Below are 72,089 nucleotides of genomic sequence, written 5' to 3'. Positions count from 1 at the left end.
CTGCATCGATGAGCCCAGGCCAGTTGTGTGAGATTTAACAAGGTGAAGTGCTGGGTCCCACACTTGGGTCACAACAACCCCATGCAAGGCTACAGGCTTGGGGAGGAGTGGCTGGAAAGCTGCCTGGCAGAAAAGGACCTGGGGGTGTTGGTCGACAGCTGAACAGGAGCCAGCAGTGTGCACAGGTGGCCAAGAAGGCCAATGGCATCCTGGCCTGTAGCAAAAATAGTGCGGCCAGCAGGACCAGGGAAGTGATCATGACCCTGTACTTGGCACTGGTGAGGCCACACCTCAAGCACTGTGTTCAGTTTTGGGCCCCTCACTACAAGAAAGACATGGAGGTGCTGGATTGTGTCCAGAGAAGGGCAACGAAGCTGGTGAAGGGGCTGGAGAACAAGTCTTATGAGGAGCGGCTGAGGGAACTGGGGTTGGTTAGCCTGGCGGAGGCTGAGGAGAGACTTTATTGCTACCTGAAAGGAGGGTGTAGAGAGGTGGGTGTTGGTCTCTTTTCTGAAGTGACAAGAGGAAATGGCCTCAAGTTGCACCAGAAGAGGTTTAGGTTGGATATTAAGAAAAACTTGTTCACCAAAAAAGTTATCAAGCATTGGAACAGGCTGCCCAGGGAGGTGGTTGAGTCATTGTCCCTGGAGATATTTAAAAGATGTGTAGATGAGGTGCTTAGGGACATGATTTAGTGGTGGATGTGACAGTGGTTGGACTTGATGATCTTAAAGGTCTTTTCCATCCTAAATGAGTCTGCGATTCTAATGTAGTATGTACTGAAGTGCGGATTCTTGGACTCTAATTTTAAAGTTCAGTTTTGATTATCAATATCAACTTACCTCTAAAAGGTGTCTTTTTCCATTGCAACCTGATAAATGTGACTTGCTAATATTTCTGTTGGTCAAGGTAAATTACATTTCCAAGAAAGTGGTGACGTAAAACTGACTTTAAGAGCAAATTGAAAAAAAAAATACTCCTTAGTGAGTGTTCTTTACTTAAATTTTTAACTTTTTGCTGACAAAGGCTCTGAGCGAGTAATACAGAACAGAACTACAGGTTGTAACCAAGAACCTGGCAAACAGAAATCTACTTAAGTCTGAGAATCCTCTTTCTGTGGAAGAAACTTGACATAAATACATTGCTATAGGTTAGAATATACATAGTGTTCCTTTTTTACCAAGAATGTGTCGTACAGAAAGATTGACATTTTCACATATTTTTAAAACAATACAGAACATTGAGTTGGAGTTGATTCTTCAATACAGGATTAACCTGCTAAAAATCACTAGAATCAACACAAAACTGAACATACATGACAAAACACTACTGAAGAAAAAGCTAATATATAATAATCTCATAATAAGAAGATGTATGAAATCTGAAGCCTCTGGATGTCCCTGTCACTGGTGTAGGTGTGTGAGTAACCTTGGAGTTACACTTTCTTACTTTTCTCTTCTGACAGGGAACTTTGATCCGAAAGCCACGTGTAACTTCTATGATAACATAGAGCCTGGTCCTGTTGTGCCACCAAAGCCATATAAAAAAGGTAGGTCAATGCAGTTGCCTCATCTGCATTGAGAAAGCTTATTTTTTTCCTCTTCATTTTTTAAAAACTCCTGTGATGACAGGAAGGAATTCTAATTGTTATAACTTTTCTCTCTATATAAACCGAAACAGAACGTTTTTATGGAAGTGCAATAATCCTGGCTACAACTCGTTTTCCTCAGGCATGTTCTTGCAAAGGAATGTTCTGTTAATGTGTTGCTTGTAAATACTCTTATTGACTGTTAGAAAAAGAGTTGAAAGTACACAAATGTTGTATACATTATGGGTTTTTAAAAATATTTCTAGATTAAAAGCTCTGTCAGATTTATTTAGCTGTCTTCTAATACATGTTAGGATTTTATAGTGTAGTGGGATCTTTTATGCAAGTTCAGTTGGTCACAGCAGCTTTTCAAAATTTGCATTTATATTTTTAATTATATTTTAACTTGACTTGTCACACTTTACCTATTTTTTTGTGCAGAGTATGAATTTCACAGTAGCTCTGAAATTTTAGCACAGCAAGGGCTTCTGATATTTTAAGGAGCAAGAGGATACATTTCCTCACATTGGTCTGAAGAGATAAGGGTGTCCCACTTGTACAAGTTCATTACTGGTTTCTGAAATTTTCTGTGCTAATTGTTTAGTATCTGGGAGTCATATCCAGCTGAGGACACTTAAGTTTTATGTAAGCACAGGAGCTATGTATTTAGTCCCACTTTTTACCCAATAGAGATGCAGTCGGTGCATCCCAGAGTGACGCAGCTCGCCATTCCTAGGCTCCTAGTGCCATGCAGCTTGGTAGCTCTCTGAACTCCACTACCTTTAGCAGTGATTTTGGAGCAGAATCCAACCTCTTGTCTTAGGTATTTTTTGAACATTTTTTTTTTTTTCTTCCTGAAATCTGTTAAAAGAATGATTTCAAATGTTAGTGAAAGTTTTTAAACACTTTATCTCTTTCTGCTGAAATGGCCAGTCTAGGATCCTGTGCTCTGATACAGAGAAAACAGCGGCCTTTTCTCTGAAAATATTATGTGTGTGATAAGATTTATAATATTGTGTCTTCTCTTACTGTAAAAAACAAGTACTGAAATAGTGGAAAAGAAGTCACTCTTCTGAATCAGTAATTATACTATCTGCTTGAAAATCCAAATTTTGTAAATAAGTTCTAGTTGCTGATAAGCACTTCACAAAGGTTTTTGCAGTTGAATTTTGAATTCATATAAGGAAATATTTCCCTGTCTTTTGAAGTAACTATTTTCCCCTTTGATATAATAAGATGCTTATTGTGTGGAAATGTAAAAGAAAGAGAAGGCTGAGAACTACTGCTCGTGGTTCTAAAAAGCCCAATACTGAGCCGTGTTGCCTGCATAGGTGATAGTGTCCGAGAAAGGCGGTAGTAGCAGGTGAGCAGTGGCACAAAGGCAGCTGCCTGGATTCGTGTTAAATTGCAGTCGTCATGTGGTTGATTTAAGGCACTGCTACTTCATGATGCTTTAAGAGATTTTTCTGAATTACACTAACCTATTTCATTTATTATTTCAAAGCAAAATAATGTGTAAAACTTGCATGAAATAAGTGATTTTATTTGGCATTTGGAAGGATCATGTCTTACAAGAATTTGTACAACTTCTATGACTGTCTTCCCAGTTTTATCTGTCAACTTACTAGAGAGACAGAGTTGTAAGGCTGGTGTACAGTATTCTCAGGTTGGCTTTTAACATGGAGTCATAGAAATAATGGGGTTTTTTTCTTAAAAAATTCAGTTTCCTTAATATTCAGCTGTTGAAGGTGTAGGCAGACAGACAGGTATGGGCAGACAAGGGTCTGCTCTGTGCTGCCATCTGGCCAGTCAATGTGAATGCAGTCTAGTGCCCACTACGTGCTTGCTTAGAAGGAATTTATCAAGGCCAAGCACTGTTAATGTGACTATGCAACTTGTGAAGCAGAGAGGGTTTATATCTAAACGAGGAGGTTAGTTTTATTTTCTTTAAGTACATCTGTGAAGACAAACCTAAGCACTATTTGCACTAACTTTGTCATCAGCCATCTGCTAGATTTCTTAGCAGATGACAGCAACATGTGCACTATCAATTACAAATCGCAATCCTTTTTTACAACATAAATTCTCTTTTGATTAAGCTGTTCTACAGATGTTTGTTTAGGAGATTGGTATCTTCTAGGTATGTGTGCTAATGTTGTTTTGAATATTAACATTTTGTAAAGTGTGGTTCCACATCCTAGGAGTATTTGTTACTTTTAGTAGATAACCTGAAGTCTTGAAGTGGTGGTAGGAGACATTGGAAAACTGAGTCTTTCCATGGGTTAATACCTAAGGTATGATTTGCATACATACTGGTTTTATGAATGAGAACAGACTTAAGTGCTGGTTCACATACACACATCCCTACTGCAAAACATGAGGAAAAAAAAAAAAATCTTGTTTTGAAACAAGCCTGTCATTTTATTTTTATATTGTATCTTCTTCAGCCTGCTTAAATGCTAGAAAAAGATGCAGAAAATAGTTCCTTCAAATGGTCTGACAGATGATATAAGTTAGAAATAGGCTTTCACTTTAGGTAGAGTTTATTGGAATTTAAATTTGGTAATAGACTACTGTACGTAAACCTATGAAGTCATTCCTTAACAGGATGATGCTGCAGTGCCAGTAGCAAAATTTTTAGTACATTTTGAGCCATTAAACCTTTAGCAGTGTCAGTGGCCTAACAGTGGTGACTGCTCTTTTTGTTTTTAATATGGTATGGTTAAGCGACTTATTACAGAAGTGAAATACTTTGAATATTCAGATTTCACAAAATGAATTAGAAGTCCTTCAGCAAAAGACATCTAATGTTACCTAAATGGAAAAGTTTCCATGTCCATTTTAAGACAGAACGTTTAATGAGGTGACAGACCAATAATATTATACTGCCTATCATCCTCCTCTTCTGAAATAAGGAAAAGTGTTTTGTTTTGTTTTGTTTTGTTTTCTTAGAGCATCAACACAGCTCCAAACAGACACCACGGACTCAGCCAAGAGATGAAGACTTTGAAGGAGCTCCATGGAATTGTGATAGCTGCACCTTTCTAAATCACCCAGCACTAAATCGCTGTGAGCAGTGTGAAATGCCACGATACACCTGAAAATCAGAAAGGGGCTGCATTGGGTTGAAAACAGGCTCTCAAGCCAACAGCTGTAGGAGAAGGAAACATGAGGAACCTTTCAGTCCATCTACCCTGCCTTTGCCAGTCAACAATCTTCATATTGCAAGGGGTGGGAGTAATGTGTTAAGATGTTTCTGCTTGTGCTACACTAAAATAAATTAAGGGTGAAATTCTTTTTTATCCCATTGCAGTGAGCAAAGCAGAAAATGAAACCTGAAAATGTAAAAGGATTAATTTTGGGAAGAATGTATACAGGAAAGCAAATAACTACTGGTGTTTAGTCCTGTGGTTATAGTTACTGCTTAGTGGCTCTAAAAAAAAAAAAAAAACAAAAACAAAAAAAACACACCTCTTTTTTTAAAAAAAAAAAAAAAGTATAGGACTCTTAGTAATGGTGTGAATTGTTACACTTAACCAGAAAAACTGAAGAGCCAGAGCTGACTTAACCTGGCCACAGCTAGCTGGAAAACAAAGGCTCCCTGTGCTTCTAGATTGTAAGCTGCTGAAAAAGAAGACAGGTAAATGCAATGATAAATTTCGCAATGTATAAAAAAACAAGAAGGGTATTTGTAATTGCTGCTTTTTTTCAGGGTAACTTAGGTCTACAAAGAATTGGTGTTTGAAATGGTAACCTAAGGTGACTAAATGAGATACCGTATGAGTGTTACAGAGAGTTTAATCAGAGGTAATTTTTTACAATCCCTTTTGCTTGTACAGTGCTCACCTGGCTGTGTCAACACTGGTAATAAACTAAGAATGAATTCTACCGTATTACAGATGAAAATACTGCTGCATGCTTTCATTAGGCCATCGTGTTTCAAAGCTAAAAGTATGCTTCTATATACAACAACCTTCTAAACCTGTGCTCTGTAGCAGCACAGGGACATATGCCAAACACAGACTACTCCAAATTTGGTTTGAAAGACTTGAGCTCAGCCATGGTTGCATATGAGAAGAGTTTGTACCCAGTTCCTTAGGCCTTTGCAGCTTCCAATTTGTGAAGAATTCATGATGTTTACAGCACAGAAGGTACTTTGTGCCCCAGTTCAAAGTTAGCTGAAAACGAATTAATCAATTAGCTCTTCAGTAGAGGTTTATTTGCACATTGTTAATAAACCAGCCTGTATAAAAAATAGCAGATGCCAGATCCTGAAAAATTACACACTGCATTCTTTTTATTTTGGTCAGGAAATTTTTGCCGTAGGTTGAAGAACACAAAACTTGCAACTGCAAATCATACTGGTACTTTTATGCATATGATACACTGTATTATAAAGGTGATGTTCAATTTGTTTGAATGCTTCAGGTTGCTGTAATAAAGCACTCAATACTTGTGAAATCAAACTTGGGTTTGGGCAGCTGAGTGATTATGTTACACAACTGTGTGACTGCGTAGGATGTTCTTCTGTACTGGTCAGAAGCTCATACAGTGCATTTGAGTTTTTACTGTATAACTTTGTCAAGATTCAGAGAAGCAAGCGAGCACGTCAGCTGAGTTATGGTAATTGACTTTCCAACTGTGAGGCAAAATGTGCTAAACCTTACCAGGAGAGATTTAAACTACTTCATTTTAAATCACGGCAGCCGCATCCATATGGTCAATTACCGCAATTCCCTTGATGTGTGGTAACATGTTAAGCTGTGGTAGAACAATCATGCGTCTGAATCCTTTTTTAAAATCAAGCAGCGTTTGTAAGGGGTGGGTGGAGGCAAACTCATCTTGACTGCATTGCTCAATCTGGTGTCTTCTGTCTTTGCAGTTTATAAAGATAACAGTAAAAAAACAAACTGTGATCTCTAGATGAGGAACCAATATTTTATCTGGCATTTTTCAATATGTTCTTGCACTAATTAAATCTTCAGCATAATTTTAAATGAGCTAAGAGATCTCCAGCAATCAGTGTGCACCACTGATGAGCAAAACGAAGACAAAGGCCTCAGAGCTAGTTTTCCTTCCTTCCTAATGATTTATATTACTTTGTGGGGAGCTAATCACATGGGGAAAGGTATTAAAAAATTGCTGTCAAATGAAGTTAGAAGGCAAATATTAATTTTGTTTATATAAGTGGACAGTCTGGCAAAACTGAGAAAACCAGAAAACAGATGAGCAGAAGCATTATACCTGGGATAAGCAGGACCTTAACAGTTGCTGTTATCAGCTGTATAATTAATTACTCAAAACAATACCGGTGACTTCATGAGTTTTCTGTCATGATGCCTTTGTCTTATTTCAATTTTCTGTTCATTTGTACTTCTGTCAAAGCATTTTTCTCTGGAATTACAAAATGATAGCAACTGAAATGACAGTCAGCAAATGAGAGTAGGTGTGTCAGGCATCAATACGGTTGTGCCATTTTCAGACAGAATAGATGCTACTTTTGAAGGGGGGGAGGGGAAATGCATGCAGTCCAATAATTCCCCAAGCTGTAATAACCATAAATGGAGACTTGCTAATCTTAGTCGGGGCTTCACCAGAGGAAGAGAAGGAAAGCTGCCGTGACAGCAAGATACTTTTTGGAAGACTGCATGAGTGCTGTTAAATCACAAATGAATTCCTTCGTACCAATAGTTTTACTCCACCTTTTCAATTACTCTCATTTGTTGCTTGTACAAAAAAAACCCCTTCTGTTCTGTTCTTTTACTTCCAAATGCCCATACTCAAAACATTAATAGTAAAGACTTTACATGGTGCTTGAATATTTTTAGCTTGTTAGAATGTAAATTGTATTACGAGTATTGGAAGATCCATTTTCCTTCTGAAAGCAGATGACGCCATTCACACCCCAACTGAATTGTAGATTATGCCAAAAAAATTGGTTTATGTAATATTTATTGAATGCACATAAAACCCTAATGTCAGCTGGCATACAAAATGCACTGTATTGTATAAAACTTTTGTGTGTGAGTGTGTGTGTGAATGGTGGGATGCTGATGCAGTTGTGTTGAGTTAATGCACTACTTGTGTTTTCTTTTTTCCTTCATGTCTGAGCTTTCCCTCAACCGTGCTACTAGAGTGATAGAGTTTGTAACTGACTTGGACATTCAGATATTCAAAATAATTTCACTGTTCATTGAAATTTTATAAAGGTTGTTTTATATTTACTGTGCTATTAAGATGAATTCCCTTTAATTATAGAATACTACTGTAGTTCTTTAAAACTTTATTTAGAATGGGGCTTGTGGAAAATGATTCAGAACATAGTAAACCAAAAGAAATCCTGAACTTTGGATCTACTTTTAATTTGATGTAATTGTTAGTCTTGTTTGGGTGAAGAGGTAAGGGGTGGGAAGTCAAGCAAAAGGAAGTACTTTGTAAAATGTAGTCTTAGATCAAGATTGAATTGTGTATCTGTGTGTCTGTGGTATGTGTGTGTTTCCCTTGAAAAATGGGAGGTGTGGTGAAAAGGTGTAATAATTCTTAAAAGAGCTGGTCTCAGTACTTTCTGATTATGATATGCTACTAAATCACATTTTTTTAAAAAAAAAGCCTTTTCTTTTAGTTACTTTATCTGTCCCAGTTAAACATCTCTCATTTCTAAATACTTTTACATTTAATACTGATTGTAAAACCCCTTGAAAATGAAATAAAAATACTTGAGTTGAAATGGGGACAAAACAAAATAAAAACAATAAAGAATGTTTTAAAAAAGAATGTGAGAATATTAAATATGTTAAAAACAAGCTTGTCATCAGGATGATAGTTTTTGTTTTAAAATTCAGTAGTGTACCCGAGAATGTGAAAACGACTGTCCTGACGCGAAGTGGACAGTTGGACATAAACAATTCATCAGCTTATTTGGTGCCACAGGATTTACATGCTCTGTACTGCAGTGACTCTAAATTCTGTAAAGAAAGAAGACATGCACAGATATCACATCTCATAGTCAGTACTGTCTCTATGTGCTGCTGCATTTGTTTTGTTTCAAAATGTCAATATTCTATGAAGCTAGCCATGACTGAATTTTGCCAGATTTCTTCAGTTTGGGGCTTTCGTTGCTGTTTATGTCCATACATATTAATGCGGCTATTTTTCTTGGTTTTGAATAATCAGAAATCAATGGAGTTAATGCAATATTATAATCCTGGATTTTCAGTACCTTTGAAGCCGTTTTTAAAAAAACTGTGTTCTTGAAATTTATTTATTTATGGTGGCACCAGTGTATCTAATCCATATTTCCTGCTGTGTGAAACCCTGTTAAATTTTTTCATTAAAAAAAAAAAAAAGACGACACGATCTTGTTTAATCCTGTATATATGGTGTCTACATTCTAGATTTGTGTATGCTGTGAATGAACTTATTACTAAGAGATGAAATTGTATAAAAGCATTCAGAGGCTATGCATGCATGGTACCTCCAGAAAGTGCATACTCAGAGTTGCAGATTCCTGCAAAAATAAATTAATAAAACTAAGCAAACATCACATCCTGCATTTGTTCTTGTATGTAGTAGGAAACATTTAAAAATCACAACCCTTTTCCTTTCATAGTCCAGTTGCTTCTGGTCTTCCACTCGAAGCCATAGCTATAGCGGATTTATTTCAGGGCTTTTGGGGTTTTCTTTTTGAAGCATTGAGTACCTGGATTATGGAAGTCCATCTTCTGCTGTCATCTTCTACTAAAGGCAATGCTCTGGGAGAGGGTGGAGAATTTGAAATGCATAAATCAGTATGCGGGGAGTTTATTAGTATGTTTTCTCAATTGCCTTGATTGGATCAGTTTACCATAATCTAAAACTTGAAAACTCTGTAGCTGTGCTACAGCCATATTTTGTTCACATAAAGTTTTAGTCCTTAAACACACAATGGTCTAACAAACCTACCACAAATTTGAGTTTGACCTTTTGTCAGTAAACCTATGTAAGAATTTAGTTTTGCATTCCTTTTACTGAATTGAATTTATAAAAAAAATTAAATAGGGTTGTATTTTAATCAAGTATTCAATTTTTTCACTCTAGGAATAATTGCAATTGGAAATTTAAAAAAAAAAGTTTCAAAGCTTAAAAAAGTTGGAAATGTTAAGGTACCTATAAAATATATAATGCTAATAGAGAGGACACAGTGATGAAAGATAATAGATCTAAAAACTGCCAGTGGCCACTGTTGTTTTGTTACTCTTTCACTGAAGTCATGAGGATCTGCCTGAAATAACTACATACAACCTGCTGATTTCTGCATAAGAATCGCTTGGGTTTGACATTATTGCACCATGTCTTAAACCTGCGGTGCTGAGAAAGGTGATTTGTCTTGTGCTCTGGTAAGTATTCCAGGAATTAAGTGCTGCTGCTTCCAATCAGTCACAGTGATCCAACAGTGCTGGGTAAGTCCTGTATTCTGTTTGCCTGCACCCTCTGTGGTTGGAAATATACTTTCTGAAAGGGGGTAACTTGGGTAACTGATTTCACCTAACAGCTGGACTCAAATCATTATATATTAAATGAGTTACCTGACGTTTTGTGGAAACCTCAGAAAGTTGTTAGAGAAGGGGCTGTGTTAATTTTTAGATAGAGCGTCTGTGGTTTTGACATGTTCTAATTTGACAGTAAAAACCAGGCCAAACCCATAAAAGCCTCTTGCAGGAGTGACACTTTGTTTTACAAAATATTCTCTCTGTCTAGAAAATAGTAATGTTTTGATTTTAAAATAAATTGTTAAAATACTTATAAAAACTCCACTCTGCAGATAATTATTTTCTAGTTAGGCAAGACTTACCACCTTGCATGTATTTGCTGATTTTACAAGTTCCATTTTGGAAGATTTTGACAAATTAATTGTCCTTTATTCCCAAATCATAGTGACCTTGTTGAAACTAGCAGAGTTTGCTTTAAAAAAAGGAGTAAATACAGATCTGTTACTGCTTTAGAAACAAAACTAAAAAGCCTCAGAATAAAACATGTGACACAGGTGCTACTCGATTTTTTTACTAAAAACTTAATTTATTTGGAAGTGTTTTAGGAAAAAAGTTTAGGCATGTAGAGAGTAGGTTTTATTTTTTCATTTTAGGAAAAGTTTTGCTAGTTGAGACAGTTCATCATAGGTTTGAAAGTCATATTCTGATTCCAAACTGATAACAGCTGCTGTACATCAGTTGGTACCAAACTCTGATGTTGGTTACAAAGACCAGGAGTAGCAGCAGTGCCTGGAACTGCTGGGGGCAACTGCTGGGCTGAAACAGGATGTGTGGCGTTTTCTGGAAGCATTTAATTGCCATAGATTATGGCCCCATGACATCTGCTGCGATGTGCGGCCGGTATGTGGCAGTGAAGCATTGTGGGTTGCAGCGAGTTGGTTGTCCCCACCTGTCACGAGACGAGTCAATGAGTGCTGGCTACTGGCACGCCTGGTGGTGTGTGCACCTACCTCACAGAGCCTGCCTTCAGTTTGGTCACCCAGCATGTGGATGTTCCTGGGGCAGGAGAGATTGTTGGCCTTTTAGGAAGCAATAAAAATTTAAAAAGAAAAAAAAAAAACCTACCCTGCAAAACCTGCTTCCGTGCTGTAAATTGAAGGTGTATGTTACTGCTCAGTGCGTATTATTTAAAGGACATAGACCTACGGGAGCGAGTCCAGAGAAGTGACATGAGAATGATTCAGGGGCTGGAGCACCTCTCCTGTGAGGACAGGCTGAGAGAGTTGGGGCTGTTCAGCCTGGAGAAAGAAGGCTCTGGGGAGATCTTATAGCGGCTTCCAGTACCTGAAGGGGCTCCAGGAAGGCTGGGGAGGGACTTTTTACAAAGGCAGGGAGTGAGAGAACAAGGGGTAATGGCTTTAAAATGAAAGAGGGGAGGTTTAGATTAGATATTCGGAAGAAATTCTTTACTGTGAGGGTGGTGAGACACTGGAACAGGTTGCCCAGAGAAACTGTGGATGCCCCCTCCCTGGAAGTGTTCAAGGCCAGGTTGGATGAGGTCTTGAGCAACCTGGTCTAGTGGAAGGTGTCCCTGCTCATGGCTTAGAAGGAATTTGTCCAACCCATACCATTCTATGATTCTATCACAATTTCTCAAGGGCTCTTAGAATCATAGAATGGTATAGGTTGGAAGGGACCTTAAAGATCATCAAGTTCCAACCCCCCTGCCATGAGCAGGGACACTGCTGGTTTATTCTCAAGTATCCTGAACCAGTCTTGCAAGTTCCTGGCACTGGGGGTTATATTTCATCTGAAATTTTTCTTCTCTAATTTTGAGGCTATTCAATTAATTCTACTGATTTGGAAAAGCTGAAGTTGCTGTTGGCAATGTAAATGGGTCTCTTTGCAGAGATCCCTGTGTTCTCAAGAGTGCCTAGAGTGACTGCCCAGGGTCCAGATCCATGGGTAGTACCCCTGTGACCCATCCCCTGAGGAGGAGGAGAATAATAGTCACATACTATTTCCAGACAGGTACATGGGTTTAGGGTAAGCAGGGTCTGAAAAAACTTTACAGAGAATAACTTTTGTTCTTGTGGTGACTTGTGAATCCCTTTCCCCTAATTACATTTCTCTTTATGCTTTGCTTTCTCCATGATGAACAGCTGTGGTGGTGAAAAGACTTGGTCATCTTTCACCACCACAGATGCTGCAGCCTGATGGATTGGCTTAGTTGCTGTTCCAGGTAACTGAATTTAACTTCTTTTTTTCCCCACATTTGTATCAAACAATTGTTCACAAGCTATGCAAACGGTCTTTTCTCTTTTTTCTTTTTCTGAGTAATAATGATATATGACCATGAATCTGTCACTGATCATTATCTTTTCAAACTCTGAAAATTTCAAAGCTACAGTAAGTAGGCAATGGGATTTGTGTACATTCACACTCTTCACAACAGTGATACCTCAGATCAGTGTTGTACCACAAAGAACTAGATACTTTATAAAGCAAATCTTAACAATTACATGTCATTTTGAAACTTACTTCAGGCTTTACTATTACTTTTTTAATGAAACTGAGAAGCAGACTGGCTGATTTGATCCTGTAGCGCTTTTAAGAAACTCAAGTTAATGCTGCTAGTAAGAATTGTTATCTCTGGCAGAACAGCAACTGCAAGACACAATTTGCATACCTTGTTTTGTGCGACTGAAGTGGCATAAGTTTGAAATAAGTTTATTTTTTAAAAATATGTATGTTGGCCTTTCTTATCACATCATTGCTTAAATAAAAAGCTAAGTGATTTATATGCAAAACATTTTCATCTAGTAGTCCAGGTATTACAGTATTAAAACAGAGAACCATCAATCAGATTTTACAAGAAACTGGTAACAAGATCCTTTTTATTTTCAACTGCAGCAATATTAAACTTACCAAACATGATACCATGTGCCTTTTAAATGTTCTAACATGTTTTCCCACTTGATTGCCTTCCAGTTCTGGTCCAAGATTAAATTTATTCTGCTTTGGCTAAGGAGGTTCCCCAAGTATTTGATGGTTCCTTGACTGAGATTATCTGATAGACAGCTTTTTTTTTTTTTTTTCAAATTACTAACTTTCAGGTCTGCAACTGTTCTTGGTGCAAATGCTGACCTTGTGAGCATTGCCTTCTCTCCAGCAATGCTACTGTAAGTGAAGAAGACTCTTAGAAGTGAAAGAATCCAAATAGATTAACTAGAGGTTTTGAAGACAACTCTGTGAGTGTTGAACAGCTATGTGCATGCAGGATCTGTCATGAAAAATAATCTTCATTATTTAAATGTTTTTCTGAGATTTTATTCCATCTGGAATAGAGACTGCTGCAATTTGCATCCCAGTGCAAGAGCAGCATTCATGTAAAACTCCAAGTGATTCCTCCCTCTGAATTTAATCTTTTAGAAAAGCAGAGAATGGGTTAACTGTATCCATTTTTTCCCTCCCTCTAGTGGGACTGGGGTGCAAAGCCCTACCATTTGTGGTTCTTTACAGTGTTTATTCTTGTCAGAGCTTGACTTTCAAATCACAGCTATGTGTTCTCAGTATCTAGAACTGAAGCAATAGCTGTTTTTCCTACTTGTCTTCGTGATCTGCCTGGATCAATGGCAATGCTGAGACTCCCTGCAGCCACCCAGGTCCCTAATCTCAGAGCATGGCTGTGTCCTGGTGCCCTCTTCAAATACACGTGCCTTCACTGGGAATCAAATGGAGTTGGTTTATCGTATGGGCAGGGTGCCTCCACTACTGAGGTTATAGAAAATAAGATTATTAGGATCCAAGCTGTACATCTTCAGTCCTTCTATGCTGTAGATCAGGGTAGGTGGATACCCTGTCTTGGGCAAGGAGACTGAGAAGCCTTTGGAGAAAATTGCAAGGGTATACAACTGCTCTTGTGTGCCAGGTGCCAGGAGCTGGGGAGGGTGAGGGCAGCCCCTGGAGAGACCCCGTATCTCATCCTAGCTGCCAAGGAGATCCATGCTGGACATGTTGTATTGGGTTTGCGTGGCAAAGTTTTGGTAGCAGGGTGGGGCTACAGGGGTGGCTTCTGTGAGGAACTGCCAGAAGTTTCCCCCATGTCTGACACAGCCAATGCCACTGGCTCCAAGATGGACCCAGCACTGGTCAAAGTTGAGCCCATCAGCAAAGGTGGTAACGCTTTTGGGATAACATATTTAAGAAGGGGGGGAACACGTGTATGTGTGCACTCTCACTGACAGACCTCCATCCTGATCTGCTGGAGAGGGGTTCAGGGTGAGACCGCTGGTGCAGTTTGTGTTCATGTGATGCTGAGTGTGTCTGTCTGTGTGGATCTGTGTGCCCAGCCATACATACCCATACGTGTGTGCACGTGTGCCTATGGAGGGAACACCTTCAGCAATGCTGCTGGTCTGACCTGGGTGCATGGAGCAGCTGTAGCCCCATCTCAGTCAGGCTACGGGATTTGGTAATTCCACACCACTGACAGGATGTAGCTGTAGAAATACACTTTGAAAGGTGCAGTCGTTCAGGAGAATGTAGCCCATAAACCCCAGGAAAGAGACATAATCATACCAATGACAACAGAGTAATAACAGGATGTTATGCTAAATATGGGTAAGCTATTTAAGTGTATTCTGATTGTGACATGAATCATCTATCCACCAAGGAGGGAAATATAGATGTTTTCATAAGCTACAAAAATCATCAAGTGTGTGAAATTCCCACATGGTGATGCCTGGCTTTAAAGAATGAAATCCATTTTATTGCAGCAATAAATGCAGAGTGTGTAAACATTACCCAGTAGTTTTCAAAGTTGTTCCTTTAAACTGGAAGTGAAAGATAACCACTTTGCTTTTTTCTGGCTCACAAATTCTTCAGACATCACTTTTGTTCTATGAGAGAAACCACTTTGAAAAAAAAAATTCTCTGCCCTGATAAAAGAGGGACCTGTTCCTTATGCAGAGCAGTAACTGACTCTCTCATGGAGAATAATTTTGTCTTGACTGAGTTTTTCTAACTTCTGAAGATATGCAGATCTTTGTCAAGTTGTGCTGTTCTCCAGAGGCAACATTTTTTCACCTGCCTTTGCCAATTGCAGGCAAAGGCTTCGCTGACCTCTTGCGGGTCACCGCTCTGATGCTGAAGACCTGCTGTGACAGAGGTACGCACGTGTGTAATCTACATGCATTTATTAAACATGTCGTGCCAGTTTCTCAAGGGAAGAGGTCACCATTTGTGCTGTTCTGTTAGGATTCAGAAATCCCAGCACCACCTCTAATGTCGGTTTCCCCCATGATCTTGGTCATCTCTCAGAACCTCTGCTTCTCTGTCTCCCATTTTGGGGTAACCAGTCAAAACTGCCTGTTATGAAACTGTGCTGACCCAAGTGTACCCTATTATCATTTAAAGTCATCTGATAGTGCCCCTGTAATGCCTTATAGCTGACTTTTGCTTTTTGTCTGTGCCTGGCCACAAGAGAGTATTTTGGAGCTCAGTTCTACAACTGCATGCCTGGGTCCTGAGGAAAAAGAGAGGATCCAGTTTAGTAAGCATATTTTGACAGATTAAGATTTTTAGTAACAGAATGTATCAGAAGCTACACTCAGTTGCTATTTTTATTCACAGTGTTCAGTTCTGAGGAGTGAGAAGAGTTAGATGATGGTGAGGAACATCAAAAGTAAAATATATTGTTTCCTTTGCATAATTATTTAAATGAAATACTGTATTCAAGGCATTTTGATTAACTTTTTATTGGCAGAGGTTTTCCTTCATGGTTAGAAACATACCTTTCAAAAGAAAAGAGTGGGGAAATTTGAGAGAAGAGCGTTTTCCTCTCAACCTGAAAACATTATAGATACGCAATATTGATTGTGCAGAACAGTTACAAGACCATAGTTACAAACAGATTTTCTTATTTGGAAGGTCTAAACAAGATTTATCACATTAAACCACATTCAGTTTTTAGCTTTCTGGTTTTCTCTAATTATACTAATTTGTTTTCTTCTTGTGTTGAAAAACTTCAAATTTATTGAACATTTCTCTCAGTAGTAACATTGAAAAACCCGCATCTTAGGAAGTGTACAGAAGTCTAGCTAAAGCTCAGCTTTGCCTTATTGGCATGGTGAGTTTTGTGACTAGCAGTTGTCCCTTATTGTCACAGTGGCAACAGTGCCTTTATTCACATCTCTAGCTTTTCCCAAAGTCAATGAAAAAGGGTTAGATGGAATATAGATGAGCTGGTCTTCTAGTTCATAGAATCCTAGAATGGTCTGGGTTGAAAGAGACCTTTAAAGAACATCTAGTCCAACCCCCTGCAGTGAGCAGGAACATCTTCAACTAGATTAGGTTGCTCAGAGCCCTGTCCAGCCTGAGCTTGAATGTTTCCAGGGATGGGGCTTCTACCACCTCTCTGGGCAACCTGGTCCAGTGTTTCACCACCCTCATTGTAAAAAATTTCTTCCTGCTAGTCTGAATCTACCATCTTTTAGTTTAAAACCATTACTCCTTGTCCCATTGCAACAAGCCCTACTAAAAAGTCTATCCCCATCTTTCTTATAGCCCCCCTTTAAGTACTGAAAGGCCACAATAAGGTCTCCTCAGAGCCTTCTCTTCTCCGGGCTGAACAACCCCAACTCTATCAGCCTTTTTTCATGTGAGAGGTGTTCCAGCCCTTTGATCATTTTTGTTCTAACAGCCAAGAGAGACCTGTCTCAAAAGAGACAAGTGCATTGCTTCTGGGAGACTGAGGAGAGATGGAAAGAGAAGGAAGATAGCATGTCCCACAGCTGCCATCACTGGCTCTATCAGCGGTGTGCCAAAGCTGGCGTGCTTTGGCCTCTTATCCTGCGTGTTTCACAGACCCCAGCTCTGTGGGGTCTGGGGTCTGGGAAACAGACCCCAGCCTGGGGTCTGCCCAGAACTGGGCACTCCCAGTGCAAGAGCACAAGGAGTGCTGAGATGTTGTGTTTCCTGCCGTTTGATGTTCTCCCACAGAACCTCACAGCAAGAGCGTGGTGGTGAGGGGAGTGTGAATAAACATCAAAGACAGAAATAGCAACCGTATTATGTGCTCATGTGCTATTCTCTTAGGTTTCTTTCTTTCCTTTGTTTATTTTTTCCCCTACCTTCTGTTTGTCAACTAAATACATCTTGATAAAAAGAACAAAGTTGTGAATGTATCGCATTGTAGAAAAGAACAAACAAGTGCCTATAAAAAACATCACTTCGTGCTAATTTGCTGCTGCAGTATTAAAGATGAACTCTGGTCAATAGGGACACGGCTGGAAGCTGTCCTCATTGACACTCATTGCTCCCTAAAAATGAAAGCAGTCAACTGGCATGATAGCATTTGCTCCTAAGGAAATGTTATTTTTTTTCTAGAAATATTTAGCTTGCCTTTTGTTCTTGGCGTTACACTTCTGTTGAAGTTTAATTCTTCTCCCTGCACCTCCCCCATACTTTCTTGTTTACCCCTTTTCTCATGTTATCTGTCTGGTACAGTTGTGTGGCTGTTCCAAGTGTTTGTACCATAGACCAAGATCAGTGCTAACTTCAGCTTGACAGATAAAGGGTATTTTTATCTCCTAATTTCCTCATATTGTCATTTGTGAATGAAAAGCTGAGACTACCTGCTCCTGAAACATTTCTCTCCGCTGTCTCAGGTTTGCGTGACTGGCCAGCACACCCCTACCATGGAACAAGGCTCCGAGGACATAGGCACGGACCATCTGCTCTTGGAGTTCAGGGAAGAATATAGGAAGTGACCACAGCTGTTGTAAAGGAAGATGAACTCATCCCAACACTAAGGGGGGACACACCAGAGGGGGGCCTCTGTTGTAGAAAAAGGGCTGTATCAGTTGAGTGGGCCCATGGGTTGTGCAGATGGCCTTGCCTGTGTTAATCAGAAAAGCGTGAAGGTCTCCCTGAGCCAGTCAGACAGCATGGGATAAGTGTCTCCCATGTTTTTGTTATCTCTTCAAGCAAAAAAACCCAACAGTGTACATCCTGGTTGTCTGACTGCCTCTCATTTAAAAGAAATGTTGCAGGAAGACTTTTTTTTCCATTACCTCTTCTGATCTGCTCCAGAGATATCACGCATTGAAGATACAGAGAAAGCCCCTCTCAGAAATACACCTGACATCACCTTCTTTCTGAGCCGTTTGCACTCAGCAGGGATCCAGCACTGCACCAGCAGCAGTGGTGCAGCTGTGTCCCCAGGTGGCTTCATCCAGTGTTTAGGGAAATTGAATAAAATACCTACCTGATTTCAGTAGACTTTTGTAAAGGCCATGTGGTGCAAACTAATTATTCTTGGCAAACTCAGGCTTTGTACATTAAAAAAAAAAAAAAAGACAGACTAGTATTGCAGAGCAGATAATGTGTTGAAGCGTCCCAGCTACACAACACCCGGTGAACTGCCACTCAACAGAATAAACACTTACTGAGCCATCACCTGTAAGCAGGAAAAATGTTTTTGAGCCATAATCATTTTATGTCTTATGGCTAAGACTGGACACAGAAGACAAGCTCTGCTTACTGTGGAGAGTGGCTGTGCTTTCTTGGTCTAATGTACTTTAGTATATTATCTTTGATTTGCCAAAAAAAAATTGGAAAAAAATCAGAAATTAAAATTCTGCAGCAGATTAAGACCCTTCATATGCTGTAGGAAGAGATATAACCTAGGTTAAGGCTCTAAATGTCACATCATCACTGAAAACCCCATTATGTCCCTGTTCCCCCCCCCTTCTTTTTTGATACCTTGTTTAAAAAAACAATAAGGCGTCCTGGTGCGCTGCACTAATTCTGAACACTGCAGAAAGGCATGCTAATAGCACTAAATGTAAAAGACTTAGTCTTACCCATCCTTTTTGACAGGATAACTGCTGGTGAACCCCCAGATATTAATTTAAAATGTACCTCTTAGTTGTCAGGTTACATTTATTCCCACATTGTGGTAGTACAGACTTTCTAACAGGTTAATCCCAAAGTTCTTTTCAAAGGCTTCAGTTTTTATCTACAAAGAACAAGGAACTGTATCAATCCAGCGCTGGAATACTGGACCTTCTTTTCCAGGAGGAGTAGGAGAAAGGGGAGGAGAAGGAGCCAAGAGCACCAGAAAGCAGGAGAGAAAGGGTAGGAGAAGGAGCCAGCACAGCTCCTCTGTGGACAGAGGATCACTTACAACCTGTTACGCATCTGTTGGGTTTATCACCGTGACAGATTTTGGGAGCAACACAGAATTAATCTCAACTTGGTGTGATGCACGGACTTCTACACATAATGTTTTGCTGTTGTTTCTTACCTTCCGATTTATGGACTTTTGCAATTACTGTGCTGCTGTTAAACTGCAGTTAGATCACTGAGTTTAGCAAAGAAAAACTACCTAGAAAGGGAGTATCCATGGTATGAACCACAAGATGGCTACTCACGTCTGTTTTGGTTTTATTTTCATCTGATAGGAACATATTGATAGTTTTGCCTGGTGTTTACCTGCCCTGTAGTCAGGCTGTTTGGTAATGTAGCAGGGTGTGCATGTCTGTACACAAATAAAACAGATAATCCAATTTACTGACAGCTTGTAGCTGGTCCCAGTGGAGCTGTACACTTGCATGCATTGAATTCACATGTTAAAACAACAAGAAGTACATTATGATGTTGAAACAATAAGAAACATACCAACAGGTGTAGTAAAAAGTGGCATTATGGCCAGATAATTCTTAGTCTATTTTAGTGTGTCTGACGCATGTCTAAATATACCAAGCTGTATAGGTTTATCTATTTTTGAATGAAACAAACAATAATTATGGTTTAAAAGTACTTAAATGTGCTTTTTTTTTTTTTTTTTTTTTTTTTTTTTTTTTTAGGTTTCTGGTATGGTAAATTTTAAAGCTACATAAATTGTTGCATTGTAATTAATCTCTTAAAACCCTCCAAACTAAATCTAGAGTCAACAGTTAGAAGAAAACAGTTTAACCAACATGAGGGAAGAGAAGAGAGAAGAGAGGAGAGAGGAGAGAGGAGAAATGATATTTCTGCAGACACTTCATTTTATTGAGTCAAAAATGTCCTGAAGGTAATGCCTGGTAAATAAATCAAATTTAAAAAATCATAGAATTGTTTTGGTTGGAAAAGACCTTTAAGATCACCAAGCCCAACCCTTAACCTAGCACTGCCAAATCTACCACTAAACCATGTCCCTAAGCACCACATCTACACGTCTTTTAAATACCTCCAGGGATGGTGACTCCACCATTTCCTGGGCAGCCTGTTCCAGTGCTTGACAACCCTTTCAGTGAAGAGATTTTTCCTAATATCCAATCTAAACCTTCCCTGGTGCAACTTGACGCTGTTTCCTCTTGTCCTATCACTTTTTTCTTTTTTTTTTTTTTTTTTTTTTTTTTTTTTTTTTGAAAAGAGAAGAGAAGAGACGAGACGAGAAGAGACGAGAAGAGAAGAGAAGAGACAAGAAGAGAAGAGATAAAAGACCCATCTCACTGCACCCTCCTTCCAGGCAGTTGTAGCGAGTGATAAGGTCTCCCCTCAGCCTCCTTTTCTCCAGACCAAACAACCCCAGCTTCCTCAGCTGCTCCTCATAAAACTTACGCCCCAGACCCTTCACCAGTTTTGTTGCTTTTCTGCAGATGCACTCCAACATCTCAGTGTCCTTCTTCTAGTGTTGTATATTTCCAGAAGATAGTTAGTGTGTATGGTACTTAGATATCAGCTGCAAAATAACCAGGTGTTAGCAGATAATCATGCAGACAAGTTGGAAGGCTTATTTTAGGCAAGCTGACATTACAAAGGCTCCCTCCTTGTTTGTGTGCAATGGCCGTGTTTCAGTTTAAAAGCAGAAAGTCCCCACCCCACCTTAACAGCTGTGGCTTTCATTTTCCTTTCACTGCTCTGGTCACTCAGGCCCTGCCCAGCACCCAAACCAGCACCCCCAGCAATAGCATCAGCCCCCCTTTGGAGTCATGTTGCCTTTTGTGGAAGGCTTTAGGCCCCAGTCAGAGCATCTGAGCTGTGGCCACCTCTCAGAACCTGCACAGCTCGTCCCTTGCCAGGGCCAAAGGAGAAGAAAGCTATCAGGCGTTGTGTTGGGAAGAGCCACTGCAGAGCCTGGGCAGCTCCAGCCACCTCACCAGCTGCACCCACCAGCCCGGACCAAAGGGGCTTTTTGGGAAGCGGTGCTCTAATCCTAAAACAAAGGTGAAATCAGGCATAAGACATTAGTGAATATAGCAGATATATTGCCTTGTGAAAGGGTTGGAATTACTCCATTACATGCCACAGCACCTTTTATACTTGGCTAGGTTTGAAAAATCACACGGTGCACTTCCAAAGGGCTGGGAAATTAAAAAAACAAAACAAAACAAAAACCAAAAATACAAACCAACAATATTAAGGCTCTACCCCACTGTCTGAGCAGTGGAAGAGATTCCAATATAAAATTTGACACAAGTCCTACATCTCCTCCGTAACGGTCTCTTCTTCTACTCAGTAAAAAATTGTTTTTCCTGACCCTATGGATCTGGAGGTGACGTCCCGTGTCCTCTCCCACATTCATACCCTAATACCATCCACAAAGGTGTCAGCCTGGGCTGGACAACAGCATTTCTAAAACTGTAGTTATCACTAGTTTGTGACTCATGAGTTGGTCAAACCCCAGAAACCTTCACTTTCTTCCTGAGCTGCCCCCAGTTCCCTTCAGGGACGTGTCACCATCACCCCATCCCAGCTTGCCCAGGCACCTTCCGTCTCCCTGCTCACCCTGGCCTGGCCAGCAGCCAGGTCTCCCTTGGGCTTCTCTTTCCTTTCAGCCCCCCACTCCTCACTTCAAATAGGAAACAAAAAGAAACAGGGTCAGGCTTGCTTTTTTCCCCCTCTCCTTTCCTTCTGATCAGACAATAGGCATTTAGGTTTATACATGTATTGCCAGAGGGACAAGGTGGGGAGATGACACCAGGAATATACTCAACTACCAGGCAGAACCCACAGCTTGGTTTCTTATATATTTTAATATTTGAGTAATTATGAGATGTGGAGCCTCATGAGCAGAGTCATTCCTTGGGCAAAGGCTCCTTTTGAGCCACGGCAGGCTGTCTGGGCTTGGGCTGAGCACTTTTTCTATTCTGTGAGTGCAAAATTGCAACCTGCACCTCCCTCTCCCTGACAAACAGCCGATGCTGCTTCCTTTTGCTGATTTTTCATGTTACTGTCCACAGTGATCTGCAGGAAAATAAAACCCTCCCTGCAGACAGATGCAATATTTATTAAAACTGGTAAGGACCAGATAACGCAACTTAAATAGGTAAATGTAAAGTCTTAAAAAATGCAGAAGAGCTAAGTAAAAGATGTTTGCCATCAGACCATTCAAATTGAGTTATCTTCACATTGGACACACATCAACTCAGCCGAAAATAACTGTGAGATTGCTTGGACTGAGCCAGTGTAAAGCAGGCCCAACTCAACTATTATTTTATTACAGTTTGGTGCATGAGTTTATGCTCATAAAAAATTATGACTGAAGTATCAAGCCCATAATGACATTTTTCAAACTGAAAAAAAACCCTCTTGCACAAAAATTATTTCAGTAAAAATTCTCAGGGTAGGGTACAAGGAGAATGTTTCAAAACCCAGCTACAAAGGAAAAAATAGTTCTCTCTCTCTCTCTCTAAAACTTCTACCAAAGTCCAGGTTGTCACAGGCATGCCCTCTGTGTTATGGCCTCAAATTAGAGCATCTGTGAAAATAAACAGCAATCTGATTTCATCTGCTTATGAAAATACGATCATGAAAATATGATCATGACTTCATAATGAATATGGACCTCAAATGTTACAGCCTACACTTTCCCTAGATCCATTTAAAGAGGGAACTATACCTGCAATAAGATCCATATTGAAAAAAATACCAACCCCAGACCTAAAACTAAGACCTGTGCTCAAGGTGCCACCAGAGAAGACAGCTCCAGAGCACCTCTCCGTACTCGGACCATTTGAGTAAGATGTTATCAGCCTCAATCCAGCTGTGATTCAGTAAGGGACCCAAGTGTCTGTCTGTAAGGGTATGGCCACTGCAGGAGCAGGACCACCACCACCACCACCACCTGCAGTGGGTGTAGCTGTACCCAGCAGCCATGTGGGTGCTAAGGCAGTGGCTCAGCTGTGAGGGATTGAATTTGACTTGTCTGATACATTCGAGAAGCTAGCTCTGAATCATTAGTATGGAGGCAACCCAACCCCTGGCTGTATTTTAAATTAAACTTCTAGAGTTCACAGAACAAAATCATTCAATCATAGACCTCAGAGAAAATACTGGTATTCCTTTTTATCTGTGAGTTTGATCCTGTAAGATGTAGACGTCTTTCATCTTCCCAGCAATTGTGGTGGCAGCTGGGAAACTGGGCACCTTGCAGAGCTGGGCTGGCTCATAAAAGATGATCCACAAAAAAAAAACAAACAAAAAACAAACCAATGCTGGGCAGCAGCCCTTAACAGAGCAACTAAGTTGATTTAGAAATCCTTCTTTTTTCACTGCTCTTTTATAACTTTTTCTTTTTAAAGTCATCTGAACATACCTTAATTTATCATATCCATGTAACTCTGAGTAAAACAATGCAGATCCACGTGACACAATTAAAACACTTACTGAGAACTACCTAGTACTGCTTGGATGTATGACAATTCTTAACATATTTTACAGGAATATTTAAGAGAATGCAATAACTGTGGTGTCCAGCATAGGTTCAGTGTGCATTCTTGAAACCTCTGAATTACAACGTAGAATAAACAGGTATTAGACTGGAACATATAGTTTTACTTATTTATAGAAGCCAGTTTTATTTTACAGTAACACATGGAACAAATTAGCTGTAACACTAGTGCAATTTCTTGTTTCCAGCACTAAACCACCTTTGCAATAACAGAAATTCAGTGAAAAGTGTTAATGAAAAAATTCTCTTTGGTGTTGATGTGCTCAGTTCTTCTTTCAGTAACAAAAAGCATCTGTGTCTTCCACAGATTTCAATGCATCCTTTTCAATCTATTTGTTATTTGTTTTGACAGTTTGGACTGCATACTTTGAGAAAGGTACTGTAGATACATGTTCAGGCAAGCCAGAAGGCGAATAGCAAAATTCGGTGCTAAAACACAGAGTTTACTTTATCTAGTAAACATAATGACAAAGCATTTAGAACAAGGCTGAATATCATCAAAGTAAATAACAAATACCTAGCAGTCCATTTATTATCCCTTTCTTCCTATCAGAAGTAATTACTGCTTAAAGATCCCTACCTGAAGACCTATCATGTCTGGGAAAGATCAACAGAAATAGTTACACTCTTCAAAACTGAAAAATAAACAAACTGTACAAATTATATTTTCCCTATTTTGTCTGGCAAAAACTGTCAATCATATAAGGTATAGCAAACAATTCTCTGATTAAAAGAGCAGAAGCAGCTTAACTTTTTCCCCAAGGAGAATTTAGAAAAAATTCCACAACAGGTTCTATGTAAAATAAAGCAATTAGACACTGGAAGAAAATAAAAGATGCTGTGGTTAAGTTTCAGGTTCACTGTAACTTTGTGGGGTTTTTTTACTGCAGTTTATAGAAGTATTAAAGCAGGCACTCAGCACAGAGTCCTTCTCATAATTCTGTATCTGCAGGGAAAGTTCAAATCAGATTAATTTATTTTTCCTCAAATAAAGCCTGTACACCATATTCTATTTCTATTAACTGGAGCCCCAAACCCTGAAATAAAACCATCTGAATAAATGATAGACACCATACTATTTTTAACATTCAAATCATCGTTTACCTGGTAAAAAGAAGAACCAATGAGGATTAAACCACTGTTGGCAGGATTATTTTTTTTAATCTAATCTTCACAAGTCCCCAAAATAACACAGAATTAATTTAGCCAATTTAGTCTTGTTTTAGTCACAGGATGGAAGTGGAGGTATTTGCTGGTACCTTACCAGGTGCACCCAAGCAGCATTAGGGCTCTGGCCCACTGCCCACAGCCCTTCCTAGCACATTCCTCTAAATCTCAGTCACGCAGTCAGCATTTCTAGTAAATACAATATGAAATGTCAAGGTTTAAATTTAAAATTCCCTAAACATTTTTTTTTTTCCCCAAACACAAGCATTTAATCTGTATTGAGGAAAAAAATGTTATCTGGAGCAGTTTATCGCAATGTTGGTAGGCTATTAAAGAAAAAACTCAAAGGGAATGAAGTTGTAAAGCAAAACTAGGTAGGATTAATTTGGAGATTTCCTTGTTCTTTATATATCCTACTGTATATTTAATATTTAAAGAAGATACCTTCTTCCCCAAGAAGCAATAGAAAATATAAGGGGGGAAAAAAAAAAAGGAATAAAAAAAGTGTAGCCATGAAGCAGAGTGAGATGAAAAAACAGCACTGAAGTGAATATGAACTACTGACAGATTAAAAATAGCAGATTTTTTTTTTTCTGAAAAAAAAGCATGCATTTAAATTTAAAGAATAATTAAACAGAAGGCAGGTTGGCATTCTAATATAGATAAGATGTCAAATAAACATTGCACAGTAGTAAAGTGTTTTGGCTTAGCCAAGCTGATGGATGAAATAAAGGCAGTATGTCCCAACGCTTAACATCACCAGAAATGAAGATATAACTGAATTGACAATACCACTGGGAATGAAGTTACTACATATATTCTCATCCTTCCAGAGGCTAGCCTAACCATCTACCACTCTTATTTCATAGCTAAAGGTTTGATATCACATTGTGCTACTGCCTGTGTTGTCCAGAACTCCTAAAGTAATTATGTTGAGTATTTCCTTTCCTTGAAGAATTAAAGAAACTCAAGCAAATGCACTAAAAATCTACAAATAAAAGTTTTTTAAAAGAGAAAAAAAAAAGAAGGTTTCGAGCATATGTACATTAACTCCACCTTATTTTAGACACTTTGGTGTCCAACCAAGTAAGCATCCTCGTGGTCCATCTCCCTCTGCTAACCAGATTGCCCTCCTGCAGGGGAATGTGGGGCAAGTCCAGATGCCACCTCAGATCACTTAAAATTCCAACTGCAATCCAGTGGTGACTTTCTGTGTTGAATAGAAATGTGGCCCAGGGCAACAGTGTCAAAGCTGTGAAACTTCAGAGTACCTAAATTGGGGGCATGACGTAGCTGCAAAAGAAAATACTTTCCACGCTGTAGCTTGAAGACCTTTGGTATGTTTTAGTTGGAGAAAATGATACATCCGAGAACATCCTTGCTTGGAGAAGGAAACTGGCAAGATTCATCATCTAGAGACCAGCAGGATTTAATAACTAGTACCAAGCCAGCAGTGTGAGAAGGGTTAACCACATAACTGCTGCTACAGCAGGTCTGTACATTGTCCATGTAGTGGGTCTGCATGGAAAGCCAGAGCACCTACAACTGAATGGTCAGAACCCTGAAAGCACACAGACAAATGTAGAGGTTATGAAGTTTCCTCAGGGGAGGGGGAATTTTTTAGCCATCAGACCAGTATTTGATCAGCATGTTTTCTTTTACAGTGTCTCTGGTTAGTCCAGAATTTGTTTATCCAGGACTCCAACATGCAAATACCATGGGTTTAACATAAAATTGTAATAATGGGTGTCATAAATCAGCTAACGGTGTGATGTTGGCTAATGATTAACTGAAAAGTTGAAATAACAGAACTTAATAAATGATTGTGTTAGGATAGAAAAAAAAACAACCTTTATTTTCAAACAGAAAAGCCTATCCATGAACCTTCACAGACAGTAACAGAAACTTCAGGTTTGTTATCTGGCAGCTGGAACTGTTCTTCCTTACATACTATGTGGAACTAATGGTTTTCCAAAAATAAACACTCAGTGTGACCTTGAGTAACAAATAGGTAGCTTTTGAGGGTGGCAAAAGTCCTTAACTTCTCAGGGTTCTTCTAGTTAATTCAGTAATGACCTGCCAGTGCCTTTCAAAGGATAAATATAACATAAAAATCAATACTGAGTTAAAGAATTTTTTTGGTACCTTTCCTGGTATTGATTAAGCTCTTTTTAGAGTTGAAGGTGATGAAACATTTATTACTTTTTCAAACTTTTTTTTTTCCTGAAAAATTCCTAGTCCAGTTTTGCTGTCTTGTCATTACATTTACCAATTTGACTTTGCTTCAGGTCCTCTGCATTTCAAAGAGTCTGTGATGTGAGATACACAACAAGATTTTCCCTACTTATGTATATATTTTACAAAGTCTGCTAAAAGGAAGACTGTTTAAAGGACAACTGTGCTGGATCTGAATATTCATCAGGGAACCCAGACCTCCTACCCTTACTGTGGAGAAGGATTAAGCATGCAAATTGTTCCAAGCTGATTTCTTATTCTGGAAACACAAACTTACTTCTTTCTCATTGAAGCTGATAACATTAAATTACAGTTAAACACCTTTTCTGAATGGAGACGTTTCTCTGGATCAGAGCTATGACATCCAACACTTTGTCCTGGGTATTACTGTTTTGCACTTGCCTGTCCTGAAAAGACAACGAAGAAATGCACCATCAGTGGAAAGTAAAATCTCTTCCTGTACTTCAAGTTAGAACTAAAAGGTAGGAAAAGCACAAGAGGAAATACAGCAAAAGTAATGACCAGAGTGCAGTCCACAGAGAGCAGTCAGATATCTTTCAGTTTAAGGATATTTATTCAGCTTAAATAAAGTTTCAACTATTAATAAAATAGTAATAAACTATTTCTTCGTTGGGTTTTGGTGTTTTGTTTTGTTTTGGATTGTTTTTTTTTGAGGTACCAGGCTATTAAATGGCAACATGCATCAATAGTTTTGTTTAGTTGCAAAGTCAAAGTGCCATGTATTCACAACTCATAAAGACTCATTATGATGTCTACTCTAATTTTTATACTTCACCTTTTAAATATTCGGTTTAGGTAGACAAAAAAAAAAATCCAAAACACACCACTCAGAGCATGAACTATGTTTTGCATTTCACATATTCATTTTTGGGTTTATATCAAACAGTGACAACAATCTGTACCAATTTCAAACAAGAGGTACTGCCTTTGCCAACATCCCAGCATACTGAGCTGTACGCTCCACACAATTTCACATTGAGATGCTGCAGCAGGTACCAGTAAATTGATGCATTTGCTTTAAACTCCAGCTTCATTCCACAGAAGAGATGAAGCCGTGTTTCAGTGCGAGGTGAAAGGAGCTTACAAATTGCCTGGAAAGCACTGACATATCTTACAGGATTTAAAGGCAATAGCTTTCCTTTTCTTAAAATCAAAGTACAGTCAAGTGTTACACATTGTGCATTCAAATCCTTCCTCACTGCATTTAGTAAGTACATAGCAAGCATTTAAATAAATGCTGCTCTAAGATAGGTTGGAAGTTTTCACTGTGTGTGTTAATATAAGAACAAAATTATTGCTCGATGTGAGAAGAATTTCTATCAGTTGTTTGAGCCTTGTGCTTGAGGAGGAACAGGGTAAATCATGTGTGCACTGCTGCTGTGAGAGGTCTGTGTCAGGCAGAAAGGGTGGCTGGAGCAAGGAACTGACTTCTTCATTTCATAGTCATTGTCCTTTCACCAGCAGACCTCAACACTGCTCCACTAACACTCGTAAAGCATATGGTGAAACAGTGGCACCCCACAACCTGCTCTCCTGAGCCTAAGGAAGTCTCTAGGATGACTAGAAAGATGTTGCCAGGTGGTGGGAAGTGCTGCCAGAGTCAGCTGTGGTCAGCAGCTCCCCAGGTCTCTGGCAGCCCAGTCATGAGCCCTGCGCTGGGCAAGATGCTCAAGTCCTGTGCCAGTGTTCACAGCAAAGGACTTTCTGGCAACAGTTTCCCTTGAGCTACTAAAAATCCCAGTGGACAGCCAAGTAATTTTTATTCCCACTCTTTGCACTTAATTGTCTATAGTACAATTATGGGAAGGACAAAAAAAGATGTCCTTGGGCACTGCTAAACTGCTCCTTCTACTGAAGAAAATAAGGAGAAATCATCTTGTTTTCTCTTAATCCCAATGCATAGTCTTGTCAGCTGCTGGAGTAAACCATCTCTTCAGATGTAGTCACAGTCCAGTCAACGTGTAGGCATGTGCCCACATCCCTAAATTTTCTTCACTTATTCCTTCTTGCTCTGATGAAGTTTAAGTGTTTGAAAATGTTATTAATATGCAAACAAGACCTGATCAGACCCCGTAGACATTTAAAGACCCTATCAACAATCCACTACATAATATTTATTCTGGAGGAGCTACGTAAACATCCCTTGGATAATTTTAAATGACCAATCACGACTTGGAATAGCAATGTCCTCATAAAAAAATTGTTTCTTACAACAAATATGTTCTGGGTTTTTAACTGCCTTTGGGGTATTTTACATAGGCATGGCTCATTAGCCCTATCAGGAACAGCAGAAACAGAATGAAAGTTATTTTGAAACTAAAATGATCATGCAAGGAAACAAGCACTCTGGCTCAAAAGTTAATCGGGGGCTGATGGGTCATCACAGTTAACATACAATACATCTGTGATGTAATATGAATAATACAAGCCCCACTATGCAGTCTAGAAAGCAGAATAATTACAAAGAGTTTTACAGATTCATCCATCTACTCAAATTTTGATTTTAGAATAGTTCTTTGAACTTGCATTCCAATAATGAACTGCCTTATTCACTGTTCCCCCTGATCAGAAAAAAATACCAAATGACAATTAAGACAATTATTAATCATGTTACAGATTAAGTTTTAACAAGCAGAAAATACCATTTAATTAAAAATAGGGAATCAGGAAAAATAAATCAGCTATTTGACATATTAAGACTGCATGAAGCACTATAATGTAAGTTTCTCTTTTAACACTTCAAAAAGGGAGGTAATGGAAAAATAACTAACTTGAAGTAGAATAAACCTGATGTAGTCACTGTACTGTATATCACAGAGAAATAAAGAGAAGATAAGCTCTAGTAGACCCAACAGACTTTGTATCTAAGAGGTGTCTTCCAAAGTCCATTAGAGGACAGAAATACCCTGCAAAGTCCAACAATACAAACACTATGTGGTTTGATAAATGGAATTATTTTTATCTGCTTCTTAAGCTTGAGAGAGAAAGAAAAGATTGAAAAGGTGAAAACTATAAGTTTTAAAATATGTATATATATATAACCATGCCTGCAAGTAATAATTTCAATTCACAACTTTAAGTACTGTGAAACCTGTATTAAAATAATTAAACAATGGCAAACCCAGTAGGCAGAAAAGTAATCCCTAGGGAGGTAGAAAGGGGAAAGAAAAGAACTGATGGTCAGAAAGCCAGCTGTAGTCCTCTGGAGGTAAATCCTCTAACTTGCCTATGCCCCTTAGGGTGTTCACCTACCTCCATTTGGTAAATACACCATCCCTGGGAAAGCAATTAGATGTCATGAATTTCCTCACCCGTTAAAAGGCTAACAGCAACAGAGAGGCTGGTGGCAATGAAAAACATCTACTCCTGCCCCACTGGGTTGAGTAATTTCCTAATGAAGACCTTTAACTTACACCCTAGAATCACGACTGTGTTGTTGAAACCTGTTTTGGATATAGCTATAAATAATTAAATGCCACTGGCTCCAAGTCATTTATTGACCATCTAGGAGTGTGACCAGGTCTCTTCTTAACTAATGAATAAAGAGCAGCAGAGTCCCCTGTTGCCCAAGGGATGAGCAGTAATCAGGAGAAAAGTATGTGGGTTGGGTGAAGGAGTATGGCGGAACAGCCAACTTCATTTTTAGTTTAATAGTGGAGATAATATCAGATAATACTGGATCCTGACTACACAAGGAAACAAAAAGAAGCAGATGACAATCCTTCTGTTTGAGTTCTGTGACCTTTTCTAGATGTATTCTCAGTAACGGCACTTCGGCTCCTACGGGAGCTAATCCTGCAAATTCTGATCATACATTGGACTGTCCCAAAGAAATCCCTCTCTGCCTGACAAAGTCTCTTTCCTGGGGAGAGCAACAAACAGCAGCTGTGGTGAAAGGCAGAGCTTTTTTTTCCCCTCTTCTCAGAAACCATCAGACTTTCTTTGTGTGCAAAAACAAACACAGAAAAACAGTAAGGAGAAAGGCTAGACCATGTGGAAACCATTTCTATCTGCCCTTCCTCCTGCCAGTGAAGAGAAGACACAGGAATGGATTTGGGATAACAAGAGGAATATATCCCCTTGGATTTGACAGGAGGGTTTTTTTGGACCGCTCTTGAGATTGGGTGGAAAGCTGCCTGCAGGGAGGGACGGGATCCAGGCTGGAGGGCAACGCATAGTGTGCCTGGGTAGCCCAGAGCCCTGCACTTGGCCATCCCCGCGCTCCCCACTGCCACTGGACGTGGGGCGGCCGCCCTCTCCCACACACTGCCCAGGAAGAGACGGGCGGTAGATTACCCCAACACAGAGCTACCTGCATTGTTAGGCTCTTTGCCTAGAAATAGATGATGTACACTTGTATATATATAATGCACACTTGTATGAAGTGTGCATTAAATAGGAGACATTAAAGAGGGATTGTTAAACCCAGCATGTTAAAGGAGGAGCTGCTTCTTCCCTTTCCCTGCCCTGTATTTAAAAGGAACAAGTGTTTGACAAAATATAGAAGGAAAACTCAGAAAATCCAGCTTCATTTTGCCAGAAAGCTGTAATTTGGGGTCAATTAAGTCAGAAGAGGGAAAATGAATCTATGGCTCTCAAAAGGATGCAGAAGGAGGAGGGAGGGAAGGGAAAGGGAACTGATGAAAGCACCACCTCCGCTTTCAAGCTGTTAATGATACCCAGCTGTTTTTCACCACTGAGAATATTACTTTCCTCCCTCTGAAAGTTAAGGTAAGGCATTCTATTAAACAGGAAAGAGTTTAAAGGAACTAATATCCACTCTTGTGCAGAGAGGTTTCAGCACTTCTCTTTCCTACTCCATCAATAAAACAGCAGAGAAAGCCATGTTAAGTAGCATTACACAATTAATGCAATTTATACTCTGGCATTTTCCATTAAAATCCTTTTGTCAAGATTTAATTATAAAACTTGCTGGACTCCTTTTACATACCAAAATAAATTTTAGTTAAAACTTTTGTAGTTTTTTAAGTCAACGTCCTTTACACAATTTACTTGTTAAATTTGATAAACATGTTCAATTACAGAGCTCTGGATTTTTAAATTGGTTTTATTTTTGACAGGAACCCCAAATTCTAAACGTTGGTTGGGCAAAGCTAATGTGATGTGAAAGGCAGAGTGGAAGCTGCCCTTGGCTGCCATCCTGCTTAAGGACTCTGTCTTTGATCAAACTACACTTATGTGTGTAAGTCCTGTTGTTTGAGAGTGAGAGCCCTGAGTGAGAGTGTCCTAGGCTCCTGGTGTGACCCAGGGTTAATTACTCAGTCCTGTTGTGAGTACGGTGCCTCACTGTCTTGGAAGGACCAAAATTAATCCTCAAAGTCCCTGAAGTCCCCCCCAAAGGTATTACCTTGTGCTGCATGTTGGGCAAGAGTTTAGGGCATGGGTCTGGCAAGCTGCTGGTCCCACCAACATTTTGCCCATAGGTGCAGGGGTGGGGAAAGCAGACTCTCAACCTGGTTGCCATCTCTACTGGGGCACTGGACCGTGTGGTGTCAACTCATGAGCTTGGTTTTTGGGGGCAGCAAGGAGAGCACCACACCACTGGATGTAATGAATAAGCGAGGTGAGAATCTTTTAACCACCTCATGGCTGGAGGGCTGTAGTGGAGCTGGTGTGTGCTGCTTGCCATGCTTCTACATGGCAGGGAAGCATGATTTTGCATCCCAGGGCTGGCTCTGTGCTCCCAGGGGACTTCAGGCACAGTCACAGGAGTAATGGCATAAAGCCCAGGGGACTTACTGGTCTTGATGGGTTAGGAGCTAGGCTTAAATTTACATACAACTGGATGATTACATTCATAATTAATCAGGGTTAAGAGACCCTGCTTTTTCATCTCTACTAGGATATCTGACATGGTATTTTAAAAAAAGGAAATACAGCAGAATAATGAATAACAGGGACATTTTCCACCCTGCGCAATAGTCCAGCACAAGTATTAAGAAATGGTTAGTCTTATTTTAAGTCATTTAAACACATATGGAGTGCCCACAACAAAACAGTCAGTGAATGAAGAGAACATAAATAAAGGAAAGAAGGTGACTGAGTGGGATTCAGGATGCCAGGTTGCTCCCTGACTGATTCAGCTACAGGCTACTGACAGAGGATCAGTGTCCTTGGTGGTTTTTAGCCCACCTGCTGACAATGGGGTCAGAAACTCCTTCAGTATCTATCAGACAAGTAGCTCCACAAGGACAAAGTGTAATCTCAGCAGACATTCTAATGCCCAAAGAGATGGTCCAGATTTAATTGGCGACAAGAATCCGCTTGTGTATGTCGTGCACGAGGGTGAGAGTGAGACTTAGTCTGCTGCCTATGCAAGGCTTGTTTTGTTATGAAACAAAGGGCTTCTGTTTGTCAGACTGCCAAGTGAACAACTTTAATTATAAATTAAATTAGCTTCCTGAGAAATTAATGCAGTCAACAAGTGTCTTTTTTTTTTTTTTTAAATTATAAACAGCTAGTGCTTTTCAGCAAAGACAAAATCTGGTTAAGAAAGCAAACACAATTCTCTGGTCCTTTGTTAAGAAAAGCAATTTATGCTTTAAATGTTTAATCAATCAAAAACTTCAGATTTAAAGCAGAACTTATCATAACCATATAGAAGTTTTTTTATATTGCAGTTGTTCATAAACTACATAATCATTTACCATTTTCTCTCAAGTCCCTTGCAACATTAACTTCATGCCAACCCATGTGGCACTAGCAAATGACAAAAATGTCAAATAAGCAAAACAAATGTATGTTTTTTGAAAAAGAACATAATAAATATCCGTGCAAATGGCTTTTGAGTACAAAATATGCCTTGCTTAAACAATAAGAGTCTCAGGCATTGGCCAGCAATGTCTAGTTACTTAGCTGATGAAATATGAGTTTCATTTTTACATTTAGGACCACATTTCCTCAACGTCTGCTCTAGCAGGAAAATGAAAGTAGTGACAAATCTGTTTTTTTGTTCTTTGGAAAGTTTCCACTGTATGGGATGCTAGCAAAAATCAATCTAAGGAACAAAGAGGACTGGAGGAATCAATCGATCTTACCTGTGTACATATCCATTTGAAGCGATACCATCATCTGAGGGCTTTTCAAAAATCTCTTACTGTTAATTCCTTTTCATATTCTTTAAAAATTTGTCTTCAATGAAGAAAGATTACTTTTTAATAGACTATATTTATTCTATTTTGTTTAAATTAGAAGTATTATGTGACTTGGACTAAAAAGCAAGTTATTAATTTTTTTCTGATAACAATCTGGTTTAGTTCAAGCCCAAGATGCCAAGGCTGTGTCTGCAAAATAATTTCTTAATGCAGAAAAATAAAATAGTAGTAAAGCAATTTTGCTGTGGTAATACACAGTAATCACTGATTCAGTGCCAACCCAAAGCATCAATGAAGCCAGCAAAAGCATAGCCTTGCTACTATGTCTGATTTATGTGAGCACTAAGATATCAACCAAGCAAAGTATCCTTCTACCCACCCAGGGTAGTGCAGCTGTGCTGGCAAAGGGTTACAGTGAGGGCCTGACTTTGGCGCTGAAGTTGGGGTGGAGAGGGTGTCTTTGAATTATACAAATGCAAGTATATTGTGCACCAAATATGTCATTTTTTTTTTTTCTTTTTCCCTCACCTGAATGCCACTTTCCAGGAGCAGTAGCCTGTTCTTGTCATGGTGTAAGCCAGATTCATAAAAACCCCTATAAGCTGCTACCCTGAATCCCAACAAACACCCTGCGTGTGGACTTCTGCGTGACTCTTATTTCTCTCATCCCTCTGTAAAGTGTTTCTTTCGGACTGTAGCTACATGGCCACCTGTCAAGATGAAAGCAGAAGTATTAGCTCTGTAAAGGTGGATAAGGAGTATATGCTCTGAAGAATGTATCTTTAAAGTACGATGTTGTCTGGCATCTCAATGTAGGATTACGTGTGCCCTAAGACTGTCAGACATTATCTCACTACAGAAGAAGGGTGAGGAGACAGATATAGAGAAATCCAGCTTATTGTTCCTGTTCTGAAACCGGAGTGCTTTTACTGATGCAGAGTCCAGAGCCAGAGTGATGGAGTAGGTAAACAAACCCCAAATAACAAACCAACAGCTGTTAGCAGCCTTCCGGGTGGCTGTAAAATGCTTGAGTTTTTTTCAGGGCCAGAGAAGAGACAGAGAGAGAGAGGTGTCTTGGAGATGCCTGTGCATAGGTTGCAGTTCAGGGTAATTTCAAGCGCCACAATAATGAGAATCCATGCCTTATGCACTACAAAACCTCTTAACTTCAAAATTATTATTATTTTTTTTTTTTTTAAAAAGACTAATGGATCCTACTTATATCTGCTTTCTTTGCTGTGGAACATTAGTTCTTTTTAAAGCTTAGTCAGCACCCAAGATTAAATATCCATAGAGACAAAGAAATTGCCCAATTATACTTCAATGGCTGCTCCAAGGACATGGACTATTAGGTCCATGTGTAACCTTGGTACTGGAACTTCCTGACTTTTGGGTGAAAACTCATAACACTAACAATCTTAAGGGAATTTCTGTAAACAAGAATTACCACACCCCTTGTTTTTTATTATGAAAGAGCTCGCTCTTTCCTCATCTGTGTTTAGTACTATGCATTTACTGCAAACTAGTTTGGCAGTACTGATTTGCAGTGTGTAAATGAACTGCTCATATCCTGATGTTATCTTTGTTTTTATTGTAAGGTTGTACAGTTGTGACTTATGTTTTTGCATAAATATTTAAATTACGATTTCAACATTTTCATATTGAGAATACTATGCCAAATGCTGCTGTGATAACTTCAACAGATGCTACTTTGAAAAACAAGTGGGAATAACAGATTTTTTTTTTTTTTATTTAATGAAGCTATAACAAAATCTTCCAACAATTTCAGATACGCAAGGGATATTCTGTAAACCAGTATCATCCTGCTGTTATGACCTTCAACCACCCTGTTGCTTGTTATATTGATCTACTGTTGTGTTACACTGGGTTCTGAATTGGTAAAATTCTGGTATGTTTTTTTCCAACCTTTCCTAGGTGCTTACCTCACCCATCAAATAATAAAACCATACCTGCATATTCCAATATACAGCATGCCTCATTTGCACATCAATTGGGACTTGGTATTTCACATACTCATGAATAAACAAATAACCTATTTCAAGATTAGCAAATAAAATCTTTCAGCAGTATTATAATAAGTTTAATTTAAGTGATTAATTTAATTAATATTAATTTTACTTAACATTACTTAATGTTCAGAAGTTTGACAAACCTTACTTTGTTTACTCTTGTTTGTTGGTGTAATAGTATCAGTCAAAAACAAAGACTGGTAATAATCAAAGAAATGATCACACGACCTGAAATCTGTGGCTGGCTATGACAGCCCTTGACAACTCTTGAGTCAGAATTTCATCGATGAGCTGAAACCCAAACCAAGGAAAGGTACAATTTGTTTACTTTAAGGCTTTTGTATTAGAAGGTCACAGGACAGAAACATCATGTTGCACGTGAAGTGGCTTGCACCTTGCTGAAGACTAACTAGAGTCCACATAAGAATAGTTGGGAGTGTCTTAAAGAGACTTAATAATATGTGTCTTGAAGTTTAACTGAGACACAACAATCATTATGTAGAGAACGATATTAAAGTTATCATCTGGTATTTCGCTTCATGATCAAGACAGGATTCTTGCATGTTCCAGATAGTCACTCTCCCCCCTTTCCCCCTTATTCCTTAAAAAAGCCCTAAAATACTTGGAGAATATATGATGCCTCCAGTATTTGTAGTGTGAGAGCTCTAGAAGCTTTTCTTTTTGTTAAAGCAGTTTCTTCTGCTGAAGAGTCAATTCTTCAGAATTGTATAACTGAAGAATCAATTCTCCCTGAAAAATCAAAGTTGACAAGCAGCACTGGCACGTTCATTTCCAGAAAATGCTGTCCACAAAAGAATTGGAGTTGGATTCCCGTTGTAAGCAGATAGAGATTAGAAGCTATTTACATAGTTTTTCAAGTAACCATCCTCCACATTGGAGCAACACTTGACTTTAGTATTTGTGGAAGAAAGTGATATTGATACTGAAACGTCATGCAGGGGAGGGCATTAATATTTGTGTTATGCATCCTCTCAACTGTAGGCTAACTCCTGCTGTTGGACATGGAGCAGTAATAGAGAAGACATTTCTGTGCTCATAAACACCCATGAATCTCAAGTTCTTCTGCATCAAGCAGTATGATTGATGAGAGGTTTTCAGTAATCTGTTTGTCTGCAAGACAATATACGCAAGGATGACAGACAGAGAACTTAGCAAAAAATAAGTAGATGAGGTGACATATTCAGAACTCCTGAAGCTGTTTATGAAGTAGAGTAGGAAACGTGGGTGTTGTTAAGCACACTGACTAACTCATCCTGTTGCCAAAACAAATAGAAGACAACTCCAATGGCTTTAGAGCTGGGAGGGAGAATGCTTGTTCTAGGCAGTGACAACTGATCACCAAAGCTGTCCTGCCTTCAAGCTCTTTCCTAGTTGCACACGATCTGACAAGTGTATCAGGTGATTGGGAAGTGAGAGCTGTTGGCTCTTCAGCTCTCAGAGCACTCCATCCCTGCAGAACTGAAAAGTCAAGAGGCAGGAGATCCTTCCAATTGAAGGGAATGTACTTTCAAGGATAGTTGGAGAAGGAACCTCCAGATCAGCAGCAGACTTAGAGAAAAAACACTACAGACAAAAAGAAGCAACTCCCAAACCGATGTGTTTGTATTACAAAAATTTAATAATCATGGCCATACTTTTAGGTTTTGCTAACTACAATTTAACTGTGGTCTCTTTGGAAGCACATTATCTCATACTTGCCTTTTAGGCTGCTTTGAAGCACCTGGTGGTATAATTCCCTATGAAAAATGGGGTATTAGACTAAAGCAATCGCGGATCTGAAAAGCTTAAATCATTCAGCTTAAATCCCCACTAGCAATTGCTTAAAAGATTATGTCTCAAAACTAAAGCAAGTAAGATCATAAGGCCACACAATAGGGCTGACTCTTCCAAAACACATATGCACATGGGGTAACATAGTCATAGCTCCAGTGGAACAGAGTTGAAATACAACTGTGGGTGAAAACTGATTCATATAAAGCGAAATGATTTTGTCCAAATAAATCAGCATTTCCTTTTCCTTGGCCTTCATTACCAACTGGCTCAAGCCTTCAGCCTGTGCTGGAGACAAGCTGTGACTGACCTAATCACAGACTTGCAGACTGGCTGAGGCAGGAGGACACCTCTGATTATCTGGTCCAACCCTCTGCTCACAGCAGGCTCAGGGAGATCAGGGCTATGTCCCACTGGGTTTTGAGCACCTTGGAAGATGGAGACCCCACATCTCTCCGAGCATCCTGCTCCCTCCCGTATGTGACCACCCTCAGAGTAAAAATTTTTCTTTGGTTTAAATGTAATTTCCTGCATTTCAGTCTGTGCACATTGCCTCTCGTCCTGTCACTGGGCACCACAGAGACGGGTCTGGCTCCACTGCCTTTACTCCCTGCATCAGGTACCTATACCTGAGCTGTCTCCAAGCTGAGCAGTCCCAGGTCTCTCAGCTTCTCCCATATGACAGATGCTCCAGTCCTTCAACCATCTTTGTGACCTGTCACAGGAGTCACTCTGGTATGTCCACGTCCTGCTGTACTGGCGATCCCAGTGCTGGACCCAGCACTCCAGATGTGTCTCACCAGGGTTGATTAGCAAGGAAGGATCACCTCCCTTGACCTGGTGGTGATGCTCTGCGTGATGTAGCCCAGCGTGTTGTTTGCCTTCTTTTTTGCAATTGCCACCTCATGTTCAACTCGGTGTCCAGCAGGAGCCCTGGGACCTTTCCTTCAAAGCCATTTCCCAGCAGGTTGGTCCCCAGCATGTCCTGGTGCCTGGGGTTGTTCCTCCCAGGGGTAGGACTTGGCACTTACCCTTGTTGAACTTCACAAGGTTCCTGCCAGCCCATTTCTCCAGCAGTCCCTTTGGACAGCATAGGAAAAACATTCCAGTGATGGGTTTTTTGTCATTTTCAAGCTTTAAAGTGCTGCTACTCATATGACTGCCCTTATCTCCAGGACTCATGAGCACTACTTCCATAAATTCCAGTTAAATATAATAATTAAAAAAAACCCCAAAAAACAAACCCCAAACAACCAGGTTTGTGTTACAGCTCTCAGTGGGGTGGCATTTGAATAGCTACAGATCTAGGATTCTTGAGATGGAAATATTATGGCTTGGATGCTGATATTAAGAAGCTTGTTTGTAGAGTTCCAATAATAGACTAGACATTGTATGAACTTTCATTGAACAAAAATTCTTTATACCTATAAATTTCTGGTACTAATTACATTAATAAAGTTATCACCTTACAGTATCTCAGCTTGATGAATCATGAAATTTGAGCATGCTCTTGTGCAGTGCAGCGAAGGGCAAGGCTGTAATTCTGCCATGTGAAAGGAAGACTCTACGAGTTTCACGAGCAGAGGAAGAAGCCTGATATTGAGTAATAAAATATTACCTCAGGTTTCAGTGCTGATATGATATTCAAATGCCTTTTTTGGTGGGGGTGGAGTTGTTTCTGACTCACACAACTGACTTTGATACAGGGGACTAATGACTTTGTAAAGATGACAGATGAAGGCTGCATCCTTGGTGCAAATTATACAGCAATAGATGTGCAGAATACAACTGAGAGCTACACAGAGACAGAACAAACAAGAATCTGGCAGGCACCCTCCATACACGAACCCTCCACACACACATACACACACACACACACACACACACACACACAACCTTCCATGCTTCTTTCTTGAAATAACAGAAATACCTTATGCTCCTGGCTCCTGCCCCCAGAAATGTTATTCCATGAGTATTTCTTCCCTCAACTCATAACGGTTTTTTAATCTGTAGCACTTACCAGACCATGCTATCAGAACAAAAATGTTTGGCCCGTTGGCCCCACCAAGCGATGTTGTTTGAGACCTTTGGATCCAACCTGTATTACAACTGTGCTCCTTTTTTTTCTTTTACCTGTGTTTTCCTGCTTTTTCCTGAATATGTAATTTCTAATCCAGTCCTTGAAACTGAATATACCACTGAAAAGCAGCACGCAGTGCTGCACGTACTTGATCCATGTATTTGAGCAAGTTAAAGCGCGTCTGTGATACTTAAAGCGGGTGCTCCGTTGTTTGATGTGCATCAGTGTATACAAATGCCTCATGTAAAAAGCATTAATGAAAATATGTGTGAAAGACAACGTGCAGGAATAAACTGACAGCTTACATCAATTTATTTATGGTATTTTAATACCAAGTTAATGTATTTCTCAAGTAAGAATTTATAAATCTGGTCATTTATAGAAAAAAATAAATCACAGTTTCACAAAAAACTAACTTTCAACAGTTTGTCCCCTCCCCCCCAACACGCAGTTTACAACTACGTTGGTAGAAAGTTAACAGTGGTGTGCAATTCTTAAAAAATATTTGCAACAACAATTGAAAATAAAATAATGATTTTTACTCAGTGAAAAAATAACAGGAATTGTGTTTCCCAGTAAAAGTGTAAGTCAGAAAAGCAGCAAAAAATCTCCCTCCTACGTACCTGCCTTTCCCCTCCCCACATACGTCGCTGGTAAAGGCAACACTTCGACATTAGTCATTCCCAGGTCCAGTACTTCAGTGGTTTTGGCAAGAAGTCCTACGTGGAAGTCCAGTGTTTGAGGTGTGTGCTGCCCCGGCCCCGTGTGCTCGAAAGGCTGCTGTTGCTCTTGCTCCTTGGGGTATGGTGGGATCAGCAACAGGTCCGAGTAAAGGTAAGGAGTATAAAGATTTTTCTATGGATTCATGTTCATTTTTCACTCTTTCTTCACCTCTCCAGTACAAATTTTAGTTGTCACACCCCACATTTGAGTAGTTATAAGAGCTGTGGGATTTGAATGATGTTATATTTTCACCTGTGCACAAAAATCCCCTCTGCTGAATTTGCACATGCAACCACAGGACAAAAAATGTTCCTTCTCTAACTTCTCACTTAAAAGTCACATTTTCAAAGGTCATTGCACTTGATAATAAAAAGGCAATTAATATGCATTTGCTATTAAATATACTGTACAGACCTGAACTTCTGTGCAATCCGTTGCTTCAGACACACATATTTAACATATTTTTAAAAACTAAGCCTCTAGCTATAGTTTAACAAAGAAAACCAAACTTTGCTAAAGACTATTTTTTTCAAAGACAAAAGTCTTTAAGAATAAACGCACACAAAACCCGCTCCCTTTAACTCCTAGTGCATTTAAACACAGCGTTGAAATCCTCCACGTTGTTCCCACGTTTAGCCTTGCTAGCACTCTACACTGATCTAACGACACTGTGCAAGAACAGATTTTCTCTGACCTAACCAATAAGGCTGCCATTTGCCATGCTGTTGGTACAAACAAGAAAGCTGGAGATAAGATTATTTGCCTCACTCCTTTACCTGTGGAGGACAAAAAGTTTCAAAGTGGATGCAACTCAACTGTCACATACACTGCCTGTGAATTCCAGTGGCCCATTTCAAGTGCTTACTCTTCCAAGCCAGGGTTTTGGGTTGTCCCAGCACATTTTGCAACAACCTGCTGTTAAAACTATGGACATGGAAACTGACAGGGAGATTTTGGTCCTTGAGATATACTAAATGAGATCAAGAACTAAAGCACTGATATTTAATTTGGAGTGGACCCTCTTTAAGGAAAACTAAGTTAGCTTCAACTTTCAAAAGTTTAACAAATAGTCACTAAAATATCCTTAACCAGGATGACAGAATATATGCAGTATTGGTCAAGAAAAGTGCATTGGACAGAGTAGTTTTAAGAGCTATCAGTTGATGAGGATCAAGATGCTACCCTGTCAATAGCATGCTCTTTCAAATTTGTCTTTCCAAACTAACACAAAAGTACAAGAACATGAAACGTGGACTTAACTAAAACATGGATTCGCTCTTAGCTCTTTAAAGGTACAGGACTTAGTGTCTTAAACACTTATAATGGGCAAACTGACAACCTATGCCAGAAGCCAAACCAAACTTTTAAACTTTGTGTTTGATCATTCTGATAGGACTCCATGGACCCATCAGCAACCTCTTAATTGCCAAACCGGTGGCGATGTGTGCTACTGATAATACATTTTGAGCTAGTGTTCAAAAGGTTTGTACCACTGAAGGTGTTTCAGACCAGTGGTCACTACAATAAAACATCTTTGCCAACCATAGACATCTGACAGCAGCTGTAAGAACTGTCAGATGTTTATGAAGTACAGAGCACTGGGACAGGCTGCCCAGGGAGGTTGTGGAGTCTCCCTCTCTGGAAACATTCAAAACCTGCCTGGACGCCTTCCCGTGTGCTCTCATCTAGGTGTTCCTGCTCCGGCAGGGGGACTGGACTAAATGATCTTTCGAGGTCCCTTCCAACCCCTGACATTCTGTGATTCCATGATCATGAAGTTTCTGCAGTGTGTTGTATAAAGTACCAAAGCCCTGAAGAGGATAGCTAAACATCTGACATTACATCAGAAGCTGCAGGGTTTCTTTATACCAACTTTTGGAAACAAAGCAAGGGCCTGTGAAATTTTAGAGGCTGGTGTGAGACAGTCCACGCAAAGGCCTCCAGTGCAGTTGGAGTTGATGGGGAAAGGAGAAGAGTAACAAAGGGCTGAAGACAAGTTTCAGTACCACTGGGAGTTTACTCAGGGACTGGCAACAGGTGGATTCATGAATGGATTTAGTCACACAAGTAGTATAATCATTATGGTGGTGGAATCTCTTCAGACAATAAACCAAAATGAAACAAAAGTCAGCTGCATCCAGAGTCCATTAAGTAGTCTCAATTACCAGTACCTTAAATAAAAAAGAACATACATCAGTAACATGGAATTTACTCTAAAACATTGATATCACTCTATGACACAGTTGAGCTATAGGAGGAATTCAGTATAACCATCTTTTGATTTCAGTTTATGCAAATTATAAATTAGATGTATCTTGTTACCCCAGATAAGCCGGCACTTAACTGTGTGCATACAGTACGAGAGAAAAGACCAAACTATTCAGATGGGTAAATTTTTAACAAGTAGAAGGCTTGAAGAAAGGTACCCTAAGCTTATTTTTTTCTGAATATGAGCTCAGCTTTCAGAAATTCTGGAAATATTATTGCAACTAATGAGTAGAACTGCACAGTGACCCCTGTGTGTAAATTAGTATGCAATTCAGCAGTAATTATCACAACACAAGAAACTAAAAAGGAAAAACAGACTCTTAAAAAAAAAACCCCAAAGGGTATTCAAGCTGGAAGAATATAGCATTGCTGTCAGCACTGACATGTTATTCTGTGAGAAAAGACAAAGAACAGTACATCCCAGATGTCATATAAGATCCCATACGTAGCCAATCCTCACTTACACCTCACTTGAAAGGTGCCAGTTTAAGTATGCAAAGGTATTTCTTTAAATTTGAGTCTTATGAGTAATTTGAGTCTAATTTGAGTATCACTTTCGGTTAAGTCTCAGCCCCCCAAAAAGTACAGCCTCAGAATATGTTGAAATCTCTCAGATGTCCACTTCTAAAACTAGTGGGAAAAACTTAACAGAACCTTAGCATAAGGAATCCAGTCGCTACAGAAAACTCGCTTTAATAGTGAAATAAAATATTGTTCCTTTCTTCCCTGCGAGAGAAGAGGAATGAATATCATAAAATAAGGTACAAGCAAATTGACCTGATTTTGATGAAATTATGAAATGGTATGAAATAGAGTATTGTTCTTCATATTCAGTCATTAGGTGCTGCACGAAAAGACAGTTAGTTTAGCAGTTCTGTAAATGGGTTTTTGCCATGTTAGTGTTCTCTATTCTGCCACAGCAGATTTTTCCTTCACATTTCAGTAGTTATAAAATCATGGCCCTGCACTAGAGAGACACGTTCAACAACAGCACTGTTGCCATGCAAGACTTACTGCTGTTTCAGCACATGAAGGATGAATTCAATCCTCAGTGGAGTCAATCCTCAAACCTACTAAACTGATAACTGAGTTGGAGTTCCAGTGTTTCATTAAAAGATAAAATGTAACAAATTAATTAATGGAGCTCCTGCACTAAAGTTAGAAGGAAAGTCAGATAGTTCTGGCTTTTAAAAGCAAAACGATATTCACCAGAGTCAATGCCTCATGGGAAGCAGCCCTACTCCAATCAGCAACTCAAATTCTATATGCCATGTTCTACCCTAACACACAGCTGAGCAAAACTACAACCTGTACATACCATCACTGATGATACTCCTTTTTTGACATCATGATTTTAAAAACAAGTAAGAGCTGGAAATGTCTTGTAACTTCTCCTGTCCCCAAGCTTACCATGTAAATAATACACCAATATATTGGTATATATAGATAACTGTTCTGTGAAAACAAGGGCAAAAATGGGTTCTGAAGGCCAGTATAAGTTGAGATGAATACGTTTTCCACTTGTAGGTCAGAAAGGTACTGACAAGCTTAGGGAAGGGAGAAAAAAAACCCCTTTTTTATGAGTTCCAGCAATGCAAGTTTAGATATTTATATGCAGGTTACTGATTAGTTGTTTTTAAAAAGCAATAAATACAGAATTTAAGTTGCTTATCTGCCCACTTAACACTGATTTTAGGTATCCCCAATGTGGTGAAATACCTGACCTGGAATTAATATTCAAGTTGCTTAGTTCAGCTTGTTAAAAATTTACCCACCTATTCACATTTGGTTTTATTTTATTCTTGATAATCAAGATTGTTCTAATTCACAGATACATTCCAGAGTTAGTAAATCAATGTTAATCCATTTGTTCAGTTTGATTTTTACCTAGCGTTTGTTTAGTTTGATTTTAGTTCTCCTACAAGCTCAGTCTCTTCCATGCAAGGAAAATTACAATAGAATAGTTAATTCAGGCTGAATGAGTAGAAACAAAATACAAACTCATCATCACAGGAGCATGCTAGAGTCCTCAACTGTCTGTTTAATTAACGCCCCCTCCCAATCCTGCCAATACCAAAACAAAAAAAGAAAACTAAACAACCAGCCCTCAAAAGCTTACTAAGCAGCAAAAATGGCTATATTGTAAAACATTTTATTTGTAATGAAATTATGAAACACAACAACAAGAACAAATTACATATAAACTTATTTTTCTTACCATAACAATATCTTAATGAAATGTCTTACTGCTGGCACAAGCAACTAACATCGTCAGCCATATTAAGAACTTTCTTTTTAAATAAAACATGTATTAATAGGTTGAAGATGATGCATCTTCATTGCATATGCACACAGTCCCTCTCTCCAGTTTTGCAAACAGGCTTTTTTAGGGTCTCTTCTCTTTACACAAAACAAACTCACTTATCCATCAAGAGCAAAGTAGAAAAACAATATTCTCTCGATTTAGTAGATGAAGATTTCTAACCATACAACATTTCCAAGAGGATCAGAAAAATGAAAGGGGTGCATGAAGCCTTTCAGGGACACAAGAAAGAAGAGTCTTCACTTAATTTAAATGAGATCCTCAAAATAATTTCAAATGTTATGAGAAGAAATATAGGATAAAGGATGGAACCTTATTCTAACTGTAACACACACTGTAATGCAGGCAATGCAAAACTCTGCTAGGCTGCTCCAGTCTATATCCTTTTTACAAACTGTGTGCAGTCTGCACAGCCAGACAAAGGGAGGGGACAGTTCAAGGTTTCATGTACGTCTAACAATTATGAATTTCGTGGCACATGAGGGTGAATTGGAGATGGCATTCACTTGGTTCCCTTAGGTACCATATGTCTAATTCCTACCCTCAAACACTCGTGTGCATGAACAACAAAAAGCATCAGTCATTTTTGCTAAAAATAGACAGAGTACAAAAACCCCCAACACTCAAAAGTAGTGAAGACAGTTTTGAAAGTGATCTAGTTCAAATAATAACTAACCTGAGACGTACTTTGCTCCGATTAACATTATCATGCTACTCATAATAAAAAAACCCAAAGGCAGACTACAGAAGATACTAGTGTCACCTGATGTCATCCAGGGGAGGGTGTTTCCAGTCAAGCAAATCAAAAGAGAAATATATATATAAATTGCAATATATGTGTTAAAAATCATATGAACAGCAAAAAGTAACAAACGTAGTGACATTTGCAGAAAAATTTAAAAAGATTATGCATAGGTCCCACAACAATTCAAAGCAGGCTCTCAATATAAGAGTTGAAATCCAAATTCCACTGTTAGCACTACTTAGGTTGAGACCATTTCTAGTGTTCTTCAATCTTAAATACTCCTAGCATGCAGAAGACAAAGTTTCAAAGCAAAGCTAAGGAAAATAACATTTCCCTCCCAGTGTTTAACTAGAAAATCACTGAAGGTAAGTTTAGATAAACATAACCCTTTTCATGTGCACTGAAGAACAAGATCTAGTTTTACTTTCTGTGAGGCAGAATTTTTTTATCCTTCAAAAGGAAATAAAGATATGTAAGTAAGATACACATCAGGCGCTTGGGATTTTAGGATACATGACAGAGACTTTAGATGTAAGGCTACTAACCCATAATGGACAATGCTGAAGTGAATCTTGTTACTCGTGCTAAGTTACCAATTTCTCTTCCAAATAGCCTTGAGAGAATTATTTGTACAACAAAGGTGGTAAATAAAACACTTAAACCAGCGTATAGGGTGGTAAAAAGAAAATTTTAGTTTTAGCTTTCAAGAATAAAGTAAGAGACTTCACGCAGCTTTAGGGCTGCAACTGTGGAATCTGGAGGAAGTTTCAAGGATTCTTTACTTAATACTTTTCATTTTACTAGTTTTTCCAACAAAAGGGAAACAAAATGAAGATAAGGCCCAGAAATGATGTGTTGTAGGATGATTCAGGACTAAAAACTTACCCTGAAATAATGCTGAACTATAAATTCAAATCACAGATCATAGAAGACTGTAAATTTTATTTAATTAAAATCTGGCAGATGAAAAAGCCCTCTACTTCAAAAGAAAGTTCTTGTTCAGTCCCTCAAAAGTGTTTATTGTATATTCTCTGTGTGCAAACAATAGGTCTATGCAATTCTTCACTTTATGATAAGTTGCTTTTAGCCCTTGTGGGCCAAACAGATTTTGATGTGGCTGTCAAGCCCTCCTTCCTATACAGCAAATAATAAAGGCAAGATATAGCAAGAAAAATCATGGGATGAAACTTTTCTCCTTTGCAACATGAGGTTAGAGTATAAGAAAATTTATGAAATTCCTGCACTGTCTTAGAATTGTGCTGTATCTCTTCTTCTAGGTAAGATTTTTTTCTTTTTTAAACAAATGCCATCCTGCAAAACCTGCAGTTAGTCTTGATTTCATGTCCCCTGTTAGAGCCCTACAAGACACTGCTTGTGCTCTCCTTTCAAGAGGAAGACCTATCTATCTATTTTACTGCTTTGTTTCCACAGTGTTTTTAAATAATCATTTTTAAATCACTGGAGTAGTCCAGAGATGGTATGAATAGAAAGGATCACCAAACTCAAGATTAACTACTTAGGCTAACTGGATAGTTAATAATACTTGATCTGCATTAATTTCTGATTTACCATTTGGAGGCACTTCAGATGTCTCCCAGCCCATAGATTTCATCACAGCTTTCTTCCACCTGGCATAGCGAAATTCACTTTCTGAAATTGAGAAATTAGCAAACACAAAAGCCTCTCAATGCATCTGAATACAACTGCAAGTGTTAAGAAGTAAGCACTACAATATTAGCTTTCCACTCTTTTACATAGTACAGTTTGTCTACACAGAACAAATATTATAAAATGCTGCTTTGAATACAAAAACCAAAACAAAACAACCCCAAACCCCACAGTTATGCACAGTAGGGAGACATAAACCTTAAAACCAATTTTCTGCATGTTCACCAATGAGAAGATTTACAAGTAGGACAACATGAAGCAATTGTTATTCATCTAGAAACCTTCAATGTTGAAAATACTGTCTTGAAGCAGGGATTACGGCAGTAATTATAATCAAAATGGTAAAACTGAATTCTGTACCAAAAATTAAGACATAATTGAAAAGACAAAAATGCATTTGTCTTGCACATGGATTAATTACGTCAAGTACATGCCTTCCATCTCTAGAAGCACTTAAGAACTGATGAAAAAGTTAGATAGCTAAAAACCAATGACTAATGTAGGTTTTTTAAAGCCGAAAGAAAAGTCTCCCCAAAATAGTAGATCTGTCCTTGCTACTTCTATGAAAACTCACAAATGCACAGGAACTTTAGCAGACATCTTTCTCAGTAAAAACCTTTCAAGATTTCTTTGATTTTACGTGCTATAAATCAAAAGCTACTAACTGCAATGCCCAGTGCCAAGCTTCTTTCAAAAAGAAGAAAGAAAAAAATCCTCAACACGTTCCCCTGTGGAATTACACTGTTTTAACCATTTTCCAATCTTACTAGTCAATAAATGGCCAAACCAGCAAGTGGTTTCTCTAAACTAAAGTTGATCTACAACATTTGTGAGGATATTCATATATAGCTTTTTGTGTATCAGTATGCTAGACTGCAACAAAGAAAAAACCCAATCTGTTGGACATAAAATACTAGGTTTGCAAGTTCTTAGATAATATGAAAGGGTTTTACCCTCTGGGTTGATCTGTGGTTCAAATCGTTCACATGTCACTGCTGTCAAATCTCCAGGATTCAGACTCCAAATTCCAACTCCTTCTGCAGCTCCTGCTGCCATAGCAGCTCCTAGAGCTGTTGTTTCAGGCATTGATGGCTTTACTGAAGTAAATCACAGAGAAGGCCACGATGATTTTCAATGAAAGTCACCTTGATGACATCAGAACTAAAGATTTACAAATATATCCAGAATGATACATATTTTCTATAACTGCTATATGCTCTCTTTAAATTTACCAACTGCAAACCTCATTTTATTGACATTCACATGGTTATGAGGCTCACTTCATCTATGAGTTGTTCAAGTCTTTAAAATATCTCAGATCACTACTTCCTTCAAGACTGAATCACGCGATTGTCCATTTTCATACCACGTGCAGGGCTGTTGAGCTCAACCATCAGTTGCCTTAGAGTACTTCTGTACTATTTTTTTTTTGTCTTCTCCCTCCTTCCTCAAAGCAGTGATCACTGGCTAAATTACCGGTCTTGTTCCCATGTTCTAGTTATTGTGTGATTAAAAGCATTTATACTTTGGAAAGGCATCTTAAAAGAGGCTGCACACCTGTACTTACTAGATTTGTTTGCCTTCCACAGATGCTATAGAAGACTATCCCACCCCCAAGCTGTCAATGGTAAATCTGTGCCATTAACTCTAGAACTGCCTGCTTCTCTGCTTCAGAGTAGCCTTTAAAATTTTATTGATCATATCCCTTCATCTGCTAACTATGTATGTGCATGGGTAGTATGAGCCTTGTGTATTATGTATTATTAAAGGCAAGATATAATATCTCTAGAGTTAAAAACTTCCCACTGAAGTGTCTCACATTTATGCATAAGAAACATCATGAGGTTTTTCTAAATGATTTTCTAGAAGCAGCATGTTAGGCAAGGTTGTCACATCTATGCAGCAAATTATCAGTCTTCAGTATAGATGAAGATGTATAATATCCTGATGTTACTCAGTGACACACTGAATCTTTAAGAATGCTAATGTATAGCTTACAATACTCAGAAACTCGGGATCTGCTACAGGTGTTAAAATGTGTCTTCAGAACGAGGCAGCCTTTTCACTGACACTGAAATGCTCCAGGTTCAAGTGAGGTCTTTAAAGAGCTTGTAGTATATTGAAACACATCCTTCACAAGCTAAAAAGCCTTTTTATCATTCTAGGGGGCTTCTGTGAAAGAAGTGCTGCATCATCATTTTTAAAGTAGCTGCATTGCTGTTGGAACAGAATAATGATATTGTAAACTTTTATTTGCTTCAGAGAGGAACTCCATTTTCTATGTTTCTGTTTTGTGTTTTGCATGCCAAGAAAACTGGTTTTAAGATTCCCACTTTTGTTATAATCTCTATTTCCTTCTTCGTTGCTGCTGTGGGAGGAAACAGAATGGACAACGTGCTTTGTGCGTCTTATCTGACATTGTAAATGAAATCAAAGTTTTGTGAAGGCAAAAGGAACAGAAAAAAGGGTATTTGCTCTTTGCTGAAATGCAAGAGCAAAACATGAGCAATGGAGGTACAAAGTTCTGATTTATCACTGAGCACGATTGTCAGGGACAAAATGTTGCAGAACAGCATTAATTTCCCTGATTTCAAAATTGTTAGATGTTTAGAAATTGGTATGACAACCTTAAAGTTCAATACCATCACACTGCTATAATATTTCAACACAGTAAGTCAGTGATTCCCTAGGAGAGTGAACCTCAAAACTGGATGCAAGACCTAAGAACTTTTTCTGAAAACCCCGACATTTTCAAGCAGTATAAAAAGACCAGCAACAACAACAAAACAAGCCATCCAACTCGTCCTCATTAGCCATTACAAACCAATGTTGTTTTCAGCTTTAAAATGAAAAGGTAGTTGTAACTTCATCTTACCTACTGGAATACAGAGAATGTCTGATTGGAGTTGCATGAGGACTTTGTTATTGGTCATTCCTCCATCTACTTGTAACTGATTTAGAGGTATCCCACAGTCCTTGTTTATGGCATCTAAAATCTGAAGTAAGAGTTATGTACGTTATGATTTAATTGCAGAGAAATCCATGATACCCTCAGAGTGTAAAATACTGAGAAGTCAGCATTTGCTGAAGAGTGTTAAGCAGATAATTCTCCTCCCCTGTATACTGAGAGGGCAAAACAGAAGTAGTGACAATGCAGTTTTGTTTCATATACAGCAAATACATTATGTTTATTACAGAAATCCCGTGTAGGAGATTTTTCTCCTCTGATGCTCTATAGCCAGCCTATCTGCTGCTTATATGGTCTGAGAAGAAGAATTTTGAAGAAAAGCTGATGACAACCACAACATGTACCAAAGCTAACAAAGGAAGAAGTAATACTAAATGGATTTCTTTAGTTGACTACAGTTTGTCTAGACACTTTCTCTAACTGGTTGCATTAAACTGAAAAATTAAAACATTTGAATTGGCAATCTGGAAGACACGTCAGTAGGAACTACTGAACACTGAACTGTTTTGAAAGAGCAGCCTCTTGAAATATTTTTAATTAGTTGTTGCAAATTGAGAATTTTACATTTCATCAGATAAGACTGCAAAAATAAATTGTTAGTGTAATTTTTTGTAAAATTGTGTTTCCTTCTTTTGGGTACAGTGAAAATAAATGAAAAGTGTTAAAGGCTTTACAAGGGATAATTAACAAAGAGTGGAGTACTTAATTCACTGATACCTATCAATATGCTTTTCAGAGGGTTTCCTAAAACTGTAAGATTTGTCTCAAACCTTAGCTACTGGTAACACCATGGCATTATCCTACAAGTACCTATTAAATGCAGAATAGTGGGTTTTCTAGGGTTTTGTAAAAGCAGCCAATTAATCCTTCCCGTCTTCTCTGCCCTGGTGAGGCCCCACCTGGAATATTGTGTCCAGTTCTGAGCTTCCCAGTACAGGAAGGACGAGGAACTCCTGGAGTGTGTTCAGCAAAGGGCAACCAAGATGATTAAAGCATCTTTCATCTGAGGAAAGGCTGAGGGAGCTGGGCCTGTTCAGCCTGGAGAAAAGACAACTCAGAGGGGATCAGATTAATGTTTATAAATATCTAAAAGGGAAAACGTCTAGAGGACAGGGCCAGACTCTTCTCATTGGCACCCAACAATACGATGAGTGGAAACGGGGATAAACTGCAGCATAGGAAGTTCCACCTGAACATAAGGAAGAACTTCTTTACTGTGAGGGTGACTGAGCACTGGAACAGGCTGCACAGGGAGGGTGTGGAATCTCCCTCCCTGGAGATATGAAAAAATCGTCTGGACAAAATCCTGGTTCATGTGCTCTAGGAGTCCCTGCTTGAGCAGGGTGGTTGGACTAGATGACCTTCAAAGGTCCCTTCCAGATGGCACAATAAAACAAGCAAAAAACTCCAGTGAACATGAAATTGGAAGGTTTTCCCAAGGGATACAAAAGACTTCCATTTTAACTGGAATTAAAACAGAAGAAGTTTGTTTCTGACAAGACAGAACTAACAATGTATCTCTGAAAAACGTACATATATTTTACCTGTGTCACTAAGACTCAATCTGTCAATTTAAGCATGTCTAGAGACCTCATCAGGCACTCCTGTCATTGTGATAAAAGCACACTGACTGAAGTATGAGGAAATAGTAAATCTCTTCAGTTAACTTCACCCTCACTCAGTGTGACAGCTTTATTCCATTCCCTCCTACTCCCAGCCACGTGCCCTGTCTCTTGTTCTGACATTTGCTACACTCCTCTGCGAGGCAGCTGAGGCCATTAATCCAGCAGAAAAATAGCCCGGCAAAAAGAGGGATAATTTTCTGCTGGAAAGTTCATTCAGCTGTCACATGAGCGAAGGGAGGGGAAGAGGGACAAGGAAAGAGAGAAGCAGACAGCAAACCAGACTGTCAGATCAGTTCCCTGTCACTTTATCCTGACTTCTAGTGCCAGAACTATAGATAAATGCTACTACTAAGATCCTTCACAACTTTCTGAGGACTCAGAGGTTGTTAGCACAGCTTCAAAAGCAGCTGCTGGGGTGAAATTTCTGGCTGTCTTTTCTCACATGAGTACTTCTTACCCTGTGTCACCACAGAAACAGCAAGCTGCTTTCCTCCTCTCACATACTTTTAGCTGGGTGTTATTTTAAAACTCAGGATGTTTAAATAACAGCAGTTTAAAAACATGCAATCAAATTAATGTTTGACTGTTACCCTTTGGGATCTAGGGATTTCATTTTCTCCTCTATTTGTATGGAATACAGGGAGCGTAAAATGATAGGCGACAGTGACATAAAGATTCTAAAGCTCAGAAGGTTCTGATACCAACGCCTTTGATTTGGCTGGAGGATTAATTGCTTCTGTGAGAATTTAGGCATGCTGTCGCAGGGTGCCAGCTAAAGCAACACAAGATGTAACGGGCTGGGAGTGGATCCAGATTACCCCTGGTGTGTTTGCTGCTGTCTTGCTTTAACTCATTTTTGTTCTCGTGTACCGAAAGCAACATAAGCGATCTCCAACTCAGCAGACAATATAAAATGTAGTCTCTTATGTTGTAGAACTAACGCAAATTTTTAGTTATGGTACTTGCCTTGTCATTTTAATGTTTCTATGCTCTGCCTCTCAAAATATTCACAAAATATATTCACCTTATTTTAAGTGCTGATAAAAAGCAGGATTGCCACCCCAAAATAATGTACTACCCAATCAGATCATTGTAGCTATGTCCACAGGAACAGTGTTGCAACACTAGCACCACATAAAGAGAAGAATAGCACCCTAGTACAACATCAAGCATATGACTGATCTTCATTAAATCTTTTCAATACCCTCTTTTCCTGAATAGCCACAGTCCTTGTTATCATACTAATTTACAATGAATTTAGGATCTAATTTGCCCTTACCTCTCGTGTTTGAAAGCAGACAGCTTCTAGTGCAGCAAAGGCGATGTGGTTTTTATTTGTAAACTGAGTAAGGCCACAGATAATACTGTTGAAGAGAAGAAAAACCTCAGTTAGGACATACTTGTTCACCAAACATATACTGTTACTTCAGACCTAAGCCTTCTAATTCAAAGCTTATTAGTCCCACTCTAAGATTTTTCTTTAAAAAACAGTATCACCTATCACTAAAATCTTAATAAATTCTCTAGTGCTTTGAGTTCTTAAGGAAAAGCCCAGCTGGGTCAGTGCTGTGCTCTGAATGCTTAAAATTGTTTTCAGTTCTATTCTGATCATCAGTTGCTTCTGTACCTTCAAAGAGATTTTTGGATATGGAAATTATGCTACGTCTAACCACCAGTAAGCTGAATTCTGTCAATGTACTCTGAACTGCAGAGCAAATAATCATTGTTTTATTCTATTTCAACATCTGAGGGATAGTAGAGTACTACACAGAAATGCTGCTATATTTGGTGCTGGATACATGTAAGTTCAAAGATATTAAAGGACATTTTTAGTTGTTGGCTTTCCAAAGATCAGCTTTTAACAGTTAAAAAGTTAAGCACTGTGATCTGAAAAAACTGTAAAAACATATAACACAAAGATTTCTTTTTTTCCTTATGTACAAAGAGTACCTACATTCTAAAGATGCAACTACTCAAAACCTTGGGAACGAGATACTCTTTAAGATTTCTTTTTTCCCTTTAGGAAAGTTACTTTATATTTAAATTTTTTATGCTTCTGTGACTCCCAGGACATGTTGTGATTCCAGCAACAGTAGGCAAGCTCACAATAGCAGAAAAAACAAATAGAAGGTTATTGTTTGAACTAGCAATTCTAACTAGTACCAGCTAGTTAAGTCTTAACAACTAGGCAAGGGACTAGAAGTAGAAGAGAAAAGAGTATTCAACAGACTGGAAAGAAAGCTGGACATAAGGGGAAGGAGAAGGAGGAGAAGTGTGGAAGAATTAGACAGCCGTATTATTTGAGATAGTGAATGCAGCAGCCACAGGAAACTGAGCTCAGAAAACTAATCACCAACAATAAATTCTTCATTTTCTATTTTTGTTGCCTGGCAGCTCACAGGTATGTCTCTTCCCCAGGTATCCTCCTTCTCTTTAGGGAGATGAAAATCCTTTCAGAACCAGAATTGTGTGAAGAAAAAAAGCTGTCCCTGTTAGTGTCAAGAATGATAGAACTATCTTATACTTGTCCTCTGAAATGTTTCCCCTGTCCCCCTTTTTTTGGCGTGGCGAAAGGAGGGTGAGTAGCTGAGCTAGCTAATCCTTTTTCTCCCAGCAGCAGTTACTGGTTTGAACAGATTAAATACAAAAGGGAAACACAGTTGTTGCTTGAGGATACCACAGAGAATGATGTATCCAGACATGTAAAGGAACAAAAAGAACTATTTCACATACCTGGAAGGACTAGAGACAGTATTTGTAAAATCATTAAATCTCCCTGCAAATGCAGTGTTTAGTCAGATCCTTACCCCCTTGCACTGGGTTCCCAGTATGGTGCATACAGTCCTGAAAATGCTGGCACAAAGTAGCAGCCATAAGAAGTCCCCGCTTCAGCGGCCAGTTTTTCTAATGCACAACAGAAACAGTCTTCACTTAGCTTTGTACAACTGCACCAACACTCAACACCAACACTTAGTGCTCTTATTACTTAAATAGGGAAAATATTCAGAATATTATACAAAAATAATCAAGCCTCACATGATTCAAAAGGACAGCTAACTCTGGAACTCTGCTCCTCGTTAACCAGTTGTCCATTTGCAACAATATGAATGGGAAATAGAGCACAGGGGATTGTGGGAAATGTAAAATGAAAAATCAAAACCAAAACCCGAAATAATGTACTCAATATTCTGACCTAGATCCTGTAACATTTTCAAAGGGTATCCTGTGGATAAAGAATGCAACCTTCAAAGCAATCCAAAGGGTCACACTACACTTGCATTCAAGTCAAGGCAAGCAAGTGAAACTGGATCAAGACCAAAGGGAGTTAAGAACTAAATTCCCATTAATTTCAAATGGATTTACAGTTCTAAATTCTCAGCTTACATATTTAATCACAAGGCCAGCTACGAGGAAATCTGAAGTTTCTTAATATCTGAGTAATAACTTTGGATATCTGAACTCCCCAATATTAAAATGTTTGTAATTTAAAAAATTATATCTAAACATTTAGAACTGCAAAGGAAGCAATGCTAATGTGCAGCTCCTTATAACAAGAAAGGATTTTTTTCTGTTTTTGTAAATTTCTTCTGTTTGCATTGATCACAGAAGCATAGCAATAGAGAAAAGAAGTAGAAAACTTATTCAAAGAGTCTTTTTAAAATGGTACTTTCATACAGATTCCACTGAAAAAAGGAGTGAAGGGAGAAGGAAGGACATGTTCAGGGAAACAGGAAGAGATGATGAAGTCCCACATCACTGGCACTTTAACAACACTGACAAGACTGAAGTTCTAGAAACTCAAACCTTCCAAAGGTCTAGTCAAACTTGTGAAGTCAACAGGTACTGTACTGTTTCAACAGTTGGTTAATTCACAAGATAGTAGTTTATACTCTTTGGTATGATCTGCAAAGCTTTCTCACAGAAAAACAGACTGACATTTTAAGTTCTTGCCTAGTCTTTGAAGTTTTACATAAAATTTCAATTCTAATTTTTTCCACCTTTGAATAAGACAACCAAATTATTAAACATACATAATGAATTGCTTTTTAATCATAAATCTCATTAAATCAGTCACATTCAAACTGCTACATTTGCATGCTTCCGACATTTTCTCCTTTTTCAAAGTCTGATATATCCCTAGCTTCTGTAATGTCACACACCAACTTGTTTCAGTTCAGCTCAAACAGAAAACCCAAATGCTAAAGGATTACTGTATTCTTAGTCAAAGCAAATTACCATCCTCCACAATTCCTTTTAGAGGCAGCTTTGCAAATGAGGTCACTAACTCAATGGATATGAAGTCTTCTACATAAATTGTTGTGTATGTAGGGCTTCAAGTTCCCATGTTTATGACAGGAATGAATATGTAGATTTAGGATTAAATATGCTCTGGGTTTTGTAGTAGAGACTTCTAAAATATTCTTGGCTCTGGAAAATTCAGTATTGTAAGAAACCAGGAAATACACTGTACTGAATATCTGCTGGCTAGGGAAACTACTAACATGTACAGACTGCAATAGAACAAAGCTGACAAAGGGCTTCAAAGACCATATTGATGTGCTGTATGAAATACATGTATCAGTGATTTCACGGATGCAAAACAAATTGTTAAAACACAGTGAAATATACATATCTTCCAGCTTTTCTTTATATGAATATTTTGAGCTTTCACTCAACATTAGAGAAATCAAGACATAGGAAACTAAACAGTTGCAAATTGTGAAAACTCACCAACTTCCTGTGAAGTCTTAACGATACCTAGATTGTCCCTCAGCCAACGAACAACAGCACCAGCTATTGCAACAGATCCCTGAAGGAAACAAAATCATGACACCAGTAGGAGACAACTGATAGCTTTGCGTTCCTTTTTACAAGACTGGAGAGGAGGGGTAGCTGTGGCCTCCAACTGCAGCCTTACAGTTTTACAGCTTTACAGCTCAAAGCACTCCTAAGAATGCTCACAAACAAACCACTCCTAGGAATGCTCACAACCAAACCACAAGTTTCCTGGCAGCTGGAGTCTGACATGTGAAAATGCCAGCAGGCTCCATGTAGAAAAGGTGTATAATTGTAGGATTTTTTCCATGGAGGGGAGTTACCATGCCATTTGCTAGGCAGTCTTCTGGTCTCTCTAATTTAGGTCTTCTCTTGAATATATAGTCACGAGGTTCAGTGGCCTCAGCCTTCTTTTTTTCTGACAAATTAAGATTTTTACGCTTTAATTTAAAAAATCAAGACTGATTATGTCTAGAGTCTAAATACAAATGCCCAGACAGACAGGAAATTTAGGCACATGTGTTTGCCAGCAAAATTCCTCAGTTGCCTCAGCAAATGACTCTGAATGGCTCCATCATATCACAGATGAATGGCATGGCTGTCATCTCACTTTAAAGTCCAAATGGACTTCTCTACAAGACAGTTTCAAGTCTACTAGACTAAGCTTCACCAAGTAAAATGGGAGTAGCACTATATATTCATTCAAAGCCACTGCTAGAAGGAGCAGGGGTGTTTTCTAACCAGCCAGCTATTACAGTTACAAGATACGGGTTTGATTAAAAGGCTGGATCTACATTTCTTGCGCCTCTCTGGAAAGTGTCTCAACCAGCAGACTGTAGACGACTCTAATATGGATACAGGATAAAGAATACTTAATATCTTCTGTTCAAGCCACTTCTTCAGATAATATCATTAAAGACTTGGAGATTAGTAAACACCCACGTGTTTCAGCATGCAGAAATACAAATCACTCTCAAGACAGTTCCAGTTCTTGCTTTAAGAACATGTGTTAAAAATAAAATAAACCGCTCACACACCTGCACAAAATGAAAACCTCAAAGTTCACCAGAACATGGCAAATGCAAGATCAACTTTCCTTAGGGAACAAAAAAGGAAATGAACACAGCCTCCCACAGCCTAGTCAAGTACTGTAAGCCACAAACTATTCACCCAGTGAAGAAAATCCTGTGTGTTGTCTTTGTTTTACATGGAAAACATTGGCTCTCTACAAAAGCTCAATGGGAACAAAGAATTCAGCTTGCATGTTTTGAGAATAAATATAAGGTCAAGCCCACTAAGCAACACAGGTGGAAGAATAATCATCCTACTGATCCTGATTAAGCTTTGGGGCCAAATAGGAGCTCAGCTGATCTGTGTTTCAAGAAGCAGAGCTTTAGACCAATGAATCCCGAAGTCATAGTAAAAATCAAATTTTCTACAGAACTTGGATAACCTCAGAGTTGCATGGAGAACTGGGAAATTAAATTCTGGAAGTAGGCACCTAAGTCTTAGTAGGTAAAAAAAAGCTCAACTGTTAGAGGACTCCTGTCCCAGAAATTTGGTTCAGATTTTTAAAAGTTAGAAGTAAAATTCGTTAGAATGAAATAAAAACCAAAGACATTTAGTTAGGCCTTTTATTATGAGAGAATAACTGAAACACTAATACTTTTTCCCTCTTTTTAAAACCGTTTTCAGTACAATTTTTTAAAAAATGTATTTATGACATTTATTAAAGATTTGAAAGACTGTGTAAGAGAAAAGATGTTTTAGCCACCATGCCCTGAAAATATAAATGACTCAATGTAGAAATATTTTTATTAGATTACATGATACAGATTGGAGATAGGGATAACCAAAACCACACATAAGCCTTGAGGCACACAAGCTATAACACAAAGCTGTTTTGATTTCCATGCAACTGAAGAGTTTCTCTGAAGATAACATAAAGATACTACAAAACACAAGTAAACAAGAACATGTATCACTATAAAAAGGAAGAAATTACTGTACTTACCTCTAGTGCATAACAAACAGGTTTGTCTCTGCCCAGTTTGTAAGCTATTGTGGTTAGAAGGCCATGCTCAGAAAACACACACTAAATGGGGAAAGGGGAAAGAACAGGTAAGGCATGAACAGGGGCAGCAAATATTTAAATAAATATATTGAAAGGATAATAAACAAGAGACAAAGCCTTCTCTGGATAGAACGTGTAAACAAATTATCAGTCACTCTAAATAAACACCTAAGATAGAACCCTCAGATCACTGGTGTTAATTCTTATTTGCACAAGCTGTCTTAGATCTTTCCAGTCTCCCAATAGAAGAGAACTGGGGACGTTTAGAAGAAGGTGTGAATGAGAAGGAAGCCAAAGCTTTGCATTATTTATTCAACTACAGCTACAAAGAAACAATGGGAGAAAACAAAGGGAAGAAATAAAACAGCCAATACAAGGAGAAAAGCATGTGGTTAAGTAACACAATCCTCTGCACTTTTAGGTTAAGAAACACGTACAAGGAAAGAGCAAGAAACTTGCTACAGAAGTTCCTTTTGGAAACTTAAGGAGCTAGGAAATGGAGCCTTCCTGAAACACCTTGAACAAATTATTACTTTCTACTCCTTCAGATTTCAGTATGCATTTTGCCTTATCTCTAGTAATATAATTGTCACTAATAAGTTTAAGAAAGGCTAATATATAGTTGTACTGAAGAACTTAAATAAAGATTGTAAAAAAAAAAAAAAGAGTGAAGAACTGTAAAAATGCAACTGACCTTCTGACCTGTATTGCACAGCAAGAAACATCCTGTTCCATACCTAGCATGAAAGCAAAGGAAAGTTGAAACCAGGATGTTTGAAGAATAACCTGTTACTGCAATTCATGAATCCATAACTCCACTGTGGAGAATCTAGACACCACTTTTTGCCCCTTGAAGATTATGTTGCCATTAACTGATGAAAAAACCATCCTCAAAAAGCTGATTTCAATGCAGCCTGGAGCTGAAAATTCTAGTCCCAGATCTCTCTGCCTATTTCTTGTATAATAGTTGATTAAGGAGCAGAAATGGCTGAAAAATAAGTGTGAATTCCTCTTTGGTGGCAGTGTTTACCTACTTCAATTTAAGCTGATTATGAAAGCTACTTTATAAAATAAATATTTCACAATATTAAATTCAAGCTTTTAAAGAGGAAAAACTAAGAAGTCTTGTTCCTATCACAAAGAAGAGGGCTTTCTTTAAATATATTCAGTTCAAAAATTTCTAAAAATGGCATGTTTCTCAAACGAAGACCACATCACACGTATGTGTGCATACACACGCGAAAGAACACAGTTAATAAAAAGAGTACAAAGTACTCATAATCCATTCTGAACTTATTCCAAGAAATTATAAAAGTTCTCTGCCTTATTAATACCCTGAAAATTAATAGCTCAAAAAAGTACTGAGAAAGTCTTCAGTTACATCTGGAGAGAAAAAAGGTAAAGCAATAACATAAATAGATTAAAAACATATTAGTTTTGCCTTTTCATTTAGCTAGACTTTTTTCAAAACGTCTCCTGCATTATAGAAGTATCTTTTATAAAAATACTTTGTGACAATATTACTTAGAATCATGTTTGTTTTACTAAAATACAAGTCCACTAACCATTAAATTTGTGTATAAATATAAAAGATAAATTGAAAGTTAATGAGCAACAAGTATAGATTAATGTGTAATTAAATCTGTGAAAGTCCAATACTGTGTGTGTACCTACATGCTCAGTTAAGCACACAGTTGTAAATGGAACAGTAAGTCATTTAAGCAGAGTGCTTTTCCTCAAATGAATGTTTGATTACACCAGTTGCCTGATTCAACTGATCAGCTCTTTTAAACAAGTGACACTAAGAGGCTGAGGAACAGAAATAGGAAAAAAATTAAAAAAAGGAAAATTCTCTATGCTGAGCTAGACACTGAAGCAAAACTAAGCACAGTAATGGAAATGAAGCGTTCCCATCTCTCAATGCTGTGGTTTTTTTGTCATTGAAGTCTATGTAATCTAATTCACATGGCCTGTGTGTTTAACTGAAGGTCACAATTTAAATGACACTGCAACTGTCTTAATCTGTGTTTTGGAGAATTTTAAAATAAAAAAGTTCCTGTCACACAGAGATACTTCCTTACAGTGACTTTGTTCCAAAATATATCTCACAAACCATTTAACTTTAGTATCTTCATTATTTTATATAAAAAGCAGGACACTGTTTACTTTGTAGGTCAACACAGTCAAAAGGCAGAGCTGTAGTTATGCAGTAACTACAAAAGCATTTGGAAGTTAGCTTGAAAGGGAACATAACAATTCAAAACAGAAGAGTGATGTATAGTTTATCTCACAACTTTCATAATAACTTACGTGTTTTTTGCCTGCCCATCTTGAAAACACATTTGCCCAACAAGAGCAGCAGACTGGTCACCCAAGCACTGAAAAGAGAGGGTTTTTTTTCTGAGCGCATGTCTGCACATGAATCACATGCATGAAAAAGGAACATGAACAGATATATCTAACTATAACTCTAATCTATGAGGAGCATGCAGGTAACTGGAAGTAAGGAAAAGTCTATAGAGATAACCTGTGCTTTTTACTACCCTTCATAAGAACTGCAAATGAAATGTGTCCTGCTATTTACAGTGAACAAATTACAGAAATCAAAATTAGAATTTACTATCTTTATGCATGTTATCTTGGAAAAAGCTGAGAATCTGACCAACATTTCTGGATTACATATACACTGAACTCCTTTTATATACAAAGTGGAGCTTGCTTTCATTTTGTAACGTTACTCATTTACTTAGAGATTCTAAGTTTCCAACGGCACTGCACATATGCATTAAAGCTGTCAGCTGTATTTCATAACTTACTAATGAAGAACCTAGTCAAGTAATAATTCAACTTCAAAAGTTCACTTCATGATTATAATGAAATAAAAACCTATCAACTTAATCTGTAGCAGGATTCACCCATCCTAAAGCTTTTTCCAGTGAAGATATCTTCATGCAGTATCAGGTTCTCATGTCAGAAGCTGAGTTGAAGTAGGACTTACCCCAGAAATTGGTACACCTGTCAAAGCTCCAGATTTCTGATTCACAAAAAGAGAAAGAAAAGTTCCAAGTTAGCTTTCCATGACTACAATTTAAGGCAATAAAAAAGAAGCTAAACCTGTCATGCTAAAAGGAAAACAAAGAAGAGTCACTTAAGCAATATGGTTCAGTTCAGGTGTACAATGGACTTCAGCTTAATGCCATTCATGCCTAAAACACTAAAAATTAGAGAGCGGGAAATTTACAGGTATAATTTATGTCATCTCAACAGTTTTTAACATAAATTTTGTTGAAATCATAGTACAGAAAATTAGGTCAGTGTCAAGTGTAAAATGCAAAAGTGCAAAAATGGTAAAGTGACTAGAAAAAAACGTGACTGTGATGACACACTAAGCAAAGACAGATGCCTCATTTTAAGATACAGAACTTTAAGTCCCTCATAGAACTTCTTCCAAACACTACTGTATAATTTTTCAATTGCATTCTCGCAATAGGTATCATAAGAAACTTGTACTCTGATTATTTTTACTTCTTTCATTAAATTGGTTTTTGTGAAATTGTGAAAATCTATTTTCGGTGAAGCCATGCAAGTGCATTTCCAATCTGATTTTTTCTTTAAATTCTCATTTTAATTAACTGGATTTAAAGTAATTGAGTTTATAAATGAACCGAAAAATTCCTGCATGAATCTGATGTTTCACTATAATAAAATGAATATTTGTAGACAGAATGTCCCGCTTATAAGATAAGACAGACAACATTTATCAGCCAGTAGCTGTATGTTTTACTTCACTATAAAAATAAATATTCAACACCCTGCAAATTAAAGCTAACACATACATCAAGATTACATTTTAGAAAAAACTTGGTCATGAACTCTAACTGTAATATCTCAAATCTGGGAACACCTGCCAAATTTATTGGTCTAGAAAGTGTGCTTTTACTAATCCTTAAACCAATGGAAATGCACAGCATCTGAACAGAATGGATAAGATATAGGCAGTCAGCCTAATGGAAGCCTCTACTCACCAGGCTAGGACAGATTTTCTACAGTCAGCAATAAGGAGAAAAAGAAAAAAAATGGAAGGAAAGGGGAAGAGAAACAAAAGTTGACATTTAAAGTGGCCAGCTATTCTGTTTCACTTGCCAGGTAGTATCTGTTTCCATTTACCACACTCATTCAGCTTAATAAAACTCACTGTTGTTCAATCTTCACATTAATCAAAGTCAGCGATGGCTTCTAGTGGTATCTCCATTAACAGATTAGCAAAAATTCTTATATTTCAGGCAAATTACTTTATTTTAAGTAAAAACCTCACAACTTGTCTTAATTACAAAACACTTACATGTTCTTAGTAAACAATAGGGCAAAGTACCAGGAAAAAAATGCAAAATCACATCATTCAGTTTATTCAATTCTGAAGCTTTTAAGTATGGATTAGATGCCAGTGTATCTGAAGAGTTGGTGCTGCACCCAACTTGAAACCTCAGCCCAGTGATACCAATTAATGATTTCCTCCTAAGTAATATTCACAGCTGCATTGGAAGCAGTGTGATTTTACTCAGTGCCATGTAAATATACATGGTAAGAGAACTTCATTTTTCAAAAAGAAAGCAATCTAAGGTGTCACTTGTGATTTTCGCGTTCACAGAAACTAACAAATCTTGCCTTCAGTTATATGGAAATAAGACATTACACCACGTCTCATCCAGTCTCCTTAGATCATGAAGATTTCCATAGCAACTTTCATCTCTTCTTTTTGACTGTACAAGAACTAAAAATATTGTGCTCTAATATCAGCAATCTCATTCTTTTAATCTACTGATTATACATTCCATTCTGGTGGGTAGTTTCTAAATCATTAAGAAATTGTAATTAAAAAATCAAATTGTTATTCTTATCACAGAAACCTCTCCCATCTTGTTTTGTCTATTCGACACTTAATAGAGAAAAACAACAGATACTCAACTTCATGTAATATTACACAACAGTAGATAATGACATACTAATCATAAACAATACTGGTCTGGAAAAAAGCCATTAGTATTTATCTATTGAAATCCTGAAAATCTACATTGACACAGCTATATTTTTACAAGATTAACAGGAAAACATACCATCAGGCCATAAATCTCAGAGGAGCTTCGTACTTTTGGAAGTATTTCCATAGGAATATCAAAGAACCTGAACACAATACAAAATAATTTATATATATGGTCAGAGCTAAATCAGAAAGCATTTTGCATTTATTTTCTTAAATAAGTTTAAGCTCTAAAAAAAAAAAAAAACCCAAACTATAAAAGGAACTTTGATTTCTAGGGTTTAATTCATCACTACACTTTTTTCCTCATTTCCAGCACGTGACACTGAATTATGGAGAAAACCAGCATATGGTTCAATATTTTGAAGATGTATCCAACTCTTTCACATGGGAAGTCATTCCTCTCCCAGCAATATCTTTATAATATTGTTACTAACAAATTTAAATTTAAAAGAGACACTATCAATATAAACATCTTACAAATCTGATTAAGGAATAAACTATTAAATGTCATTGTTTCCATCAACCAGTTTTCCACCTACCGAAAAAACCAAGGCTCTACCACTTTTAATCAATCCAGAGAGTTGTAATTTGGACACTGGGAGAACAATGAATCTTAATTATTAATGTTAACAGTAAATACAATAGTAATTGCTGATCTTACTCTAGATAAGAGATTCTTACTATTAAATTAGTTTCTTCACACATCCCTTATGGAATTTATTTAAACAACAGTATAATTGAAAAACTGAGCTTACTGGCAGAGCTCAGGATCCCACTCCAAGGAATGAATGTTGAACAACATTGTTCTACTGGCATTGGTTACATCTGTACAGTGAACACCTCCATTCTTTCCACCTGTTAAACTCTGAAAGAAAACAATATCAACAGTATTCACCAAGAAAATATATAGGTTTACTTCAACAAATTACAAAAAATAATTCTAGATTTACAAAGCTTTCAGCTTTGGACTGGGAATTCTGATATTTCTGCAACAACTAAAGAGGCAGTCCTGATATAGAGGAACAAAGTCATGAGAGAGGTAATAAGGGTACGGCAGCACCTCCTGGATTCTTATACTGCAAAGGTGGTTAATGCACCTTTCTGAAGTCCAAGACTTTTTGAAAAGCATGAGCAAAATTTTATAGCAACTTATAAATGGTAAACTACTCATAAGCATCTACAAAAAAATATAGCGATACAGGAACAGTAAAAGTTCATCTTGTGAGGAACTTCAATGGAATTTCTTTAGTGGCTTGTACTGACACCACTGTGTTATCAGTGGGCATCATGTGTCACAGTACTTTGCACAGAAATTTGCATAATATGGAAATTCATTCATTAATAAAACTCACAAACACATACCCATATAAGCCATGAATCAATAGTCCCAAACATAGCTCTTCCATCATCAACTGCTTGCTTAATCTCTTCTACATTATCCAAAAGCCATCGAAGTTTCACTGCACTAAAATAAGTGCTAAGTGGAAGACCAGTCCTAAACTGTAAAATAATTAAAAAATAATTTTAAGACCATGCACACATCTTTTCCACAAATACTGTAGTTATCTATAAAAATAGTGATAGTAAGAGAAAAATCAAAGACACAAAACTCAGAGAAATCACACAAGCTTGTTATTTAAATAAGTACTAAGTACACAATACACAAGTCTGAAAACATCAAAAACAAATGACCACTGCATTAATGGACAAAGATCAAAGCCGATCCAAATGCAGTTCAAAGACCATTTACATGGCAATAATTGTTTGCAGAAGTCCTGTCCTTATCTAGGATATCTCCATATGACTAGACAGCAAGTAATGACAACAAAAATGAGTAGCATGACAGAGGAAAGAGAGAATTTGTATTCTACTAGAACTTAAAAATCAAGTAAGTTTATATGCTTTGTGACATCCATTTCCTGTCTATAAGAAAATACATAATATATAAAATACATAATGTTTATACAATCAGTCAAGGAAAATATAAATCAAAGAATTATAACACCTTTTTGCAAGCTTTTATTTTTTTCAAATGGTGTAAATATATATATATCTCTCCATATAATAAAAAGAACCAATTTGCTCTTTATAAAACTTCTTCCCATTTCTCAGATTGGTTGCAATTGATTTCAATATTAAGGCATAAGATGAGAAAGGATAATATATTTCACTTCAATAAATTATTTTCCAAACAGTTTTTTTATACTTGCTCTTAATTTTTGTGTGTGAAGTTTACTTATCTTTGGATAGGTCACACATGAATAAGTCTCACTAACGATTACTCATTTAAATTCTCTAGTGAGATATGTAAGGAGTGTTAACCACTTATTTTGAGGAAAAGAAACATTTTCCAGTCTCAGAGCTGTAGTATAGTATTAAGCACTTTTTTTTTATTACTTGACAAGATAAGAAGGGACTAGAAGCTAAAGCTGACTTACTTTTTCCAAAACATTATATACTGTAGCAATAAGAGTTCAGCTACTATTTAAATGTTCTGGAATATCTCTTACCTTAAAGAAGGCTTTGTTTTTTCCTGGAATTCTTTTAAGAAGCCGTTCAACTGTTGACTGGGTTCTCAGGTCAAGCCACACTTAAAAACACAAGTAAAATTAACTGATCAACTGATATAATACATGAAAAGTGGCATGTACAAGCTGCTTCTAATAAACTAGAGCTCTTGCCAGTAAATTCCTGCCTTTATTTTTAGTTTTTCATGTAGTTGAAAGAATATTGTATTGCCATTGTATTTTTAATGCACTGTTGCAAAAATTAAAAATGGTTAGATAAACTCATTTGATTTAGAAGAACAAACAGTTTGAGAAATCAAACAGGATTTTCCACATAATAGGATATATACTTTCCTCTACCAGAGTATAAGCAAATCACTAATACTACTTTGTTTAGAGCACATGACTGTCATTCAACTAGGAGGTTAAAACAAATAGGAGGTTGATTATTTACTATTTCTATGAAAACTTTGAACTGTAGTGCTCTGTCAGAGTTATCAAGGTACAGCTGGACTTCAGATAAAGCTGTAAACAACATATATTTTAATAAAGAAGAGTCCTAGTTTTTCAGTTATACTATACTACAATAAATCTGGCAATTGACATGGCCTAAAAAGAGCAAATCTAGACAATTACCATTTCTCAGCTGACATAACCTGAAAAGCCAAGGTGAATGAAAAATAAAATTCCAAATCAGTAAGTATTCATTAAACCTGCTTAACATGGTTTTCCTTTAAAGTTAAATCAAAAGCACCTAAAAATTTAGTAAGCTCCTTCATTTAAAAGGAAGTGATTAATCATAAGTTTGAGTGTCATTACATGCCAGGGATGTACAAAACCTCTCAGGAACGGTGTTTTTTGTTAAAAGCCCATAATGTAATTTATTAACTATTAACTAATAATTTTAACAGAACAGGATTTTTTAAATTGCACTGGTATACACATACACATAGCTTATGAGACAGATATAAAAAAATCAAAGTTAGTAGGCTAAGCCACAATGAGATCTGGACAGGAAACTAGGAAAGTTTTTTTCTACAACACACTGATTTTATTATATTACATACTCAGAAAATATAGTAGTTACCAATAGCATTATAAAGAGGTTCTCCAGTTGTCTTGTCCCAAACCACTGTTGTTTCTCTTTGATTGCTGACTCCAATGGCTTCGGGACAAAACAGAAAGAAGTATCCTTTTCAGAAAGTTTGTTTTCCTCTTTTGGGGGATGAGGGAGGGAAGGGAGAGGTGGAGAGGAGGGAGGAACAGGTAAGGAGAAGAGGAAAGTAAATGGGAAATAAAAAGCTTCCAATTTTTTCATGTTAAAATCTAGAAATATTATTTCTAAAAACTCATCATTCAACTTCTGCTGCTTAACCTATGCGCCCTAAATCTCTCTCTCTTTTTTTTTTTTTTTTTGCCACAAACTGAGACAGCAACAACACTGACAGGGAAATTAGCTTTTCCCAGTAAGTCCTAATTTAAATTGCAGAATTTCTTCATTCATCACTTGTCTCTGTGATTTTGCAAGAATAGGTTAAGTCTCCTTTGTAGATTTTGCATGGCTAATGCACATGAAGGACATATCTTCTCATTACTCCTCCCAAACAAACTGCTCTCAATTCCAATTTAACATTTTCTTTGAGGCCAGCATGTGCTGACACTTTTCTACTTATTGACTTAAAAACTGGAGAATCTGACTTGCTCAACCATGAGTACGTTAAAGCTCTCAGTTACCCTTAAGTAATAGGAATACCTTTTATGTTAGTGATGTCTATGTTCAGTTGTTGCAGTTTCTCACAAGTCCTTTCCACACACTCATGGACAGATTTTAAAATTTCCTTTGGATCTTGTTCCACCCATCTTTAACAAAAAGTAAACACCAGTTAATAAAAAGAAAGAAAAAAAAAAACATTAAAAGCATATACTCTGCTGCCAAAGTCCTATATATAGAATAAAACAAAGCTTTTGGTCAGTTAAGAATAAACAAACAAAAAAAAACACCTCAGGGAACAAACCAAGCAATTTCTATGGACTAAGCTGAAGACTATGATTAAATTGTAAAAATGACCAGCTTTACCACTTTAAATGAGACTTTAAGTCTCATTTAAACTTCAAAGTTTAAGTTTTAAATACATTAATTTAAATAATAAAAATAATAATTTAAATAATAAAAATATAATTTTAAAATAATAATATTTTAATAATTATTTTAAAATAATAAAAAAAATTAATTAATTTAAATGATAAAAAAGCATAATAAAGTGGTTAAAGTCAAACACTAAGTATTTTTAGTTTACATAACTCAGAGCACATACCAGACACCCAATGTAGGGCTTTTTATGGCATCTTTCCTACCACACAGTATTTTACAGGAGAAACTATGCTCGTAATCATTATTAATCAACTTCAGCTCTGATCATTCATTGATAAAAATACATAAGCTCCTCCAAAATGTACACTAACACAAAAAACTACAGAAAATCCTTACCCTTCCTTAGGGAATTTCTGCTGTAATTCAACTTGATGGTGACTCAAGAGCTCTGCTGTTTTCGCATTAAAAACCTGCAGATAAATTACACAATGGAATTTTCTATGAACACCGAAGTTTAAACAACAACAAAGTAACATTTATTCTTTTGAACAAATACAGTGCCATGATAATTCATAGTCATTTTCTGTCATGAATCCAAATATTCATGTAACCTGGATTCAGACATATGAATTTTTGTAATTAACGTGAGCAAAGAATATTTTGGTAAGCTTTGCTGTCAATTATAACTGCTTTTTTTTCCTGTTGTATTGAGAAAGAACAATTTTTTTCTTGTTGAGGTTGTAGAAATTAAACTAATGCTCCATTTTAGAATATACCTCTCAGTAAAATACCCACTGCTAGTCAGAATACTGTTTCTTTAATTCCTGCTCTGATGCTGTAATGCCAGAGCTATGCCTTTTCTTGTGGTAGCTCACTTTTAGGAAGAGTGATTTTAACAGACAGACAATCGCAGAGGTGACCAAACTGCAAAGAAAGAAAAAGCACCTGGGCAGAACCCAGTTTGTTGCAAAACAAACTACAAATACAAAGCTCATAAATAGTCTGACAAGAAAAGAACATCACTGCAGCAACATAATACAGTAAAAAAGAGAAAAAAAACATGCAGAAAAGTGACTTAGATTTGGATATACTACAATAAAAACCAGCAGAGTAGAGACTCCCGAGGACCATACTAGTGGCTGTTCTTAAGCAGAGTCTCTGCCTTGCAGTACAAGCTCAGCTAGAATACACAACGATCTTCATTAACCACCAGTGGCCTGTTTCCAAAAGGAATCTACTGTGGCCAAGCTAAGATGAACCCAGTAAAACATCCAACTTAATTGTACAATGAGCAAGCCAGCGTAATTGGGCAATGAGTTCCTGTGAAAACGCCTCTTTCTCACTAGGACCATGCAGAATCTTTTGTCTGAAGAATGTGTGGGGACCTAGAAAGTAAAGTCTAACAGCAGACTCAAGTGAACTGCAGAACATGCCAGCAGGACACCATCCTATCTTTTTATGGCAAGCAGAAGAGGATCAGATTTAGAAACCACTCTTGTGCTAAGGGTACAAAATTCAGTTATACCTATCCACTCTCTAGGACACAACTGCTCTTTTCTAGACTTCCTTGGTAAAGTTCTCTTCCCATTCTCATTTCAGGAATTTCTCTGCAAGGTTTTAATCCATAAACTCTGGATTTCATTTAGATAGTATAGTTTATTCTGAAACTATTAGAACAATTCTGACAAAGAGCACATGAAGTTCTGATTCTCCAATTTCTTTAAAACCTTAAAGTGTATCTTTAGAGTTGAAACTTTGAAGTTTAGAAACATGCTAACATATTGGAATCGTAGAATAATTCAGACTGAAAGGGACCTTGGGAGACCTCTAGTACAACCTCCTGCTCAAAGCAGAGTCAGCTATGAGATTAGACCAGGTTGCTCAGGAACATTTTCTGAGCAGATGTTGAAAACCTCCAAGGATGGAAATAGCACAACCTCTCTGGAAAATAATAAAATCAACTTTTTCCCCTCCACTCCCAGAAAAGAAGTCTTAGAAAGGTACATGATTGTCCTTTTCTGTTATCAGTTGGAGAGATTACATAGAAAAAACACCACTGAATTCTTTTTACTGTATTTACTTATCTATGTGTCACCTACCAGCTCAGGCTTGACATGAAACTATCCTAATAAAAGGGTGAGCTCTGTCAGTACTGTATGCTTGGAAGGAACTAGTATAAAATGCTATGCAACACAGTCAATAGGAAGGTTTTTTTACTTGAAATTGCCTTTCTGCCAAAAGTGTAGTAACATTTACTAAATTTTTATAATAAAGACAGAAAGATAGTATACTTTTTATTGAACCTGTATGTATCTGACATGCTAACAATGTTAAATATCATTTGTTAATCATTCAGTATTAATAATTCAGTGTTGCTTGAGACCGAAGGCAGTGCATAAGGATTCCTACTGTTAGCAGGAAATAAATACAGGTTCAATTAGACAAGGTCATTCATTGAAACTAGAATGTGTGACCTGCAGATAATAAAGGGTGATGTCTAGTACAGCAATGCTTTCTGCCTCCTTCTAAGCAAGCTGCTCTAACAGCAATAAATTCTCAACAGAAGCAGTAACACTACAAATGCAGAGATTTTTCATGCCCATAGAGAACAGCCAGGTAAACACACTCTCCTAATCCATCACAAACAAAACCACAAGCTTCTGACATCCTCAGCAATAGCAGCAGACACTCCCTGCACCTCAGGGCAAGGGATTAAAAAGTTTCACTGAGAACAATACCATGTTCTACAGTGATAAACAGAATTCTGATACACGAAAGGATGACAAACATAACTGAGTCATTACATTTAAACCTAGGTGATGAACAAAGTAGGGAATAAATGGGATGTCCCCTCCTTCCCTGCCTCCTCCCCCTCCCCCCAAAAAAAAAGCCCTGCTGACAAAAAGCCCCAAATCATCCTTGTTTCTCTCTGACAGTGGTGACAGAGAGAAACAGGTGACAATAGGTATGAGTAAGTCAGATAAGGTCAACACGCTCCTGTTGAAACAAGTCTGTACTGTATTTCTGTCACTGCTTTCCTTCCTCTCACATTGATTAAGAA

General features: G+C 37.9%; 2 protein-coding genes across 2 annotated transcripts in view; one reads left to right on the top strand and one right to left on the bottom strand.

Annotated features, from left to right (window-relative positions):
• Positions 1 to 5,265, top strand: part of TAB3 (TGF-beta activated kinase 1 (MAP3K7) binding protein 3) — a 15,166-nt gene extending 9,901 nt beyond the window's left edge. The window contains exons 5-6 of the mRNA XM_010162087.1: positions 1,466 to 1,549; positions 4,541 to 5,265. Of these exons, the coding sequence (XP_010160389.1) occupies positions 1,466 to 1,549; positions 4,541 to 4,689 (233 nt within the window). The 3' untranslated portion in view covers positions 4,690 to 5,265. The remainder of the gene's footprint in view (positions 1 to 1,465; positions 1,550 to 4,540) is intronic.
• Positions 5,266 to 42,984: 37,719 nt separating this feature from the next.
• LOC104520404 (glycerol kinase) lies at positions 42,985 to 69,498 on the bottom strand (the record flags this gene model as incomplete). Its single annotated transcript, XM_010162088.1, has 19 exons — positions 42,985 to 43,112; positions 47,847 to 47,927; positions 48,899 to 49,042; positions 50,821 to 50,941; positions 53,818 to 53,902; positions 55,346 to 55,442; positions 57,270 to 57,348; positions 59,329 to 59,409; positions 60,083 to 60,125; positions 61,699 to 61,766; positions 62,387 to 62,422; positions 63,414 to 63,431; positions 64,503 to 64,569; positions 65,185 to 65,294; positions 65,792 to 65,929; positions 66,940 to 67,019; positions 68,024 to 68,101; positions 68,690 to 68,796; positions 69,425 to 69,498. Coding segments are annotated over 19 exons (1,521 nt in total), but the record flags the coding sequence as incomplete, so codon positions are not given.
• Between the last annotated feature and the right edge of the window lie 2,591 nt (positions 69,499 to 72,089).

This window comes from Antrostomus carolinensis, unplaced genomic scaffold (genome assembly GCF_000700745.2).
Source record: "Antrostomus carolinensis isolate BGI_N321 unplaced genomic scaffold, ASM70074v2 scaffold2262, whole genome shotgun sequence".
Lineage (NCBI taxonomy): Eukaryota > Metazoa > Chordata > Aves > Caprimulgiformes > Caprimulgidae > Antrostomus > Antrostomus carolinensis.
Note: the sequence above shows the minus strand (reverse complement) of the source record. Positions and strands in the feature narration are given on the sequence as shown.